At 36.5% G+C, this 72,089-nt stretch overlaps 1 protein-coding gene across 1 annotated transcript; it reads right to left on the minus strand.

Annotated features, from left to right (window-relative positions):
- Positions 1-10,756: 10,756 nt before the first annotated feature.
- LOC131043056 (lipase-like PAD4) lies at positions 10,757-58,562 on the minus strand. Its single transcript, XM_059221037.1, has 5 exons — positions 58,404-58,562; positions 58,069-58,131; positions 13,341-13,685; positions 12,207-12,893; positions 10,757-11,542 (listed from the first exon to the last, which is right to left on the minus strand). The coding sequence occupies exons 1-5, from the start codon at positions 58,560-58,562 to the stop codon at positions 10,757-10,759; spliced, it is 2,040 nt and encodes a 679-aa protein (XP_059077020.1).
- Between the last annotated feature and the right edge of the window lie 13,527 nt (positions 58,563-72,089).

Genomic DNA, 72,089 nt, shown 5'->3' on the forward strand with positions numbered 1-72,089 from the left:
TAACCAGGCATGAGAAGATTCTATTTCATCAGTTCATGATCTTTCGAAAGTAATCTAAATATTTTTGTAAGGCAGTGAGCCTTCCCTAAGGTTGTAGCTCTTCTTGTTTTTTGACTTGAGCAGTGAGCTCTAGGTAGTGTGCCTAAATGCATGTGCATTCCCCATTGTAATATTTATATTTACTCCTAACAGGGTATTACCTCATTGCGGGTAAGTTCCCATTGTGGTTTTTCCCTTAACTGGGTTTTCCACATTAAAAATCTTGGTGTTATGTGTGTTATTGATGTGGTGCTATTTTATGCTTTCATTGTTTATTATAAGATTTGAATTTGTGTTTGACTTGTGTAGAGTTTGAGAGCAAATTTATTCACCCCCCTCCTCTCAGCTTGCTGCATTGTTGCCAACATATCTTATTGTTTCTATAAGAGTACTTAAATTATCACCTGTTTTTCTTAATTTCAATCGATCCAATTCAACCCTTGGGAAAGAGGAATTCAAACTATAACCTATGTGAATCTAATCAAAATTTTCAACCCTTCCTTAGTAGGATTGAGGCTAGATCTATTAGTTTCTCCCCTCTTTCCCCTTTGTAATGGTCAATTTAAGATTGCTTGTCATTCTATCATTGAAACCCTAATTTCCAAATTTACAACATTACACCACGTACCTCCCTTGGATCTATTAGCATTTCTAACTAATTGGTCAAATTCCTCCATGAGAAGCCAAACTCAATATTCAATGGTTTGGATCAGGAGACCAATTGATAGGATAATAACTAAGGATAAGGAGCTAGTTATATCCTATTTACTTTACGCTTTGTTGGACCTATGTGGGTATCCCTTTAACAGTACTCTTATAATTCTATTTTTTTTGTTTTAAATATTGCAATAGATATACTTTGAACATGTAAAGTGAATTAGAAAATTCCTTGAACTTATTGGATATGGATTCTATCCTTAACATGTATATTTTGTGTCACTATGAGAGTTGATTCATCCTACTACTTAAAACTTAAATTCATAAAAAAAATGAATATAAAAATTAATGAATTTTATTGATTTCAAGTTCCATAGATTAGCAATATAATACTATGACTAGTGCCTATCCATTGGGATAAATGAACCATTATTACAATATAAAATATGCAAACTCTACAACATCCTCTGCCTTATACAACTAACATCTGATTTTAGTCATAACATGAATAAATTCCCAAATTGTTACTCGACAAAATCTCTTTAAATGAATAAAGCAATTTAATCTTCTACTTTAGAAGAAGTTAATATTCATACAAATTCAACAACACCGTGCATAAGTAAAATTAAAAATCCTTGATATATTGATTTAAACAAGATTTGGAGCACAAATGAAGAGAACAACTTGGAAATCATTTAATTTGATTTCAAGATGCTTTTATAACTGTAAAGTACTTTCACATATCCATTTGCAAAGAGACTGCAAAATAGGACATGAAATTGATAGCAATACTATTTTGCAAAACTTAAGCACTTTCTAAGTGCGGATTAACTCTTAGTGAAAAGGCTTATACAATGCTCGATAAATCTTCTAATATGAATCTAGAGACTTGAAAAAATGCCTTGAATATCCTTCTATAGAAAAATAAGGATGCAACAAGCTTTGGACCTTTTATAATTCCAAAAAGTGCTAGGTAACTGCCTCACAGAATAAGACAAATAACTTTTTGGATCTTCTAACAGAGACAAACATTCTCCTTCTATGATCCATAGGTGGTAGCTATTATAGATGATTTGGAACTCCTTTTTTCTCCACATGAGCTCTCTTATCAAGTTGGAAGATCAAATAATCATGTAGACCTATTAAATACACATGGATAGAGAGAAGCTTAATACCATATGTCTACAAAAGATATGTACTAAATAGAGAAGATGAAAGTCAATATTCTATGAAAATATCATGAATAAGTCATCTAATCAAAATATAATATCCTTTTCAACTTTATATGTCGAAGAAGCAATAAATTACAAAATTTCAAAAAAGGTGAGAAATTCAACAATTCATAAATTCAAAATTGTAGAGAGAGAGAGAGAGAGAGAGAGAGAGAGAGAGAGAGAGAGAAGAGAATCAAAAGGCTCCCAATCCATCTTGCATGTATCCCTAAAGTTTTTTTATGTGTTGTTAGTATTCTTTATCATCTATTTAAATTTTGGCCACCTCCATCTTTGTCATTCCACTGTCAAACTTGCAGAGAGAGAGAGAGAGAGAGAGAGAGAGAGAGAGAGAGAGAGAGAGAGAGAGAGAGAGAGAGAGAGAGAGAGAGAGAGAGAGAGAGAGAGAGAGAGAGAGAGAGAGAGAGAGAGAGAGAGAGAGAGAGAGAGAGAGAGAGAGAGAGAGAATGAGAAGGCTCCCAATCCATCTTGCATGTATCCCTAAAGTTTTTTTATGTGTTGTTAGTATTCTTTATCATCTATTTAAATTTTGGCCACCTGCATCTTTGTCATTCCACTGTCAAACTTTGATTGTGCATCCATGTAACATTCTAACTTCTTCAACATCTATATCTCATTGGTAAATATATAAACCAGTATAAGATCCAACATATTCCCAATCTCTACCTTCCAATCTCACATTGGTTTCAATATCTTTCTCCATTCAATGCTGTTCCTTTCTTCACCAAAGAAGGCAGGAATGTGACATGTGACCAGGCAATGAAATCTCCTAATATCAAACATAATCTTCTATGTACATACATCCTGTGGATGATGAATTTTTTTTATCACCTCAAACTTTGATCTAAACTATGTCATGATGTCATGTAAATGGGGGGGAAAGGGTTTAATCAAAGCAATTTTCAGTATTGTAATTGTCTTACTCATATGTGACAGAGAGAAGGGAATGAATCTTTGTCATCTTAGATGGTCTTGAAAAAATCCTAATAGTTCTCTATGTTCATCCCATGCAACATCAACATGATCCAAAATTGTATTAAACTTAGAATCAAACAAAGATTGAGTCATCTATGTAACTGTCTTCTTCTCCATCCTTGAAGCATCCATTTTCAACATATCAATCTCAGTATTGATTCTTGAAATATCCAACCTAGCTTGAGCTCGGTCTCTTCCTATTCCTGTTCCTTGTAGGGAAGGAGGCTTGTATGGTGGTCCTGAATACAATTTCTCCTCAAGTGATTCTACTTTGTCCCTTAGGATATGAACTTCCTCATTAGCCTGTTGGCAGTGGGCCAACGTCCCTCGCAGAGATTCAGGACATGGTTTAACAACCTCCTGTAGATTCTATAAGTCTAGTGGTTGTATCGGGAATTGAAAGGTTGACCTTTTGGTGCAATGAAAACCCTAGCTTGTAACAAGTGGTATCAAAGCTTGGTCACAGGTTTGAATCATGCAGGCTGTGATGAGTAACGTCGGGAGGGGGATTGTTGGCAATGGGCCAACATCCCTCACAGGGATTCGTGACATGGTTTAACAGCCTCCTATGGATTCTATAAGTCTAGTGGTTGTATCAGGCATTGAAAGGTCAACCTTTTGGTGCAACGACAACCCTAGCTTAAAACATAGCCTTTACAGTAACCTTATGGGTGAATCTTGCCATATGCATGGTCATGTCTGTAGCTTCAATAGAAAAATTATCAACCACCCTTTTAACAATTAGGCTTCCAAACAATTGAACTATTTAATGACTTAGTGTTGGCCTCCTTGTGACTGCATATACATGCAAAATAACCAACTGATCTAGATGGTCGTCAAAATAGCTCTAGAAAGAAATTTGTTCCTCTAATCTAGATCCATAGTGTCCAGGTCAATGTCATGCCTTCTCCTCAAGGCATCAAATACAATTGCAGAATACATATCCCATTCTTCAAGAAGAAGCACACCACTCTTCTTCACTACTTGCCTCCCCATCTCAGGATTCGTAATAGCTAATTGCTCCTTTGCAGCTCTTAGGAGTTCATCTTTCATCCTAAGTATTTCATCCTCCCTCAAATTGTCAAGCTTGATACCTTTTATTCTCTCCATTTCATCCACCATGTTTATGACTATAAATTATAGAAATTCCTTTGTCTAAATGAAATCATTATCATTCATGAATTGCTCACAAGTGTTGATCCTTATATCTTAACTAAGATCTCCACCTAGCTTGAAAGCTCCAAGGCCCCATTCCTAAGAGGGGTCTTGCATTGTAGTTATTAACACCAAATTTGGTGTCAAATCTATGTGGAGGTAGAGGTGCCTCCCCTTGAAATTCAAAGCCTTCATAAGAATAGAAAGAGATATATCTACTCGGAGATAATGTATGCAAAGGAGTTAAAACTCTAGGACTCTCTCGGATTTGTCATGATTTACCACTTGAAGAGGAAGATGAAATTATTGGCCTCTTCATAGTAGTTTTTGCAAGTAGTCTAGGAAATGGAAGGGGCTCTTGGGATTGTGGCAATGATGTCTTAGTAGTGGTAGAAATGGATGGTGGTTCATCAAAACCAGGTGGGGGAGATAGTGGAGGAGGAGAAAGACCAATTGGATAACAAGGCCCATCCTCTTCCATTTTTTGAACCTGCGACTCAACCACCAATCTAGGCCTTTTATGTGGCAAGGGATCCTATAGACACATCTAGATATGGACCAAAAATGGCGCTCATTGTTGCCTATGGTATTAATAACATCTCCCATGTAGGGTAGCAAGAGAAATCTGTTCTTTTTTTCTTGTGTTCCTCATATTGTAGCTTATACTACCTTTCTTTTATTTTCAAAACCTCATTGTAATCTACAAGATTCTTGATGAGGTCCTCCTCATCTTCCCATTGATTTTGTTGAGGCTTTGCCTTCCAAAGCCCTTGAATAAAGCACTCAAAATCATAATACCTATAATTGGCTCGAGAAAGGTTGTATTTATTCAACATTAATTCCAAGATATCATAAGCCTTCCTATTTGTAAAGTTATATGCTCTTGCAACAACTTGTGATGGGAGTAGTGAGCCTTTTAGAAGCTCCCCCAGCCAAATATTTCTTTGCCTCAGCTAACTAATGCATAACTTCTAGGAAAGTAACCTTATCTTGCATAGTAATGGGGAAGAGGTTGGGAGTAACAGGGCTACCAGATTCCCTATTGATTTTATGGCCTTTGAAATAAAGCCATGACCCCCAATTATGGCTAATTCCCAATTCAAGTACAAGGTCCTTAGGTCTCAGAAAGTTTTTAACTTTCATACTCAAGCCCCATCTCACCTCTCCCTAGAGAATTCTCAATAACTTTCTAACAAATTGATTTTCAAAGGCGAGATATCTAGACTCCTTCAAATGCATGTCCCAAATATAAGTCCATTCCTAGATCGAGAGTGATTCACCTCTAAAAATAGGATTGACATTAAGGTCAGGGTACCATAGCTTTAGACCTTTATACAAGAAAATATGCATCAAAATAGAGTAATACCTAAAATTCAATGAGGGGCCCTTCTTGAAATCATAGAGGGCTTTATGAAGTGCCTCAACCAACAAACTAGCATAATCAAAAGGCCTATTTATGTCTCTATCTTAGATGTCCATACATAGAACACACATCCAATTTGGGATCATGCTCTAAGAATCAACACCACAAACTTGGCATAGTCCATAGTAGGTGTCCGTGAAATAACCAACATACAAGATGGTGCTATAAGGAGCTACATCCTTTGACTTAAATTGCCTGTCATCTCTTTTCAAATGTCTAGGTTTGAAAGAGGCAACCATTCCTCTATACAACCTCTCATTGATCTTGTACTCCCTCTACAACTCCTTTGAATTGATAGGCCAATCCAAACTAGGATTAAGCATGAACACTTTGAATCAATCACTACTTTGTCATAGTCACCAATCTGCCTCCCTCCTTGGCCAAAACTTCCCTTACATCAAGCTTGTAATTCTAAGATATAGATGCAACCAAATCAACATTCACATTGTCATTTAGAACTACCAACATTCAAAATTATAATTCCAAATATTTGATACTAGCACCCTCTATTCATCATATTATAGCCCCTCTTCCAGTGGCTAAATCCCCATGGATGAATCAAGGGATCCTTGCATCCACTAACATGGTTAATTATGAGTTCATCTAGTCTAGGACCTAGCTTAGACCTCTTTTGTGTCTCAGTTGAACCTAGAAGCTATGTAGTTATCTCCTTGGAAAATGTCCTCTTGCCTAGGTTGGAAAATTCAACCATTTCTCAAAATTAGGGTTTGTATAAACAAATACAAACATTGGTTAGGGTTTGAAAAAAAAATTAAGAACGAACCTCTATAGCTATGGATGACTCAACAACTTATGTAACTAGAGCCTTTACAGAGAGCAAAAAAAATGATACAATAAATCTAACTATAACTTATGTAGAAAACCTTGAGCAAAAACCCTAAAAATGGTAGGATTGAATTACGAATCATGCATAGTGAATTTTAGAGCATAGAAAATACAAAATGAGATCAAAGTGAAGAAAATATATTAAAAATATTAAGTTATAATAGGAAATTGGGCACATTAATTGCAGACATGTATGCAAGTTTGATGGTGTGAGCTAGTCATTGAATTTTGTATTTGAAAATTGTGGCCCCAATAACAAAATCCTTGTTAGGAAGTGGTGAATAGGAAGTGAGCACATAACCATCTTAATCATTTTTTAATCACCACTATTTAGTAAGCCTAATCAAAGTTGCAGAATTAGGTCTCACGAGAATCTTCATTTAACTACACAATCGGACAAAGATCTAGGTTGTAGATATTATGAAAGGTAATTTCCCATTATCATGACTAGAAGGCGAGGAAGTTGGGCCCATGTTTTCATTTTGCTGCATGGCCTCCTTTATGTCATAGATTTATTGGTCTAGGTGTGCATTGCCATCCTTGGTGGGGCCAATATGCCATGTTTGTGGGTGGGGCTACAAAGTTAGGCTAGACAAGTACTTTGGGTTAACTGCACAATTGTGTGCTAATCACAGGTGTTGATCTCAAGGAATATGCATGACAAGAGAAAAAAGGCTTAAAACCACAAAAAATGGTAGGCTAATGTGTGGGGTTGGTCACAACAATGACTTAAATGATACATCATAACTTAAAGAATTGAGAACTAGTTGAAGCAAGTCAACGGGTGATTATAACAAAAGGGAAAAGAATTCATAATGAGCCCTAGGGTTTAGGGTTCAAGGATATGGGTTTAAGCCTTGAAACTATAAAAAAATAAGAACTAGACATTTTTAGCACATAGGATAATTTTTTTGGCACATCCCAATAGGATCCTTGGGCCACTACTAAAATATTTAGGGTTACAAAGACTCTAACCACCCTTCTCAACTTTTTCTCTATTCAATCATCCTTCAATTCATATGAACATGATGTCTTTATTGTCCTTGTAATGTTCCTAGCTTCTAGAGCTCTTAAGCTGCAACATACTCCAAAAAACACATGATTAGAGGAGTAGAGTGTGGGAATTCATATTAAACCTAAATATACTTAAACTAATACACAATAAATATGACCATAATTCATGGGCATCCATCCTCCATGAATTTCACATAAAATTATTTAGGATATCTTATAAACCTATAAATTATGGAGTAGTTCTCCTCTATGATCTTTAAATATCTCCCACATTGATGATGATTTGGCTAGTTGTGTGCTTGTGCGTGGCGAAATCCCTTATAAAATGTAGAGTTATACCTAGAGGGATAATTAACTCTAATAGATGGATCATCTTGGAGTGGGAAAAAGCTAGGTGAAATGGTGCTTTGAGGAAGGCTTTATAATTGAAATGATCATTTGCTAGGATTTTAGGTCTAAGAGAGACCAAGGAATAAGGGGCATGCTAATCGTTAGTGACATTTTGTAAGTTTGTTAAGATGTGAGCATAAAATGGGAATGAAAATCAAGATCAAAGAGGAGGGGTGAAGAGAGTTAGGAAAAGGAAGTTAGGGGTTACAAGGAGAAGGAGATTGATATGATTAGGCACCTTAGGACCTACTTCCTATGTCCCAAGTCTTTCTAAGGTTCTACAATCTAGGGAGGGACATGGAGAATTAGAGACAAGAGAGAGTGGAAAGAGAGAAATAAAGTCCTTAAGAATTAGGGTAGCGAGAGAAATAAGGACCTTGAGACATCATCCCAAGGGTCTACAACCTACCACAACAACATATTAAACTAATCCATGCCTTCATCTTGAAGATCAATGCAAAACATCAATTTGTTAGAGATTTAGTAGGTTTAAGAAATTTTGAACCTCATAGAATTTTCAATTCCTTCCTTTCTACATTATCACTTTACAATCCAGTTAAACCTTGAAATATGTAAAATTTATTCAGCACATTGACATTTTGGACTCTCCTCTTCTTGTTTTATAATTTCAAGAAGTTTGAGAATATTTTAATTCCCCTAAAACATTATACTTGTTCAAATTTCTTAATTTAGTAAAATAAGTTAGCATCTTTATAATTCTATTGGACCTTTATCAAGCTCATAAACATGAAACTCACCTACATTTCAAATTTTCTTACTATACCTCACCTCATGTTGGGTTTTCAAAGATTTTTATAAATTTGAACCTTATTGAGGTTTTGTGGGGTTCAAGAAATTAAAAACCCCTTAACAACATATCACCTTTATATTTGTTAGAGATTTTGATCCCTACTTGCAAACTATTTTGAAGGTTTGAGAGCTTAGGAAAATTTGAGCTTCTTGAAAAATCATCCAAGTTTCTTCTTTCTTTCTTCAACTCCTCAACATTTTAGCCACCTTTTCTTGTCAAGGACTTGGAGAGTTATTGAGCCATTGCCACTTCCTTATCTACCAAGATTTCAAAAACATCAAGAATTCAACAAAGATCTTAAGCTTAGACATTTCCTTACCTTTTTTGAGAGGAATGAACAACTTAGGAAATTTGTTACATGTTCCTAAATTTCACAAGCCATGAAAATTGCCCAATTGTTTACTTAGACAATTTGAAACCCCTTTATTTTTTATGGTTTCAACAAGGAAGTATATGTGGAGAAAGTAATGTAGATGAGACATAGGAGAAGGAAGGTAAAAGTGAACACATGAAGTAAAGAGATATGTGAAATATGGAGCTTGGGACTATGTTCCAATGTCTCAATTCCACTTAAGTGGTTGCACCAAATGAGAAAAGATATCTAGCTTATAGTGAAGAGAGGATGCGAGGGATAGAGTGTCAAGTGGAGTTGATACTAAGAGACTAGGTGATAAGGTACAAGGTACATACATGGGATCAAGGCCTAGTGAGGAAAAGGGGGAAGAATGGGAGTGAGATCTTGATAGGGAACAAGAAATATAATATATTCAAGAAATGATCAAGATGTATAGTCTTATGAAGAATGGTTTATTAAAAATGAATATCAAAAAATATTGCAATAAGTATAACAAGTGAGAAAAGGACATTTGGTTAATGACAAAGTCCATGTTGTAGGCAATCTAGATTGTGTTGAGTTTGAATCTTTATCAGTCCATTAAAAAAAAGTTTATAAAGAGTGTGGTTGAAGATAAGTGCACAAAGATGGAGATAGAAAGGAGGTCAAACAATGAAGCTTTAACTTTAACAAATTATTGAAAATAACTATGCTTATAATTTAAATTTTTTTAAGAACACGAATTATAACAATTTGATTCTAATTTCAAATGAAATTTAAAAAATAAAAAAAAGGAACAAAATAAGATAATTTTACTTAAAATAACACAATGTAAACATACTAATACATTTTATAATTTCTATAAACGCCTTTTAATAAAGAATTAAATACAATTATATTACTCAACATATTTTAAATAAGTTTCAATGATATTTAAATGAAAGATAATTATTTAAATTGACACATCGTTAAATATTAATACTAAACAAATGTGCTTCCTTAATTTCAAAATGCAAATTGAAAATTGAATAACATAAATTTTTTTTATTTTTCACCATCCATGAATATGTGTAAATCTATGCCATTCTAATTCTTTAAAAAAATAAAGGTAGTAATATGTTTAAAGAACTCTTATAGATGATATAATATCCTCCATTAAAATAAATAACTTATTTACGTTGAAGAGAACTTAGCAAAATCTAATGATTAAGAATATAACATAGACTTGTTTACATTGAAAAGAACACAACTTAGAAAACCATATTTTTATTATCTTTATAAATGTTATATATTCAAGAAATGAACAAGATGTATAATCTTATGAAGAATAGTTTATAAAAAAGAATATTAAAAAACATTACAAAAAGTATAACAAGTGGGAAAAGGTCATTTGGTTAATGACAAAGTTCATGTTGTAGGCATCTAAATGATGTTGAGTTGAAATTTTAACCACTACATAAAAAAAGTGTATAGCAAGTGGGGTTGAGGTTATGGGCACAAAATTTGAGATAGAAAGGACAAAATTGGAGATAGAAAGGACAAAATTAGAGATAGAAAGGAGGTCAAAAAATGAAGCTTAACTATGTTCATAATTTTAAAATGTTATAAGAACAAGAATTGTAACATAAAGCAAATGAATAATAACAAGTTAATGAAAATTGTGTGCAAACAATAATACTAGCCTAACCACAAGTACTAATAACCTCTTATTAGAAAGAAACACAGACTTATTTAGATTGAAAAGGAAAAAGAACTTTTAAGCATGGCAAAAGGCCATGAAAATAAACAACTTCTAACAAACTATATAACTTATAAAAACCTGGCTTCTAAACCTCCAAATTCAGATTTTCCATGGATCTGAGCAAAAGGGAGCTTGATTCCTAATCTGGGTATTGTAGTTGGAACTGTCTGTATTTGTTCCACCATATCATGAAGCTGCTCTGTTCCAAGAAAACCTCCTTGGAAATACTTTTCTCTTCGATCATCTTCGACACATAAACTTCAAAATTTTCCAGGCTTTCCTTGAGATGGGCATTGATAACTTGATGTCGCTCTTGCTCTTGCTGCAGATTTGTCAAGTCTTTAGCAGCTTCTTCTACGTGAGCCCAAAAACAAGAGTCCTCAGTTAAGGATGCAAACTTTGTGCGAGGTCTCCTATCTCTAGCTGTGCGAGTTTGGTTTTTATCATCCAGCCATTTTTCCAGAACCATATGACGGACGGGCCTGTTCCCACTTGAGAGATAACTGCCGCGGTTGCTCTGCCATCGATAGTAGTCTGCAATGTCAAGAGGCTCTACAAGTTTTCTGTATGCAGTGCCGGCATTCATCCATTTGTTTTGGAATAGGAAGTCGTTGGGCAATTGATGATTCTTCACCATATAAATAATTTCATCCCAGAAAATTCTTAGAGATATCCTAATAAAATTGACATGAGAGTCTCTCTTTTCGGCTAGGTCTCTGAAAACATTGTAGAAGCTACGGTTGTTGCCCTCACAGACCGTTTTAATGTACCATTCTAACTCTGCCATCTCACTTTGTTTCTCGCTCAACTTCTTATTTAGGTTGTCAATGTCTATGTCAAGCGTGTTTTTCAAATCTTTAGGTTCTTTCAGGGCTTGAAATGCATAGTTATTCTGTTGAACAATAAAACTCATCAGTCTTGATTTCTAAACACAGTAAACAACAATGAGAAAAAAGAAACAGTATAAACGGAATATCCTTAGAAGCTACAGCGTAAAGGGAAATAAACGGTATGCAAGAAAGTCATATCAATTTCCCCTCCCCTTCCATCCGTGGTCTAAAAGAGGCTTGAATTCAATTTGTTTAGGTGATTTATCTGAAATCATAGTGATAGGTGGCTCTTGTTGATGGAGATTTTTTTTTTTGTTGGAAAGAATGCTTATAAGTTTAAGTCTATTTGAAGCACAGTTAGATACCTGCAACATATTGGGAGTATGGAATAGTCTCATATATTATATGTAAATCTAAAAATTATGTAAATCTAAAAAATAAATTATCTGATTGAAATAAATGAACCACCTAAACAAATGAAAACTTAAGAATATACTATCTAAATCAATGAATGAATGCTATAATAAACTACCAGTTTTCCTATCTTTTTGCCGGCTAAGAAATTTCAATTTAGAGTTTTTCAATTGTGAAAGATTGATACTGTGCAATAATTTACCCGACTAAGTTAATATCTCACAAAACGAAAGAAAACTCGAAAGAAGTGTAATTAAAGTTCCAAATATTGTATGTAGGTTTTCAATACTAAGAGTAATTTAAGTGATATATTAAGGAAAATTATTAAAAGAAATATGAGATTACCTGAGTCTGAAAACCCATTGCTTCTAATTGCAGTGCTATTCCCATCTCAATGGAGGATTCTGAAGAGATGTTTGAAGTTCTTGTTGAGTATCCACTTTCAATAACATGTCTCAACTTATCACCATAACTTATGTGCTCTGAAATTAAAGCAGCGGTAATACCATTTTCTTCTGTGTTTTGCAATGTTAAAATTAGCATCTTCAAGACAGCTTGAGGGTCCTGAATACAAGCTGCGCCATAGACCGAGCAGAACATGTAAGTACCAATGGGTTTATACAGGCTGGATTCTCCAAGGCAATTGATATTGTCAAGATGTTTTCTGCAAGCCTCTGGAGAAGAAGGATGCATTAAAGTAAGAGAATCATTGCCCATTATGCTCCCTCTCTGACGAAAAATTTCATTCAAATGCTGTCCAATTGATTCAAAAGGTGCAAGGAGCATCCGCGGAACAATATCATGTTTGGAAACAACATGACAAAAATTTCCGGACCACCCTTGGCAGTCAATTGATTGCATAAGAACAGTATCTCCGACCAGAGGAGAACCAAATGTAATGCAGATAGGAGAAATTTGTCTCAGCCTTTTTTCCAGAACCCAGATCGTAGCAAGAGTTGCAATGGCACCTCCTATAGAATGACCCACAAATATAATGGGTTGTTCCTTTCTTTGCTTCGAAAACTTGTCCATCTATTGCAACAAACAAGTAAAAGAGCAATAGTTTTAAATCTCAAAACTTTAAATCTGTAGTGAATGAAATGTGTTCTTTCAACAGTAACTTTGACAAATCCAATAAGTAACTGTTGGTCAATATTACTTTATATTCGGACGGTAGAAACCCAGTCCAAATTTTAACCTGACTGAAACAGATAATGTTTTTTTCTTTCATTAACGTTTGGGATCATATTCTATAATCTATTATCAGATTCAGAATGGATAGCATGAATACAGTGGATAGAGACAATATATTGAAGTATACACATCCTGATTTAATAAATTTTAAAATATGGTAAAGAGCATTGATAGGAAAGAATATACATAGTGAAGTCCCAAAATCAGCACATGAAACGTAGATAGCGATTACTAAAACATGATACAGAAACTAGCTAAAAAAGATGGAGTAAAGGATCATAATACCTGGTGTTCCAAGTCTGTATTTCTCAGAATGTTCAAGAACATAGTGAGAGCTCCTTTGTGAACAAAAGCCGGTTGATCATCATCACCCTTGAGACGGTCAGAGAAATCTTTATTCTCATTCTGGATTCCGCACTGTCCATATGGGCTATCACTGGCAGTGAAATCTCTAATATTAAAGGAAGGGAATGTTATAAATACTATGCCGTCGTACTCAGTCCGACGAAAACAAGTAATGTCATTGTTATTTGAAATACTGCGTGTCTCGTCCCAAGCTCGTTCTAGGATTTCACAAGAACAAAGAAAGATCGCCTGCTCTTCCCCAACAGTGCACCTATAGCGATAATTCTAACAATTAGTACCAACTGGGCACTTCAAAATTCAAATATATTCCGACAAGTTTCAAAATAAAAATTGGAATTCTATAAAAATGAATACATTTCTGGTCAAACCCACTTACATTTTTGAAAGAATATTCAAATTTCTATACTCCTGTTAACCACCCAACAAGAAACGGCATCACGATCGTGTTTAATATGTAATACGAACTAATTTTATTAGGTCAACCAATCTCTTGTTAACTAGCAGAAGCAAATTTTGTTTGCCAGAACAACTGTGTCAAAATTGTAACCCAAAATGATAATTAGCAAGCTTATACTTACCGTGGGCGAGTGGATTCCACGCCTTTATCAACGGTTTCCAAGCTTCCATTCGCTGCTTGCTTCGATCATTTCGATGGTCAAAAGAGTGGGTTTTATAGGGTAAATGGTGTGGGAGGCGGTAGAAGTATTCAGGAACAAAGAAAAGTTGGGGGAATGTGGGCTTGCCTAAGCATGAAGTTATCAGAAACCGCCTAAACAAGAACAAAGAAAGGTCTGCGAGATTGCCTAACAATGAGTTTACATTTGATGTGTATGTGACGTGATGTCATAGTTTACATTGTGTTTTTATCCACAAATGTTTCTTCATCATCTATACCTTCCTTCTAGGCATATCCTTTGGCTAAAAGTTCAACCTTATATTTTTCTATACTACCATCTTCCTTATATACTTAGTTTTGAATATCCATTTACTGAAGAAGTTGAGGAAATACAACTTAAGAGATCCTAAGAACACCTGCATGCAAATCCCTGTCACAAGAGAAGAATGGAAGCACATAAAACAAAAAAGCATAAATTCTCCGAAGAATAAGATTATCATTCAGAAAGGGAATCAATTAAATGAACAAGTACAATACAATCCTTATAAAAGGATAATAGAAACCCTAAAGGTGTGCAATCCTAAATATGTGCAACCCTAAAGGGATAATGTGTATTTAATAATTAAAATAATTATTAAATACCTACAATATTTATTAAATGCCTAAGTTTAGCTTAAGCGTAGAATTTAATAGACTAATAATAAAATAAATAATTATTAGTTAATAGAAGATAACTCTAACACCCCCCCTTAAGATGAACTTAATGAGTAGTTAAAAAACTAAATGCATGAAGCAAAAAATGCAACTACATGATGAAGGCAAATTTGGGTCCCGATAACAAGGCTTGATGAGGTACCCAATCACAACCAAATTTCTATGAAATAGAAAAATAGAGAAAACCACATGGGAAAAAACTCTACTACAAAAAGAGATGGAAAAGAAAGAAGAACACCATAGAAGCATGAAATAGATGCAAATACTGTCAAAGAGTAACTGCTGATTTGAAGAACTTCCACTAAAATAGAACATGACTAGGTAGAGAAGACTGTAATCTGCATGAGTGCCCTCAAATGACACTACTTGAATCAGATGGGAAACAAGGGCAAACAACTGAACTTGAAGATACTGATGGCATGAGACACCAAAGCCTGAAGAGCTAATCAATCGAATCAAGGAAGCATTAAAACAATAGGACAAACCTCCCCATAATGCTGAAAAGGGAGAGGGACAGATACACTGAAAAGAACGGCCAACAAGAACTACATGACGAAGAACCGAGAACATCGAAGGTGCAGAGAAAAAAAGTACATAGTGTCGTGGAAGGAACACTCACTTGACACACATCATGAGGTGAATGTCATGGAAGAAACACTCATTGGACAAAGGTAGATGGCAACCAAAAGGAAAACATCAACCCCCCTCATGGCACTTTATAAGTAGTGCATATACAATAAGGCACAAGATGTGCAAGATCCCAAGTAAACAATGCATGGTGGCACTTTATCTCAGTGCATTTGCATAAATAAAATTCTACAATGATATGAAGAGACAAAAGAATGGAAACAAAAAGAACAACAAAAAATGAGACATCCTAAGGTAAGTGCACAAAGATGGTGGTCAAAAAGGGGGTATAAGTGGATAGTTTTTTTTCTGAAATCAGGTGAACCCTAACTTGGAGGCAAAATTTGAAAGTCATCCACTCAAGATATGAAGATAATCAAAGAAAAAATATTGTAGTACTCTGAATCTAGTTTCCAAACTACTAAACCTTTTCAAAATTGGATAAGATTAAGGGAGTAAAATCCTTCGCGCATGAAAAAATGATCTTGATTTTTTTGAAAAACATAACATAGTGTCTGACGTGCGCATCAAAAAAGTCATAGTTAGATTTAGTATTTTGACAAATCCTTTGGTAGAACGATAGTTAAGAGTGAGCACTAGAAGATGTGTATTTCTTTGTAATTTTTTGATGAGTATTTTTTTTTATGATATTTTCAATCAAGAACATCCCAAAAAATTAGGTACATGTTCATGCACGAAGCGTAAATTGCACTAAATAAATCGAAAATACAATTTTTTTTTTTAAATTGTAAAGAATCAAGTGCATTGCAATAATATATAAAGTTTTTTAAAATTTGGATAAGTATATCAAAATTTATTCAAAAAATGGTGCACCTATGTCTATGAGAACTATGGAGACACTGGAAAAAAAAAATTCAATAATAATATGTTATTTTTGTTCAAATTGAAAAAAATTATATGGTTAGAAAGCTCAAAAGATGGGTGAAAATATGGTGGCAATTTTAGAAATACCCACTTGATGAAGTGTAAACCTGATGATGACAAAGTCGATAAACCAAGTTGATAAAATAAAACACATCAAAAATTAGATAAATGGAGGGAAATCAAACTTCCAAATCGTAGCTTTGTCATCCAGGCCTATTTCCAAGCCTAAATAGTCAAAAGCACGTATGAGGTACTACATGTTTAAAAAGCGTGTACAGGGTACTTATGATGTAAGCAGCATGTACGTGCTCATTTTCTTATAAACAACACATACGTGCTCTTTTTACTATAAACAACATGTATGCACTATTGTATAATATGATATTCTATATATAATATGTGTATATACATATAATATATGTAATATATAATACGTGTGTAATATATATATATATATATATATATATATATATATATATATATCACACATATATAGACACATGTAAGTGTACTGTCTCCCCCTCTCAAAAGCATACAAGGTGCCTCTCTCTCTCTCTCCCCTTCTCCCTTCCTCCATACCCCATCCCTCTCTCTCTCCCTTGCTCTCTCCCCTTCTCCCTTCCTCCATAGCCCATCCCTCCCTCTCTCCCCTTATCCCTTCCTCCATACTCCATCCCTCTCTCTCTCTCGCTCTCTCCCCTTCTCCCTTCCTCCATACCCCATCCCTCTTTCTCTTCTTCTCTCCCTCTCTCCCTCCATACCCCACTGCAACTGTGTCTACACTTCTATAGAAGTAAGTGAATTTATTTCTTGTCTGCAACTTCCTCTTTGATTTTTATCATGTATGCTCTCCTAAGAAAATTGACTGATGGATTTGTGTGTGTATATTGAATAGGAGGAAAAGGGTTTGAAATTGAACCATAAGTGTATTACCGTGACAAACAAGGAAACCTGCAACAATATTCTTCTCGAATGTGTTTTTAATGAGCAGAGCAGATGTGGAAAATAGTGTCAACAAAGCAACATGATGAGTCAGAGTACCTACAATATGTTTTTCAAAAGGAAACAACAGGTAGGAAGAGAAAGAGGGAGAGTAACACAAATGATGTCCTGTAGAATGATAGTGGTGGGTATGCGAGAGTTCCCATGTTGTTACACAACACCTGTCACCTAAAGAAATTAAAGTTTGTTGTATACATGGCAGTGGTAGTATATGATGATCATCACTTGTCAAACAACTTAGAACAGTACATACCAATGAAAGAAATCAAGTATGTAATTCCTATAGTCACAATCGAGATCAGTCTTATAACCTTGCAAATTTAATAGCATCATATGTTTTAGAACTTAGGTAGTACTGTTAGGGTTAGGTCAAGCTCTTACACTTTCTTTTTAGCGAAGCCTCATTGTTTGTTCGCTTGGAGTCTCGTTGTATGATGTTCTATTCATAACTTTAAATTTAATATATCATTTTATTAGCCCACCATATAACCCCTTATGTGTCATTAGAGGTCGTACTATTTCCTAAGAGGTCATATGGTGTTCGGTGACCCCTTAAGACCCCTCAGGACACCAATGACCCATAACAACACCATATGGTGTTCTAAAGGGTCCTATGGTGTTGTATGACCCCTTAGGACACCATTTGGCATCGTTATATGTCCTATGGTATGCTAAGGGATAATATAGTGTCATATGACCCCTTAGGACACCCTATGATCCCTTAGATGTTGTTAGGGGTCATATTGTGCTCCAAGGGTCATATTGTGTCCTAGATTCAATATCTCTTCCTCTCCCTCCCTCCCCCCTCCTTCTTATCTCTCTCTCTCTCTCTCTCTCTCTCTCTCTCTCTCTCTCTCTCTCTCTCTCTCTCTCTCTCTCTCTCTCTTTCTCCCTTCCAGCATACCCCATCCCTCTCTCTCTCTCTCTCACTCTCTCCCCTTCTCCCTTCATCCATACCCCATCCCTCTTTCTCTTCTTCTCTCCCTCCCTCTTTCTATTCTTTTGTAATTCCTATAGTCACAATCGAGATCAATCATATGGTGTCCTGTGTCCTTTCTCTCTCCCTCTCCCTCCTTCCCTCCCCCCTCTTCTCTCCCTCTCTCCCTCCCTCTCTCTACCTTCCCTCCCCCTTTCTCTCTCTCCTTCCCTCTCTCTCCCTCTCCCTCTCCCCTCTCCTCTCCCTCTCCCCTCTCCTCTCCCTCCCTCTCCTACTCTCCCTCTCCCTTCCTCCATACCCCTTCTTCTCTCCCACCCTCCCCCCTCTTCTCTCCCTCTCTCCCTCTCTCCTTCCCTTTCGCCCCCCTCCTCTCTCCCTCCCCCCTACTCTCCCCACTCTCCCTCTCTCTCTCTCTCTCCCTCCCTTCCTCCATACCCCTTCTTCTCTCCCACCCTCCCCCATCTTCTCTCCCTCTCTCCCTCCCTCTACCTCTCTCCCTCTCTCTACCTTCCCTTCCCCCTCTCTCTACCTTCCCTTCCCCTCTTTCTCTCTCTCCCTCTCTCCACCTTCCCTCACCCCTCTCTCTCTCCCTCTCTTTCCCTCTCCCTCCTTCTCTCTCTCTCTCTCTCCCTCTCCCTCTCTTCCTCTCCCTCCTTCCCTCCCCCGTCTTCTCTCCCTCTCTCTCTCCCTCTCCCTCTCCCCCGTCTCCCTCTGCCTCTCTATCTCCCTCTCCCTCTGTCTCCCTTTGTCTCCCTCTGTCTCCTTCCCTCTCTCTCTCTCTCTCTCTCTCTCTCTCTCTCCCTCTCTCTCCATCTCCCTCCCCCCTCTCTCTCTCCCTCTCCCATCTCCTCTCCCTCCCTCCCAATACTCTCCCTCTCCCTTCCTCCATACCCATTCTTCTCTCCCACCCTTCCCCCTCTTCTCTCTCTCTCTCTCTCTCTCTCTCTCTCTCTCTCTCTCTCTCTCTCTCTCTCTCTCTCTCTCCCTCTCTCCCTTCTTCCCTTTTGCCCCCCTCCTATCTCCCTACCCTACTCTCCCCCCCCCCGCTCTCTCTCTCTCTCTCTCTCTCTCTCTCTCTCCCTTCCTCCATACCCCTTCTTCTCTCCCACCCTCCCCCCTCTTCTCTCCCTCTCTCCCTCCCTCTCCCTCTCTCCCTCTCTCTACCTTCCCTCTCCCCTCTATCTCTCTCCCTCTCTCTCCCTCTCCCTGCTTCCCCCTCTCTCTCTCCTTATCCCTCTCTCTCCCTCTCCCTCCTTCCCTCCCCCCTCTTCTCTCGCTCTCTCCCTCCCTATACCTCTCCCCCCTCTCTCTCTCTCTCTCTCTCTCTCTCCCATCCTCCATACCCCTTCTTCTCTCCCACCCTCCCCCCTATTCTCTCCCTCTCTCCCTCCCTTTACCTCTCTCCCTCTCTCTACCTTCCCTCTCTCCCTCCTCCCCTCTCTCTTTCTCTCTCTCCCTCTCCCTCCTTTCCTCTCTCTCCCTCTCCCTCTCACTCCCTCTCTCTCCTTCCCTCTCTATCTCCCTCTCCCTCTCTCTCCCTCTCTCTCCCCCTCTCTCTCTCTCCGTCTCCCCTCTCCTCTCCCTCCCTCCCCCTACTCTCCCTCTCCCTTCCTCCATACCCTTTCTTCTCTCCCACCCTCCCCCTCTTCTCTCCCTCTCTCCCTCCCTCTACCTCTCTCCCTCTCTCTACCTTCCCTCCCCCCCCTCTCTCTCTCTCCCTCTCTCTTGATCTCCCTCCTTCCCTCTCTCTATCTGTATCTCTCTCTCTCCCTCTCCCTCCTTCCCTCCCTCCTCTTCTCTCCCTCTCTAACTCCCTCTACCTCTCCCCCTCTCCCTCTCTCCATCTCTCTCCCTCTCTTCCTCCATACCCCTTCTTCTCTCCCACCATCCCTCCTCTTCTCTCCCTCTCTCCCTTCCCCCTCTCTCTCTCTCCCTATCTCTCCCGCTCCCTCCTTCCCTCTCTCTCTCCCTCTCCCTCTCTCTCCCTCTCTCTTCCTCTCTCTCCTTCCCTCTCTCTCTTTGTCTCTCTCTCTCTCTCTCCCTCCCCCCCTCTCTCTCTCTCCCTCTCTCCACTCCTCTCCCTCCCCCACTACTCTCCCTTTCCCTTCCTCCATACCCCTTCTTCTCTCCCACCCTCCCCACTCTTCTCTCCCTCTCTCTCCCTCCCCCTCCTTCCCTCTCCCTCTCTCCCTCCCTTCCTCCATACCCCTTATTCTCCCTCTCTCTCCCTCTCCCTCCTTCCCCCTCTCTCTCCCTCTCCCTCTCTCTCTCTCCCTCTCCCTCCTTGTCTCTCCCCTCTTCTCTCCCTCTCTCTCTCTCCCTCTCTCTCTCTCTCTCCCCCCTCTCCTCTCCCTCCCTCCCCCTACTCTCCCTCTCCCTTCCTCCATATCCCTTCTTCTCTCCCACCCTCCCCCCTCTTCTCTCCCTCTCTCTTGCCCTCTCTCTCTCTCTTTCCCTCTTCCTCCCCCCTCTTCTCTCCCTGTCTCCCTCCCTCTACCTCTCTCGCTCTCTCTACCTTCCCTCCCCCCTCTCTCTCCCTCTCTCTCCCTCTCTCTACCTTCCCTCTCTCTCTCCCTCTCCCTCTCCCTCCCTCGCCCTCCTTCCCTCCCCCCTCTTCTCTCCCTCTCTCTCTCTCCCTCTACCTCTCCCCCCTCTCCCTCTCTCTCTCTCTCTCTCTCCCTCCTTTCCTCCAAACCCCTTCTTTTCTCCCACCCTCCCCCCTCTTCTATCCCTCTCTCCCTCCCTCTACCTCTCTCCCTCTCTCTACCTTCCCTCTCTCCCTCCCCCCCCTCTCTCTCTCTCCCTCTCTCTCCCTCTCTCTTTTTCCCTCTCTCCCTCTTGCCCTCTCTCTCCTTCCCTCTCTATCTCCCTCTCCCTCTATCTCCCTCTCCCTCCCTCCTCTCTCTCTCCCTATCTAGTTGGCATTTTTGATGATTATGATGTGATTGTCATTGATGGACACACACTTTCTTTGAGATCACTTTTTGTATATATAAGTTATGCTTAACCGGTATGTGTTCCAAACTGGTACTATTTATTATAGTCTTCAGGCTATCATTGTTATGCAAAAAGTGTTTACCGATCTCAAGCGGTATGGAGACCTCAAGCGGTATGAAGAAACAAAGCGGTTGTTATCATTTTCCCAGTCTTAATTTTGTCAAATTGGTAATCTGTAAAATGTGAACTAGTAATAGGTAAATGTATGAACCGATATTACTTTGTGATGAGTTACCAACCAGTATTATTTTTTTGATGAGTCACCATCCACCGACACTTTGGCAGTGATTTTGTACCATGTTACCAGATGTGTCTAGATACACTAAACCTAGGAACTTGCAATGTAATCCTATTGTACCGACATGAAATCAGATTCCTTTATAAGGACATCATATCTAGGGTTTTAGGTGTGGTTAGGGTTTTTAATATTGTATGAGTTTTTGTATGAGCGATATCAGAGAGAAGAACAAGTCTGTGTGAAGTAATAAAGTGTGGAGATTTTGAAGACTGAAGTAAAGCTAAAATACATTAGTAATGAGCTATCATGGATCTAATCAAGCTGGCTGTGCTATTTGCTAGATCATTCACTTGTTGATTACTCACATCTTTGACAAGTCTGAAACCCTTAATCGGGTAGGCCCAAAAAAGCCTTTGTAAATCCTCTAACAAGGTGGTTCATAACTGTGGATCTGAAATCCTCTCACAAGGTAGTCTTTAATCGGACTTATCTCCTAACAGAGATTGAGATTCCTAACAAGATCTGTTCTGGTGAAGAACAATGTATGACCTTAACGGGTCTGGTTTCTATTCTGCAATAGTTACTTCTGAGTTTCATCTCACCATGGTTTTTCCTATTTGGGTTTCCACATCAAAATATCTTGTGTTATGGTGATTGTGCTTCTGTGGGTCAATGCCTTATTTGCTATTTGGTTTGCATTTGTGATAACCGGTTTGTTAGTAAAACTGTTATATTGGTTTACTGCTAAACTATTTAAGTGTTTGAGTTCAATATTTTTAGGTATACTAATTCACTCCCCCTCTTAGTATTCATCAATTGGTATCAGAGCCAACCTTTCTATAAGTTTAAACACTTGAAAGGAGATATAGGGGAATACACTGTGAGGGAACTTACTCATCGTCTCACTCAGATTGAGAAAGCCTATGATGAACTCAAAGTCAAGTATAAGGCCTCTATGGCAAAAAGAAGAGAGCATGTTGACAAACTAATGGAGCTAACTAAAATTAGTTCCTCTGATGAAGCGGACATGGAAGCCCTAGTTGAAGAAGTTGAAAAATTGAATGAGTCTAATGCTAACCTAAGAAGGGAACTTGAAGGTTTGACTATCAGGATGTGTCAAGAGCTTGAGAATCGAAGAAAAGTTGAAGATCTAGTAAAAGACAAACATCATGAGATCTCCAAGCTGAAGCAAGAAATCAGAGCACTTACCGCTCATCTCCAAGAGAGCAAAGTGGAAAAAGAGGAAATGCAAGGTGAACTAAACATGGCTATTTCAGAGAAAACAACTTTGAAGGAATCCAATGCTGCTATTTCCAAAGAACTCACTGAGTCAAAAGAAATACTTGCCAAATTCAACAAGAGCATAATTAAGCTAGAGCAAAAGCTTGAATCAGCTAAACCGATAAAGAATACTAATGGAATTGGTTTCTCTAAATATGAGGAAGGTGAGACCTTTGGAACAAAAGATGGAGCATCAAAGAAGTAGCCAACATCAAAGGATAAAGGTAAGCAAAAGTTCAAACCTGTTTGCTTTAATTGTCTGAAGGAAGGACATACTTCTAATGTATGTAGAAATAAGGCTTACAATAACTTTCCTTACTTTCTAAATGATAAGCCTAGATCCAATAGATTCAATGGTAACTATTATGCATGCAACAATTTTGGGCATAGAGAATTCAAATGCAGGTTTGTCATGCACAACACCAGAAGGTATCCTCAAAGGAGTCAAAGAGTTTTTCCTGAACCCTCTGGGAACTAGAATCCAAACCAGTTTAATACCTATAATCATCAGTCAAGTAGCGGTGGCTATCAAGCGGCAACCAGAAGGAGAGCAACCTTTTTGATTTGTCATGGTCATGGTCACACTGCTGCAACATGCAGAAGGAAGAGTGGAAACATACCATGGAGAGCACCTGGAATGATTTTCTATCATTGCAACAAACTGGGTCATACTGCAAGATTTTACAGATTGAGAAATAATATATCAGATGATATACCGGTCACTCCGGAAGGAAAGATTGATGTTGAAACTATTCAAGTGGATATGAAGAAAGCATTGAAAAAGAAGCCAGAAGAAGTGTCTCAAGAGGAACTGGTTTCTGCACCTAGTGTGGAAGTCGCTGAACTGAAAAACTAAGCTTCAGAAAAGCTTAGGGGTAGCAAACAGTGAAATGTTTCGAACCCTTGGTTTACACTGGCAAAAGACGTTAATCAGTACGAGATACCTGTCAATTGGTAGAAGACCGAAAATGGTAAAAGGAAAATTAGTGTTTACACCCTAATAGTGGAGGATTTATTATGGTAGGTGAAGAATTCATTTAAAAGGAATTTTCAAGTCATTTTGACTTATCAATTTGTGAGCGAAGAAGTTTTCAAGTGCAGAGCAAGAAAAGGTGATTTATCTTGCAACTAAGAGAGATTTCAAAACCTTGAAGAAGAATCAGAAGAAAATATCAATCGGTCAAGTGTAGAACTCAAAGCGGTAATTCGGGAACCGAAGTAGTGTGTGGTGAAGGGGAATTTGCAAGCCCTAAATCCTGACTTGTGAAGGTATTTTTCAAGTTTCTCTATTTATAATGGCTTCTGCATCGCACTCTAGTTCTAGTGCACCTCTTGATTCAGTAGATTTCATCCAACGAAAAGAAAATTATAATGCATTATCCCAAATACCCGCTCGTGTTATAGTTGAGGAAGGTATTTTAGATTACATTGACTATAAAATTGAAGACCTAGGATCTCTAGTGATCCATTCTCAATTGAGTTTGTTTTGCGGGAAGACAAGAAGATCAAACCAGAATACAACATCTTGGAAAAGAAGAAGCTTCACAATGTGGTCTATTTCCTTGAAGAATTCATAGATGATCACATCCGCACCATTCTAAGTAGAGTGCACAGTGACAAAATGTATTTGGAGCAGACACATGACATCACACCATAAGCGATTCATGCCATCACCAGTTTCTACAACATTGGTGAAGTGCCAGCCCTAAGGAAGATCATCAAGACTGAAATGAACAAGCTCATCGGTTTTGTGAGCGACCAATGGGGAATGACCATCAATTCCATCAAGGCCGATCTATTCAAGTATGCCTGCATGGTGATAGGTTACCGGACATTCTATGCTAACAGGATCAACTTTGTCTCTACTATAGCGGTAAATGCCACCTACCGGATGATTATGGAAGATGCCTCATTTGATTTATGCACTTGTATGCAAAGGAAACTTCTGGTGAACCTGAAGTCAATTAAATAGGACAATTCCTTGAAATTTAAGTTTGGTCAACTGTTGGTAGGATTGTTCTTTTACTTCGAAGGCTATTTTCCAGGAGTTGGAGATATTTAGTAGTTTGTTGACCAACCGGTTACAAAGCAAATAAAAGAGAGTCTTCAAGCCGTTGGAACCGGTTAGCTTGAAGTATTGAACAAATACTTTGATGAGTTCAGATGCAAGATGAGCCAAAGGATAAGAATATCTGGTGATATTGTCAAAAAGTATGAAGAAGACATCTTCTTTACCATCAAAGTAGATGAGTGCATAATGGAGGCTGTTGAGCCTAGACAGGAAGAAGTGGAACCTATGGGTTATGAGGTGATGTACGACATGCTAGATGAGTATGCTTCTACCCTATTTGCCTCATCGCTTGACCCTAAAATGAAGAGAACCGGCACCTATCTGGAAAGGGTTACATTGGTTGAGGAGCCCTCTACAAAGAAAGGAAAGGTAGTACCATCTGCATCGGCACCGGTTACTTTAGCTAGTCCTAAAGTGACCAAGCGGTCACTGACAAAGAAGAAACTGAAAGTTGCACCTGCCAAGGTATTTGAGAGGAAGAGGAAGACAAAAGGAAACACACTGGACTTAGAGGAAACTGTATCTAATGAACAGCCTATGAAGACTAGGCAAATGAGGAAGAAGAAAAAGACAACCAGCAATGAACTGACAACATCAGGACCGGTAAATATTGATATTTCCTCTTATAAACCTTTGTCACATTGTCAAAGGACTATCAAGAATGTTAGAAGAAAATTTCTTAGTGATTTGAAAGAATATTTTGATGATTTCAATGACAATGAGAGAGAGGAAGTAGAATAGGAAGTCATTCAATACTTATGTATTAATGACCGGTCACCATCAGAAATTAGATTTGAGGTACTTGATTCTTTGTATAATTCTTTAGATAACAAATGGTGCATTGCCATAGAGAAGGAACAGAAAATAAGAGAGGAAGTGTTTGCACAATATTTTCCCGATGTGTCCAATTCAGAACTTTATGAAGTTATGGAAAAATACAAAGGCCTCTTCTTTATGTGAAGAAGGAGACTCTTGTTGCTAGAAGGGAAAGTCCCTGAGGTGGTGAAAGATACCCACTCTCATGCCAAGGCAGCTCTGAGATTGTACAATGTATCTGAAGCCAACAAAAAGGCTGAGCAAGAATCGGAAACTAATAAACCAGATGAGGTGTATGATAGTGAAGGAGAACCGGTCACTGCTCAAATGGACCCTATTGATGTTGATGCCTTGAATGGTGAAAATGTTACTCCGAATACACTAACATAAATGGCAGGACAAGAGAAAAAGGAAGAGGTGAAGAGAAATGAAGAGGAAGAGAAGAGAAAAGAGGAAGAGAGAAAAAAGGAAGAGGAAAAGAGAAAACAAGAAGAGGAAAAGAGGAAACATGAAGAGGAGAAGAAGAAGAAGGAAGAAGACAAGAAATAAGAAGAGGAGAAGAAGAAGAAGGAAGAGGAGAGGAAAGAAGAAGAGAAGCACAAAGAAGAAGAAAGGAAGAAGGAAAAAGAGAAAAGAAAGAAAGAAGCTGAGGAGCAGAAGAAGCTAAGCAAACAGCCAAGGAAAAGGAGGAAGCGACAAAGAGTGTACATGTAGAGACCCCAAAGGCAACCGGTGGTCAAGCCAAATCGGCTGACATCACCAGTGACCTCCAGTCTGTAAATGAAATGGAGATGTTGGAAAGCATTAAGCTTGCCCATGAGCGACTGGAAGCGCTAAGGAGGAAAAAGGAGGAATATGTGATTCAAACTGCAGTGGAAACTCTCACCAGTTTGATTCTTGGTACCAATATTCCAAGTATCGATTCCTCTCTAGCTCAATTGAAGCTCCTAGGCATAGTTGTAGAGGACCAAGTGCAATGTCTGGAAGAGGTGGCTGAAGCCAGTGCACAAAAGAACCATCAAAAGGATCTAAACACTGTCTTGGTGAAGAAGTTAAATCAGCTCTGGTCTAAACTACAAAAGGCACAGAAAGACATAAGAGATGCAATGGATGAGGGTAAATTACTGCTCAGTAAGATTTGCCAACCCCATCTATTCTGTGATGATGTGCTTGCTCAGAAAGACAAACTACAAACTAGTTTGCAGACATACATAAGCACTTTCAAGATGCCCCATGATTCCTTCACCACATATGGGCAAACTGTTCACCGGTTTCAACTCCAGTCTGCCATAATAGAGTTAGAAATCAGCAATTGGACCAAAGATTTGCAGGAACTTCAACTGGTTCTACTACCAAGACAGCAAATACTTCAGAAATGCTATCTGAATCTGGATGCCTTAACGGTCACTCAAGAGATGAGTACCTTGGATGCCATGGAAGAATAGGTTTTCCATATACAAACAAAAAGAGAGATTGCTACCTCATTGCTTGATTCATGGTCTGTCTCCATGAAGACATTTATGTAGGACTTTAAATCAGTTTTTGACAAGTTTCACTCTTTATTGTCATAAACTCTTATGATTTTAATGATAATGGAAATAGGGGTTATTCAGCTGTACTTTGTCATTGTTGGCAAAGGGGGAGTAGTATTCTGTATTTAAAATTTTGTTGCATGTTATGTATACTTTCATGTTTATCTCTATAAGGGAGTAGTATACATTGTATTTTTTGGAAAAAGGGTAGTGTATATGATTAGGGGGGGTAATTCTGATTATGGCATATTTTTTGTTGTAAAACACTTAGATGTCAAAATTTTTCCTAAGTGTTACCATCAATGCCAAAGGGGGAGATTGTTGGCATTTTTGATGATTATGATGTGATTGTCATTGATGGACACACACTTTCTTTGAGATCACTTTTTGTATATATAAGTTATGCTTAACCAGTATGTGTTCCAAACCGGTACTATGTATTATAGTCTTTAGGCTATCATTTTTATGCAGAAAGTGTTTACCGATCTCAAGCGGTATGGAGACCTCAAGCGGTATGAAGAAACAAAGCGGTTGTTATCATTTTCCCAGTCTTAATTTTGTCAAATTGGTAATCGGTAAAATGTGAACTAGTAATAGGTAAATGTATGAACCGATATTACTTTGTGATGAGTTACCAACCGGTATTATTTTTGTGATGAGTCACCATCCACCGACACTTTGGCAGTGATTTTGTGCCATGTTACCGGATGTGTCTAGATACACTGAACCTAGGAACTTGCAATGTAATCCTATTGGACCGACATGAAATCATATTCCTTTATAAGGACATCATGTCTAGGGTTTTAGGTGTGGTTAGGGTTTTTAATATTGCATGAGTTTTTGTATGAGCGATATAGGAGAGAAGAACAAGTCTGTGTGAAGTAACAGAGTGTGGAGATTTTGAAGACTGAAGTAGTGCTGAAATGCATTAGCAATGAGCTATCATGGATCTAATCAAGCTAACTGTGCTATTTGCTAGATCATTCACTTGTTGATTACTCACATCTTTGACACATCTGAAACCCTTAACCGAGTAGGCCCAGAAAAGCCTATGTAAATCCTCTAACAAGGTGGTTCACAACTGTGCATCTGAAATCCTCTCACAAGGTAGTCTTTAATCGGACTTATCTCCTAACAGAGATTGAGATTCCTAACAGGATCTGTTCTGGTGAAGAACATTGTATGATCTTAACCGATCTAGTTTCTATTCTACAGATAGTTACTTCTGAGTTTCATCTCACTGTGGTTTTTCCTATTTGGGTTTCCATGTCAAAATATCTTGTGTTATGGTGATTGTGCTTTTGTGGGTCAATGCCTTATTTTCTATTTGGTTTGCATTTGTGATAACTGGTTTGTTAGTAAAACTGTTATACCAGTTTACTGCTAAACTATTTAAGTGTTTGAGTTCAATATTTTTAGGTATACAAATTCACTCCCCCTCTTAGTATTCATCAATTGGTATCAGAGCCAACCTTTCTATAAGTTTAACCACTTGAAAGGAGATATGGGGGAATACACTGTGAGGAAACTTACTCATCGGCTCACTCAAATTGAGAAAGCCTATGATCAACTCAAAGTCAAGTATAAGGCCTTTGTGGCAAAAAGAAGAGAGTATGCTGAGAAATTGATGGAGCTAATTGAAAATAGTTCCTCTAATGAAGCGGACATGGAAGCCCTAGTTGAAGAAGTTGAAAAACTAAATGAGTCTAATGCTAACCTAAGAAGGGAACTTGAAGGTCTAACTATCAAGATGTTTCAAGAGCTTGAGAACCAAAGAAAAGTTGAAGATCTAGTAAAAGACAAAGATCATGAGATCTCCAAGATGAAGCAAGAAATCAGAGCACTTACCGCTCATCTCCAAGAGAGTAAAGTGGAAAAAGAGGAAATGCAAGGTGAACTAAACATGGCTATTTTAGAGAAAGCAACTTTGAAGGAATCCAATGTTGCTATTTCCAAAGAACTCACTGAGTCAAAAGAAATACTTGCCAAATTCAACAAGAGAACAATTAAGCTAGAGCAAAAGCTTGAATCAGCTAAACTGGTAAAGAATACTAATGGAATTGGTTTATCTAAATATGAGGAAGGTGAGACCTCTGGAACAAAAGATGGAGCATCAAAGAAGCAACAGACATCAAAGGATAAAGGTAGGCAACAGTTCAAACCTGTTTGCTTTAATTGTCTGAAGGAAGGACATACTTCTAATGTATGTAGAAATAAGGCTTAGCAATGAGCTATCATGGATCTAATCAAGCTAACTGTGCTATTTGCTAGATCATTCACTTGTTGATTACTCACATCTTCAACAAGTCTGAAACTCTTAATCGGGTAGGCCTAGAAAAGCCTTTGTAAATCCTCTAACATGGTGGTTCACAACTGTGGATCTAAAATCCTTTCACAAGGTAGTCTTTAATTGGACTTATCTCCTAACTGAGATTGAGATTCCTAACAGGATCTGTTCTAGTGAAGAACATTGTATGACCTTAACCGGTCTGGTTTCTATTCTGCAGATAGTTACTTCTGAGTTTCATCTCACCGTGGTTTTTCCCATTTGGGTTTCCACATCAAAATCTCTTGTGTTATGGTGATTGTACTTCTATGGGTGAATGCCTTATTTGATGTTTGGTTTGCATTTGTGATAACTGGTTTTTTAGTAAAACTGTTTTACTTGTTTACTGCTAAACTGTTTAAGTGTTTGAGTTCAATATTTTTAGGTATACAAATTCACCCCCCCTCTTAGTATACATCATCTCCCCTCTCCTCTCCCTCCCTCCCTCTACTCTCCCTCTCCCTTTCTCCACACCCCTTCTTCTCTCCCACCCTCCCCCCTCTTCTCTCCCTCTCTCTCCCTCTCCCTCCTTCCCTCTCTCTCTCTCTCCCTCTCCCTCCTTCCCTCCCCTCTCTTCTCTCCCTCTCTCCCTCTCTCCCTCCCCCTACTCTCCCCCCCCTCTCTCTCTTTCTCTCTCTCTCTCCCTTTTCATTCACATCTTTTCTACTACCAATAACACGTACGAGATATTAAAACTATTAGTTCACTGCCCCGCCATAACTTTTTTAAGGCAAAGGAGTGCTACGCAGTACTTATTACTTGTATTGAGCCCATTATTCGTTACCCTGCGATAATATTTTTTAGGCTTAGGAGTGCATACACGCTACTTATTAATCCAAAATGGGAAAAAAGAATACCATTGGTCTTGTCAACATTTTATGGACTAACAACACGTAAGTAGTTATTAATGTAGCGTGTATGTGGTTTATAGACATAGTTTTAGTTTCCCAAGAGCCTCAACGACCTCAAAAGAAGTTTTTGAGGTTGTTGAAGGCCCCACTGGAACCGTGTCTGCACTTCTATCACTGTTTTATACATAGAAGTAAGTGAATTTTTTGTTTTTGCCTGATTTCAAATGATTGAATTGTTGTTCTTATTAGTTTTTGTCAATAATATTGTGATTGTTTAATAGTTTGATTCAAAAAAAAAGTGATAATATGCATATTTATGGTTATTTGTTTGTTTATGAACTTTTGTTTACATATATATGTAATATGATTCTATTTAGGACAACCGATATCAACCATGGGAAAGAACAAACGAGGAATGATGGAACAAGAAGAGGCTCAAAAGGAAAGAGAAAGACAACGTATGAAGAAATTGCATGACATAAGAAAAATGGGAGAACAAGGTATATCATCCTCAACACCTCAATTAGATTTACCAAACGAATATAATGCACCTAATGCAATTGAAGAAGAGACATTTGATTTACCATTTGAACCTAATGTAATTGAAGAAGATACCACATTGAATAATCAATTAAATGATGAACATATTACACCTTCTCTACTTGATAAATTGAATGTACATAATACACCGATGTTAACACCTCCTAGAATCATTCGTAGGAAACCAAAGTATCTAATTGACATTGATGAGAATATATTGAAGTCAATGCCTAAAAAAATGAATGAACGAACTTGTAGGAGAATGGTTAAAATAATATGGCAAAACTATTTTAATGACTTAAATCAAACCACAATATGTCAATTAATTGTTCAAATGATTAAAAATTTGAATTTTAGAGAGACAATGAAAATTCTAGGCCTAAGATCATCTGAAAGTAATAGTGAAAGAACTATTGTGAGAAATCTATTTGATGCATATCAAGCTATTGGTTCAAAATCATGTACTAAAGATTCTAATGCTACTCGACGTGTCATTACATCAACCATAATGAGCAAGAAAATAAAAAAAGATCATTTGATAAGCAAAACAAGTAAGTCATTAAACGTTAGTAGAACAACATTAAGTAAAGCATTAAAGAGGTGGGAAAAAATAGAGGAACCTAACAATAATTCTCTTTGGGCATTCTCGGGTAGACTACCACGCAAAGACAAGGTTGTTGTTGATGCACTCAAAACATTAATTGAAATTTTTTGGCATGACAACATAAGAGTTTCGCCCAACCAAAGAGATGTTGTTAGAAGGCGAATTGGGTCTACAAATCATAAGCCACATGCCAAACACTATTTGGATATGACTCAAACTAAATTTTATGAAAGATTCCTTCAAAAGTTTCCTCAAATAAGAATTTCTCAAAGATTTTTTGAAATGGCAAAACCTTTTTATATTATGATTAATCATGTACGCACCACATGTTGTTGTAGGATGCATATTAAATTTTCCATGTATTATGATATTTTTCATCATATTTGTTCTACTTTGCACACTAACGATGTTTTGCAGGAATGTAATATACAAGCACCTCCTAAGTCGGTAAGAGAATTTATTTCAAGTGTGCTATGTAATAGACATGATGGTTGCATTTATTATAATATGCCTTGTTTGGAAGGTTCTTGTGCTATATGTGGTAGTTTGCAACGTTTACCAATATGCGTACATTTGGAGAGAACACATGAAATTGGTACAAAACTAGTTTCTTTCAGAAAATAAAGTCACATATGGAGTTAAAGATGGAAAATATTTGAAGAGATGTGAGCTAGTGAAAAATGATATATGTGTAGCTCAATTTATGAAAATGTTTCAAGAGAAACTAGTTTATGAGTACATAATGCATACACATAGAGCTCGATGGTTAGATGAGCAATTCAACTTATGTAAGGACACATTTCCTCTTGGCACTATTGTCTCTATCATTGATTTCACTGAAAATTATACACTACAACCTTAAAATGAAATGTAATCCATGTATTATCACTCTACACAAGTTTCTATTTCGGTACACATAGCATTCATGCATGCAGATGATAGCACAATGGAGGATAGATAGGTTGTAATAGAGTATCACTTCTACATAAGTGATGATCGTACTCATTCATTGGAGTTTGTACAAGGATGCTTTAAAGTTTTCTATGATAGTTTAAGGCAAAGGAAAATACAATACAATTGACACTTAATATGGTTAGATAATTGCACCGCACAATTCAAGAATGCAAGGATGTTTTATTGGTTGACAAGGATGCATATGACAAGTGGTGTACAACATTTTTGGAATTTCACTAAGGCTGGACATGGTAAGGGAGAGCATGATGGTGCAGGAGCATGTGTGAAAAGAGCCCTAGCTAGGGAAGAATTGAAGTATGAAGGTGGTGCTGAGTTGATAGATGCAGAAACAATTGTGTGATGGTATAAGTCTACGATGGGTTTAGGTAATCTAGGTACGTCAATGGTTCATAGATATTTTTGGTTGATCACTAAATCTAATGTTGAAAACTATCTAGATTGTTGTACAATTGCAGGATTGAATGACATGCACTCATTTATGAGTTCAAATTCAAGTTCACTGGTAATTTATATGAAACAGATGGTATGTTTTTGCTCTTCATGCATGTATTATTTGTGGGAAGAATGTGAATCACAAGAGTGGGTTGACAAATGGTCTTGTACACCGTTGGTTCCCATTGATTCATATCAAATTCCCAAAGCACTACAATTGAACCAGATGGAGACATCAGTGGATTTTGACCATGTATCCGACCTAGTGGATTCAAGTGATTTTTTGAGTTAATTTTTTTGCAAGTATTCTTTTTGGTTCATTTTGTTGTACATCATACTTTATTTTTGGTATTAATTAACACTTTATAAAATGCAGGTCATGTGTATGCAGATGTTGCAAAAGAGAACAATGAAGAAGGAACAAATTACTATTTGTATCATTGTGTTGAGCCTAAAAGAAAATGGACAAACACAATCATTGACGGAGAGGGTATTGAGTACCCAATAGGGTCTGTTGTCATGACAGGAACATGGCTTTGGAGATACTCTATCAAGAATTCTGCTGTTTGATGTTTGGTTGTTCGAGGACTTTGAAACACACAGACATATTCTTCATTTCTCTAACCTTGTTGTTGCAACAAATATTCATTTGATGAAGTATCATGGTAGACCTCATAACAAGATTTTATGGAAAGTTTGTGAATCTGACCAGGAGGCAATAATTGACACAATACGGGTTAGACCCGATCCTGAAGGCTCACTTGATTGATTCTATGGTTCAGAGTAGAATGATTTTGAGAATTTTGTATAAATAATTGACGAATTGTTCTATATTTGTTTTTTGTATATATAAATGCTGATGAGCTGGTTTTTACATGTTTAGGGGCATAATTTTGTATATTTAAATGGTAATGAGCTGATTTGTACATATATACATGCCAAATTTTGTATATTAAAATGGCAATGAGCTGAATCGCACATATTGTAATGCCAAATTTTGTATAAAAGCCCATGACATGATTTGTAAATTAAAATGGCCATGAGTTGAATCGCACATATTGTAATGTCAAATTTTGTATAAAAGCCCATGAGATGATTTTTAAGACATTTTTTGTATAATCAAATAGCCAAGAGTTGATTTGACCATATTTAGAGGCAAATTTTTGAATAATATGTGACAATGTTTTGTGACTATTTTGTGTGTCAATGTTTTGTGACTATGTTTTGAGTATATGTGATGTGTCCCTAGTCAATCATGAGCATTATTGATTCTTGTATAATCTTGAAGAATTATTTGAGTCATTATCGGGTCATAGGGGTCGTAGATTGAGACTAGATACAATTTGAGCAAAAATTAACATTGTTGTCAAAAATATTGTCAAAAATGTTGTCAAGCAACTTCTACATTGCTTCGGTAGGGTATGACTCTCGATGTTCTGGTGCTTTGGGATGCACGATAGGGGCATGCCTAGTGTAAAATAGCCCACCTGGACGTGCTCATGATTTCAGTTTGTGCACATGATTAACCAAATCAATTCTAGCCAATCTTGCAACTTTGCATTACATGCAACTGATGACTTTTCCAGAAGGCAAAAAGATGATACCAATTGAAAATGGCTCCAAGTCATCAAAAAATGAGATAGAACATTGTAGAGGAGCCTCACACAACCTCATAGGTTCAAACGGATCAACTATATGTGTCTTAGATTTGAAGAAATAGTCCGTCAAATTTTGACAATTTTTTGGACTCATGGCACTTGAGAGATTGCCCCGGTATGGTATGGCTCTCGATGTTCCAATGCATTGGGATGCACAAGAAGGGCATGCCTAGCTTAACCCTTCCCACCTGCATGTGCTCGTGATGTTAGTTTGTGCACACGACAAACCGAATCAATTCTAGCCAATCTTGAAAATTTGCTTTGCATGCAACTAACAGTTTTTGGAGCAGGCAAAAAAATGCTACCAATTGAAAATGGCTTTGATTCATCAAAAAATGAGATAGGACATTGTAGAGGAGTCTCACACAACCCCATGAATTCAAACGGATTGACCATATGTGTCCTCGATTGGATGAAACAATTTGTCAAATTTTGACAATTTTTTGGACTCATGTCACTTGAGAGATCTCCCCGGTATGATATGACTCGCGACGTTTTGGCACTTTGGGATGCACGATAGGGACATGCATAGTGTAAAAATGCCCACCCAGATGCTCTGGTGATGTCGGTTTATGCACACGATGAACCGAATCAATTCTAGCCAATCTGGCAACTTTGCATTGCATGCAACAAACGATTTTTGTAGTAGGCAAAAAAATGCTACCAATTGAAAATGGCTCTAAGTCATCAAAAACTGAGACAGGCCATTGTAGAGGACCATCATACGACCCCACAGGTTCAAACGGATCGACCATATGTGTCCTGGATTTGAAGAAACAATCTATCAAATTTTGATAATTTTTTGGACTCAGGGCACTTGAGAGATCGCCTCGGTACGGTATGATTCTCAATGTTTTGGTGCTTTGGGATGCACAACAGGGGAATTCCTAGTGTAAACCTACCCACTAGACACACTCATGATGTCGATTTGTGCACGCGATGAACCAAATCAATTCTAGCCAATCTGGCAACTTTGCATTGCATGCAACTGACAATTTTTGCAGCAAGCAAAAAAATGCTACCAATTGAAAATGGCTTTGACTCGTCAAAAACTGAGATAGGCCATTATAGAGAAGCCTCACATGACCCCATAGGTTCAAATGGATCAACCATATGTGTCCTGGATTAGAATAAATAGTTTGTCAAATTTTGACAATTTTTTGGACTCAGGGCACTTGAGAGATCACCCCGATACGGTATGACTCTCGATGTTCTAGCACTTTGGGATGCATGATAGGGAAATTTCTAGTGTAAAATTACCCACCTAGATGTGCTCATGATGTTGGTTTGTGCACACGATGAACTAAATCAATTCTAGCCAATCTGGCAACTTTGCATTGCATGCAACTGACAATTTTTGCAGCAGGCAAAAAAATGCTACCAATTGAAAATGGCTCCAACTCCTCAAAACCCGAGACATGACATTGTAGAGGAGCCTCATGCAACCCCATAGGTTCAAATGGATTGACCATATGTGTCCTGGATTTGAAGAAATAGTTCATCAAATTTTGACAATTTTATGGACTTAGGGCACTTGAGAGATCGCTTTGGTACAATATGACTCTCGACGTTCAGGCATTTTGGGATGCATGATAGGGGCATGCCTAGCATAAACCTACCTACTCAAATCCACTCATGATGTTGGTTTGTGTACATGATGAACCGAATCAATTCTAGCCAATCTGGCAACTTTGCATTGCATGCAATTGACGGTTTTTGTAGCAAGAAAAAAAATGCTACCAATTGAAAATGGCTCCGCCATGTCAAAAACCAAGATAGGCCATTATAGAGGAGCCTCACACAACCCCACGGGTTCAAACGGATTGACCATATGTGTCCTGGATTTGAAGAAACAGTCCGTCAAATTTTGATAATTTTTTGGACTTAGGGCACTTGAGAGATCGCACCGGTATGGTATGACTCTCGACGTTTTGGTGCTTTGGGATGCTTGATAGGGGCATGTCTAGCATAAAAATTCCCACCCAGACACACTCGCGATGTTGGTTTGTGCACATGACAAACAAAATTTCACCATTGCGAGCGTGAGGGTGCTCTCGCACCAAACACATATTGTTGTTTATATTCATATTGTCGATTTTTATTGTTTATATTCACTTTGTTGATTACATATGCAAATATTCACTTAAATTTATAAAAGGGCAGCCACCAAATACAGAAAATACACAATAATGAACTAAATACAAGGAGTTTTGTAGGGTTAATTCAACATTTTAGAAATTTTATCAAATCATATTCCACGATTGCAATGTTTTATATCATATATATTTGTTGTTTATATTCATATTGTTGATTATATATGCAAATATTCATTTAAATTTATAAAAGGACAACCACAAAATAAAACAAATACAAAATAATGAACTCAGTACACATTTATTGGATCAAATATCGATATTTATATATATAAAAAGGGATGTCTACCAAGTCAATACAAGTATTACAAAAATGTGGTATATGCCATGTCCAAATCGATATACAATAAAAATGTAGAATATATGTACATGTATTGGTCATTCTATGACCAAAAATAACACTATATGATCCTAAACTTGTGGTGTATCATCAAAATCAAGCCTCTTCGATGCAGTATGTGGCTCTGTAGATGGTTGCAAAACCACAATTCAAAAGCCAAGTTAGAATTCTTTTGTAAAAAAAAGTTCACAATTAACAACACAACTATGCATTTAACTTTAATTCCTTTGCAATTGAAATGTAGATTACCTCATCAGCTACTCTAGGAGCTAATGTCTTCGCTCTCCTCTCCTTGTCACTCTTAGGAGTTTTCTTGAAGACATACTCTAATGGATCCACGTTATGGCCATACCTCGAAGGTGTCTATTGTAGATTAAATGTAGAATTAATACAATGTACTAACATAAATATATAAAAAACACTTAAAAGCTATAATATAGAGAAAAATGGCGTACCTGTGCCTGAGATGCTTCTCCAATGGACTAAGGATGGCTCACCATCGATGTAGAAATTGTTTCTATTACCTATACAAAAAATGTTCAAAGATTAAATACAATTAATATAATGATAAGTATTGAAGGTTAAAAATAATTAAATTTACATATCAAACAAAAGTGTACTGGATCATGAGATGCTTCTCTAGTGCATAGAGGAAGGTTCGCCATTGATGAAATAGGTATGGATATTTCCTGTATGAAAAAATTATAAGATTATAATATATCACAAGTTTACATGTACGCATGCATATAATCATGAAATCAAGAAATTAAAGTAGAGATAAATACCTCTGCCCTCTCTTGGTCCACAGGCGAATCAGGTGCATTCAATAAACCCACATAGCTCAATGGCTGCTGTACATGTAAAATAGACAAAAAACACTAATCAATCTACAAACCCCAACTAATACTTGATTTCAAAATTTTTAAATAATTGTACAACTAAAAATGTGTTCAATTACCTTCTTCCCACATTTTGGTGTCTTTGAGGAATTCTTTTTCTTAGGATGAGCCCTAGACACAGAAGGGGTACCCTAAAAAAATAAAATTAACATGAGATATTAGTATAGATAATAAATTAAACATAATTTTAAAAATCTAAAATGAAATGAATTGCATATTCCATCAAAACAATACATAAATAGGGTTGTACAAAATATGATACCGTATAGCCTTGTAGGCCAAAATCGATCACTGAGAGCGTGATGTCATCAAGCTGGGACATTTCATCCCCTGTCAACACCTACAAACCAAAAATTAGACCAAGCATTAAAGATAGTTAGTATATCTTGTATTTTTTTGAATTCAAAGTGTACTACTCTATTTTAACATTTTACAAAATTTATACCTCAGGCATCGAAGTTGCAGCTATAGTAACTGGGGGAGGAGTATGGGATACAACTGCTGCATCTGAAATGTATATTATTTGTCTCAATTTAAATCGATGTATAGATGAAAATTCATTTATGTAATTACAAATTTAAAGTGAATGATAAATAAAATGCAATGAATTCAAATCAACACACCTGCGTCTGTGGCTCATGCGAAAACACCATGTCCATCAACTCATCTGTCAGTGCGAAATCCTCAGCCGTGTGGCCGGACGTCTACTCCCACAAATCATGCACAGATGAGATGAGGATCCATCTGTATCGGCTGCATCATCTATCCTCGAGCATATCCCTAAGCAACTGTTACACATATGCTGGATGGGCCCTTTGTCACCACCTAATGGCTCATCATCCAATACAATAGGGTGTGCTAATGACGTCCCATGTTGGATGATGGCACTAGTAAATGTTGTGGCCACCTGAAGAGTCTGTAGCTCCATCGACTCTTTCAGCTCTATTGGGACAACCCGATGCACCTTGGGTTTGGGTGCTAGGGGCCGACGACTCTTCGTGGGTAATCACCTACAGGCTCTGAGTCTAACTTTGGGTAGAGCCAACACCTCTACCATGGAACTCTCTCATGTCAAAATAGTTTGGGCGCACATTGAGCACAAACTCACAATATGCTTTTCTTAAAAAATATAATGGCACCTCATAATTATTACAAGGTGGATCATCAAAGGCCATCCACCACCTCTGCCAAAAAAGATTCTTCATCTGCACATTGGTACACCAATGTATGGGAAACCTCTTTGCATTAAGAGCTAATGACTGACCAGTTTTGGGATCAATGAAAAGGGCACATATTTGTTATTTAGTAATATATTTGTTTTTTACTCCATCGTATGATAGCCCATTGGCATATAATTGATGACACCTATCCTTAAAGCTTCCCCATTTGGTAACTTATGTGGAAACAACTATAGCACCACTAGCTAATGTTTCTAGGCTAGTGGTGAGGGATTGATGATGCTCAAGTTCATAAGTTTTCAATTTAACAATCAATCTATTGATTTTAGACATATTTTGTCCTAATTGATTAATTAATTACTCCTATATTTCAGGTGTGTAGTCAAAAGGAGGAATTGGGGGTTATTCTTGTGTGTTTTTAGGAGGTGCATATGGTTGTTCTTGTGGGTTTTCAAGAGGTGCATTTGGTTGTTCTTGTTCTGGATTAGAAGAATCTGGTTTTTGAAACAAAAAATGAAAAAACCTAATCAAAATTAATGAAATTAAATTCAAAATGTAAAACAAATTGAACAAACGGGAAAGAAAGACAAAAATAAACAAAAACTAACCTTGATTCATAGCTTGGAGGACAAATCTAGCACCTTGTTTGTGGTTTAGGAGAGGAAATGGAAAAAAATGAAGTAAAAAATGCGCTATTCACGGGTAAATGAGACCCAGTTTTTTTTTAAAAACTTTTTTTACCAAGCACCGCATACGCGGTTATATTTGGATCATTAGAACATACGCGCTCATTTTCCTAGGTGTAGCATATACGCACTCATTTTCCTAAAAGCAGTGCATACGCATTATCCTCTCTAGGCTTGGGAAGAACAAACCTAAGTGCATACAGGAGAATTTCAAATTTTAAAACCGCGTACATGCTTCTTGTTTTTCCATGTTTTTTTTGGGTGGTGTCCACTTTTATGACCACCATCTTTGTGCACATACCCCCTACTCAGAGAAAGAGATCTCAGGACCTTAAACATCCAAGATATTTACCAGAGTGCTGAAAAATAAAAAAATGAATAAAATATACCTAGAGCAGAATCTAGAAAGAAAACTCATATGTTTGGAAAGTACACATAACAATCTTTTCAACAATATAAAGTTTTCAAAAAATGGAGTTTGGATGCTCAAGTTGTGTCTTCTAGAGTGCAAAAAAGAACCTTTGGATTTGAAAGCCAACAACGCCATCCAAAATAAAAACTTAAAAGTTCAAACATCTAGATCCGATTAGAGCTCAAAAAGAGATTTCTGACGCCTATTTGTTTTTGAAAAATCGACTCCATTTGCCCAAGTTATGGCAAAAAAACCAATATGCTGTCAAAACCCTTCAAGGGAAAAAAAAGGTCCCCCCTGCTAGTGGCAGAGAGGTGGCGCACTAGGTGGTAGTGGCAGAGGTCAGGCGACAGCTGGGTGGGGTGCAGTGGATGGTGACAGGCGACCGAGTGTGCAGAGGGCAGCTAGTGGCGGGCGCTGTGAGTCGGGCGTGGGGCGCTCGACGGGGGCAATGGCTGCAGCGATGACGGTGAAAGGTTGTTGGGTGGCCATGGTGGCAGGCAGAAGCTTGGACCACCACGGTGACCACTGGCAAGTTGGAGACCACTGGCGACTCCCCATGGGCAGGTGGCTCTCGAAGGGCTGGCCCCAATGGTGAACAAACCGTTAGTGGCCAGTGGGGGTTGAACGGCCTAGGCAATCCGTTAAAGTACCGAAAAAGGTGTTTTTTTATTTTTTTAAATTTTTATTTATTTTTGCCTCAGGAAACGTGCTAGAAAGAGGGCATGATCAAATTTTTTTCCAAGAGCTAAAGTTGTCCAAACTGGACAAATTTTATATGAAAAGGGTTTTTTCGGTATTCTGAGGTCAATGGTGAGGTCCTTTTGAGCTGAAAATGCCAAGAAACAAAAAAGGTACCCCAGATCCAAACTAAAACCTTTGAAAAAGAACTAAAACCATTGCCTCCATAGAAAATCTTCTAAAAAAAATCAGGAACAAGTAGCATCAGATGTAGGCTCTGATACCATGAAGAAGTTCTGGAAATACAACTTTAGAGATCCCAAGAACACTTGCATGCAAATACCTGTCACAAGAGAAGAATGGAGGCACATAAAGCAAAAAAACATAAAAGATCTGAAGATGAAGATTATCATTTAGAAAGGGAATCAATTAAATGAACAAGTACAATACGATCCTTATAAAAGGATAATAGAAACCCTAAAGGTGTGCAACCCTAAATATGTGCAACCCTAAAGGGATAATGTGTATTTAATAATTAGAATAATTATTAAATAACTACAATATTTATTAAATGCCTAAGTTTAGCTTAAGCGTGGAGTTTAATAGACTAATAATTAAATAAATAATTATTAGCTAATACTTGAGAAAACTCTAACATTTACAACCAATTTCTTTCTTACCAGGTGGTAGACCAACAAGCTCCCAAGTGTTGTTTTTCATCAAAGATTGAGACTTTGCATCCATAGTGATTCAAAAGCATCCGGTGGTGTGGCAATCCTACATCACCCAAAAATATTTCTTTTTGTTTTGATTTTCTTTAATGTTTTTGCAGTTCTGGATACCCTTTTGGACAAATAAGAGATTCCAACTCTCAGAATTGACAAGCTATTTTTTCTAGCTAATTGCCAAAAATAACAAGTTTTTATTTGAAGGCGGATGGAGCCCAAAATTTATAGGAATATTAAGGAAGGAAAAATAAGCTCATTGGCGAAAGAGTCAGAACACAAGAGTTAATGGTTTGAAGGTTATTAAAGTTTCAATTTCCTGAAAAACTGAAAAAAAATTCTTCCGAGTCATATTTGAGGCATTAAACGGTGTCAAACATGCCCAACAATGACAAGAATCGATAAGCCTATTTTTGGCATATTCTACACTCAGAGAGCTTTCCGATGCTTCAAATGGTTCGTAAATATGATTCCTGAATCAAAGTTATCGCTACCAGAAGTTGGACAATTTTCAGAAAGTTCCAATTTTCAAATCTAGCTGTATTTTCAAATTTTCAATTTCATCCTTTGGCATTTGTCCACCATTTGTTAATTTTTATTTTGTAATTTCAGCTCAAAAAAGAAGAAAGTCTATTTAAGACTCATATGTAGAAATTGGAAGTTTGTTGTTGGAGTTGTTGTATGAGAGGTTTGGAGAGTTTAGTTTCTGGGTTGGGAAATAGAATTCTGAGGGTTTCCAGAAAACTTTGTAAGCTATGTGTTGCAGCCTGTGAGGATGTATTCCTCTTATTTGTAATTGCATATATTGAAAATAGTTTTTGATAATAATAAAACATAGTTTTTCAGTGTCTCGTTGTTGTGTTTTTTGTTTCTCAAGTTGTTCCCTCATCACATAGCCTCTTTCCAAGGCTTTGACTCTAGTTCTTCTTGAACATTAAATGGCTCAAAATTTTTAACAACTGTAATCATTAGAGATAATTTTACCTCATTGCAAGTCATGATGCGAGTCCTTGGACCCGAAATGGAAGTTCCTGACACTCCATTAAGCTTTGCATCTTGAATGGTACTAGTGTATCACTTTGGTAAAGGTTTTATGACATTGGTGGGTGTTGATTGATTATCAATGTTCCCATCCCGTTTAACATCCATGTTTAACATAGGAGCACCATTTGTAGCATGTGATGAAGTGGGAGGAGAACTTAACTCACTCTTCTTATCAAAAATTTCATCTCTACTAATGTAAATCTTCTTTGTGTTGGGATCCATGAGGTGATATGCCTTGGATTTATTATTATATCCAAGAAGAATATGTTGCATTGACTTTCCATCTAACTTCTTATTTTTTTGTTTAGGAATATGCATATAGGCAATGCATCCAAATAGATGAAGAGGAGAGATAGAAGGTTTTACCCCTATCCATGCTTCTTTTGGATTGATGCCATCAAGATCTCTTATTGATGCATGATTCAAGAGATATACTGTAGTGTGTACAACTTCAAGCCATTATGCATGATCTAATTGTGAATATTTCAACATACTTTGTGTTGGCATTGTGTTGTCATTGATGTCAAACAGTATAGAAGGACAACTGGTATGGGTATACAGTTGATGTGCAGTCATTGATGTCAACTAGTGTTGCAGGTCATCGGTAAGGAAGAGAATGTCATTCAGAGGAATGATCAGGGTAAGTGCACAAAGATGGTGGTCAAAAAGGGGGGTATAAGTGGACACTTTTTTTCATAAATCAGGTGAACCTAAACTTGGACGCAAAATTTGAAAGTCATCCACTCAAGATATGAAAATAATCAAAAAACAAATATTGTAGTACTTTGAATCTAGTTTCCAAACTACTGAACTTTTTCAAAATTGGATAAGATTAAGGGGGTAAAATCTTCTACGCATGAAAAATAGACATTGATTTTTTCTGAAAAACATAACATAGTGTCTAAAGTGCGCATCAAAAAAGTCATAGTTAGATTTAGTATTTTGACAAATAATTTGGCATAAAGATAGTTAAGAGTGAGCACTAGAAGATGTGTATTTTTTTGTAATTTTTTGTTGATTATTTTTTTTTTATGATGTTTTCCAATGAAGCACATCTTGACAATTAGGTACCTATTCATGTGTAAAGCATAAGTTGTACTAAACAAATTGAAAAAACATTTTTTTTAAAAAATTGTAAAGAATCAAGTGCACTACAATAATATTTAAAGTTTTTAAAATTTGGATAAGTATATAAAAAGTTATTAAAACAATGGTGCACCTATGTCTGTGATAACTATGGAGACACTAGTAAAAGAAATTCAATAATAATGTTATTGCTATTCAAATTTTAAAAAATTATATGGTTAGAAAGCTCAGAAGATGGGTGAAAATATGGTTGCAATTTTAAAAATACCCACTTGATGAAGTGTAAACCTGATGATGACAAAGTCAAGAAACTAAGTTGATAAAATAAAACACGTCAAAAAGGAGGGAAATGGAGGGAAATCAAACTTCCAAATCATAGCTTTGTCATCTAGGCCTATTTCCAAGCCCAAACAGTCAAAAGTACGTATGGGGTACTTATGGTATAAAAAGCATGTATGGGGTACTTATGGTGTAAGAAACACGTATGCTCTATCTTAACTATAAACAATGTGTACACGTACGCATTGTGTTTGTTTAAATTTTGGGTGTGCGTATAATATGATATTGTATATATAATATGTGTATATACATATAATATATATATATATAATATGTTAAGTATATATATACACACATATAAGTGTATTGTCTCCCCCTCTCAAGTGCATACAAGGTGCCTCTCTTTCTCTCCCTCTCATTCTCTCTCTGTCTCTCTCTGTCTGTCTCTCTCCCTCCCCCTCCCCCTCTCCCTCTCTCTCTCCCTCCCTCTCCCTCTCTCCCCTTCTCGCTTCCTCCATACCCCATCCCTCTCTCTCTTCTTCTCTCCCTCCCTTCATATCCCATTGCAATTGTGTCTGCACTTCTATAGAAGTAAGTGAATTTATTTCTTGTCTGCAACTTCCTCTTTGATTTTTATCATGTATTCTATCCTAAGAAAATTGATTGATGGATTTGTGTGTGTATATTGAATAGGAGGAAGAAGGGTCTGAAATTGAACCACAAGTGCATTACCATGACAAACAAGGAAACCTACAGCAATATTCTTCTCGAATGTGTTTTTAATGAGCAGAGAAGACGTGGAAAATATTGTCAACAAAGAAAAATGATGAGTCAGACTACTTGCAATATGTTTTTCAGAAGGAAACAACTGGTGGGAAGATAAAGAGGGAGAGTAACATAGATGATGTCATAGAGAATGATACTGGTGGGTATGTCAGAGTTCCCATGCTCTTACATAATGCCCGTCATATAAAGAAATTAAAGTTTGTTGTAAGCATGGCAGTGGTAGTATATGATGATCATCACTTGTCAAAAGGCCTGGAAGGGTACATACCCATGAAAGAAATCAAGTGTGTAATTCCTATAGTCACAATTGAGATCAGTCCTATAGCCTTGGAAATTTAAAAGCATCATATGTTTTAGAAAGGCAATACTCTTAGGGTTAGGTCAAGCTCTTACACTTGCTTTTTATTGAAGCCTTGTTGTTTGTTTACTTGGGGTCATAGGATGCCATATGACCCCTCAAGACACCATACGACCCATAACAACACCATATGGTGTCCTAAAGGGTCATATGGTGTTCTATGACCCCTTAGGACACTATTTAGTGTCGTTATAGGTCCTATGGTGTGCTAAGGGATCATATAGTGTCCTATGACCCCTAACAGGGTCATATGGTGTCCTATGACCCCTTACGACACCATATGGTGTCGTTATGTGTCTTATGGTGTCCTATGACCCTTAGGACACCTTATGACCCCTTAAAACTCCATATGGTATCGTTATGGGTCATTTGGTGTCCTAAAAGGTCATATAGTATTATATGACCCCTTAAGACATCATTTGGTGTCATTATGGGTTGTACGGTTGGCTAAGGGATCATATGGTGTCCTATGACCCCTTAGGACTCCATATGACCTCTTATGTGTCGTTATGGGTCATATGTTGTCCTAAGGAGTCATATGGTGTCCTATGACCCCTTAGGACACATGCATGGATCCCTAGGATACCATATGACCCCTAAGAATACCATATGACCCTAGAGAGGGAGAGAGGGGGAGGAGAGAGATGGAATGGGAGAGAGATACACCTAAGAGGGGAGTGAGATAGATAGATAGAGTCTAAGAGGGAGGGACAAGAGATAAATGATAGAAAGAGAGATGGATAGAGAGAGAGGGGGGAGACAAAGATAGAGAAAGGGAAAGGGAGGGGGAGAGAGAGATGGAGAGAGAGAGAGAGAAATAGAGGAAGAGATAGAGATAGAGAGAAACACAAAGAAGGGGACTCAAAGAGAGAGAGAGAGAGAGAGAGAGAGAGAGAGAGAGAGAGAGAGAGAGAGAGAGATACCTAAGAGAATGAGAAAGAGAGATAGGGAGTGGGGGATATATAGAGAGATCTAAGAGGTGGATAGAGGGATTGGGAGAGAAAGAGAAACCTAAGAGGTGGAGGGAGGGAAGGAGAGAGAGGGTGAGAGATAGAGAGAGTTTGAGTGAGAGGGAGGAAGGGATGGAATGAGAGTACAAGAGACTAGAGAGAGAGAGGTGGAAAGAGAGGGAGAGAGTGAGAAAGAGAGGTATTGAGAAATGGAGAGAGGGAGGGGGAGGATAGAGGGAGAGAATGAGAGAGAGATACACCTGAGAGAAGGGGAGAGTGAGATAGAGGATGAGAGGAAGAGACTTCAGAGATAAAGAATGGGGGAGAGAGAGAGAGAGACTTAAGTGAAAAATAGATACTTGATTCTCTCCCCTTCTCTCTTCCCCCATATCCTTCTTCTCTCCATCCTTCCCTCCCTCCCCCTCTCCTTATCTCTCCCCCCCCCTTCTCCTCTCTCTCTCTCTCTCTCCCCCCTCCCTCTACTTCTTTCTCTCCTTCTCTCTTCCTCCATACCCCTTCTTCTCTCCCTCTCTCCCTCCCTCCCTCCCTCTTTCTCTCTCTCTCTCTCTCTCTCTCTCTCTCTCTCTCTTCCCTTCTCCCTTCCTCCACACCCCTTCTTCTCTCCCTCTCTCCCTCCCTCCCCCTCCTCTCTCCCTCCCCCCCCCTCTCTCTCTCTCTCTCTCTCTCTCCCTCTCCTATTTTATCTTCCTCCATACCCCTCCCTCCCTCCCCCTCCTCTCTCCCTCCCTCCCCCTACTCTCCCCTCTCTCTCTCTCTCTCTCTCTCTCTCTCTCTCTCTCTCTCTCTCTTCCCCTCCCTTTCTCCCCTTCTCCCTTCCTCCATACCCCTTCTTCTCTCCCTCCCCCTCCCTGCCCCCTCTCCCTCTCTCTCTCTCTCTCTCTCTCTCTCTCTCTCTCTCTCTCTCTCTCTCTCTCTCTCTCTCTCTCTCCCTACCTCTCTCCCTCTCTCTCTCCCTCTCTCCCTCCCTCTCTTTTCCTTCATATTTTCTTTACTATAAATAGCACGTATGGGGTATTGAACCTATTAGTTCACTGCCTTGCCATAACATTTTTAAAGTGTAGGAGTGCATATGCGCTACTTATTACTTGTAAGCACATACAAGGTATTGAGCCTATTAGTTCGCTTCCTTGCCATAACATTTTTAAGGCGTAGGAGCGCATACATGCTACTTATTAGTACAAAGTAGAAAAAAAAAAATGATTGGGCTTGCCAACATTTTATGGACTAACACCGCACATGCGGTTATTATTATAGTGTGTACGGGGTACTTAGACATATTTTTATTTTCCCAAGAGCCTCAACAACATCAAAAGAACTTTTTGAGGTCATTGAAGGCCCCACTACAACTATGTCTACACTTCTATCAATGTTTTATACATAGAAGTAAGTGAATTTTTTGTTTTTGCATGATTTCAAATGATTGAATTGTTGTTCTTATTAGTTTTGTCAATATTATTGTGATTGTTTAATATTTTTGATTCAAAAAAATAATGATAAGATGCATATTTATGGTTATTTCTTTGTTTATGAATTTTTGTTTACATGTACGCGCTACTTATTACTTGTAAGTGTGTACAAGGTACTGAGCCTATTAGTTCGCTTCTTTGCCATAACATTTTTAAGGCGTAGGAGTGCATACATGCTACTTATTAGTACAAAGTAGAAAAAAAATATCATTGGGCTTGCCAACATTTTATGGACTAACATCACACACGCGGTTATTATTATAGCACGTACGAGGTACTTAGAAATATTTTTATTTTCCCAAGAGCCTCAACAACGTCAAAAGAACTTTTTGAGGTCATTGAAGGCCCCACTGCAACTGTGTCTACACTTCTATCATTGTTTTATACATAGAAGTAAGTGAATTTTTCATTTTTGCATGATTTTAAATGATTGAATTTTTGTTCTTATTAGTTTTGTCAATATTATTGTGATTGTTTAATAGTTTTGATTCAAAAAAATACTGATAAGATGCATATTTATGGTTATTTGTTTGTTTATGAATTTTTGTTTACATATATATGTAATATAATTCTATTTAGGATAAGCGAGGAATGATGGAACAATGAGAGGCTGAAAAGGAAAGACAAAGGCAATGTATGAAGAAACATGGCTCTAAGTAATCCAGGTACGCCAATGGTTCATAGATATTTTTGGTTGATCACTAAATCTAATATTGAAAACTATCTAGATTGCTGTATAGTTGCAGGATCGAGTGACATGCACTCATTTATGAGTTCAAATTCAAGTTCACTAGTAATTTATACGAGACAGATGGTATGTTTTTTCTCTTCATGCATGCATTGTTTGTAGGAAGAACGTGAATACAAGAGTGGGTTGACAAATGGTCTTGTAGAACGTTGCTTCCCATTGATACATATCAAATTACCAAAGCACTACAATTGAGCTAGATGGGGACATCAGTGGATTTTGACCATGTATCCGACCTAGTGGATTCAAGTGATATTTGGTTCATTTTGTTGTACATCATACTTTATTTTTGGTATTAATTAACACTTTATAAAATGTAGGTCATGTGTATGCAGTTGTTGCAGAAGAGAACAATGAATAAGGAACAAATTACTATTTGTGTCATTGTGTTGAGACAAAAAGAAAATTGACAACCACAATCATTGATGGATAGGGTATTGAGTACCCAATAGGGTCTATTTTCATGACAGGAACATGGCTTAGGAGATACCCTATCAAGAATTTTGATGTTTGGTTGTTTGAGGAATTTGAAACACATAGACATATTCTTCATTTCTCTAACCTTGTTGTTGCAACAAATATTCATTTGATGAAGTATTGTGGTAGACCTCATAACAAGATTTTATGGAAATTTCATGAATCTGACCACAAGGCAATACTTGACACAATACAAGTTAGAGCCAATCCTGAAGGCTCACTTGATTGATTCTATGGTTCAGAGTAGAATGATTTTGAGAATTTCGTATATATCATCGATTAATTGTTCTATATTCATTTTTTGTATATATAAATGCCGATGAGTTGATTTTTACATGTTTAGGGGCATAATTTTGTATATTTAAATGGCAATGAGCTCATTTGTACCTATGTAGATGCCGAATTTTGTATATTAAAATGGCGCTGAGATGAATCGCACATATTGTAATGCCAAATTTTGTATAAAATTCCATGAGATGATTTGTAAGATATTGTTTTGTATATTTAAATAGCCAAGAGCTAATTTGACCATATTTAGAGGCAAATTTTTGAATAATACATGACAATATTTTGTGACTATTTTTGTGTCTATGTTTTGTGACTATGTTTTGAGTTTATGTGATGTGATAAGGTCAATCATGATAATTATAGATTCTTGTATAATCATGGAGAATTATTTGACTCATTATCAGGTCATAGGGGTCATAGATTGAGTCTAGATATAATTTGAGCAAAAATTATCATTATTGTCAAAAAAGTTGTCAAGCAACTTGTACATTGTGTCGGTAGGCTATGACTCTCAAAGTTCTGGAACTTTGGGATGCACGAGAGGAGCATTCCTAGCATAAACCTTCCCACCTAGATGTGCTTGTGACGTCAGTTTGTGCACATGATGAACCAAATCAATTCTAGCATATCCTGCAACTTTGCATTGCATGCAACTGACAGTTTTTGTAGCAGGCAAAAAAATGCTCCCAATTGAAAATGGCTCTGAGTCATCAAAAACCAAGATTGGCCATTATAAAGGAGACTCACATGACCCCACAGGTTCAAATGGATCGATCATATATGTCCTGGATTGGAAGAAATAGTCTGTCAAAGTTTGACAATTTTTGGACTCAGGGCACTTGAGAGATCGTGCCGGTAGGGTATGATTGTTGACGTTCTGATGCTTTGGGATGTACAAGAGGAGTATGCCTAGCATAAACCTACCCACCCAGACATGCTCATGACATTGGTTTGTGCACACGACAAACCAAATAATTCTAGCCTATCTTGTAACTTTGCATTGCATGCAACCAATGGTTTTTGCACTAGGCAAAAAAATGCTCCCAATTGAAAACGGCTCCAAGTTGTCAAAAACTGAGATAGGCCATTGTAGAGGAGCCTCATGAAATCCCATAGGTTGAGGGTCAGTGCAAGAAGATGAGTCCACTTTTTGGCCAAAAAGTGGAAGTGTTTTCCCTGTTTTTCAGATTGTCTCACTTGAGCTTAAATTTTGAAACACTTAGAGATTGAATCTTGGAAAAAGTCGATAATATAAAAGATAGCTCTCTTAGTCTACTTTTCAAATATGTAATTTATTTTAATACCCACATAATAAAAAATAACTTTTTGAATGGATTTCTAAAAACTATGTTTTAAAAATGCCTGTTTCAGGACCATACCATGCATGTGTACGACCCACACTTTTTGACACAATTAAAATTATTTTCTCAAACTATTTTGGGAAATGTTTTGTAACACACTAAGGATTGATGAGCATATTTTTTTGTATTTTTTTTTCAAATATTTTTTTTTAAATTAATTTTTTAATGGCCGTAATTATCTTTTTAAAAATTTGACGTGTACGACCCACATAATTTGACGTAAACTTAGCATTTTTTGAATTTTTTTTTTTAAATTGAAAATAATTTTGTGTAGATTGATGACATAGAATTTTTTTTTCAAAATTCATTAAAATAAAAAGGTTATTAAATTAAGAAAATTAGTTAATATTTCAAATTTATGGACCTGATTTAGTATAAATTAAATGAAAAATAGTTAAAATAATCAATTTTTAAATTAATTTACATATTTAGAATCTAGAAAGTATAATCTGAAATGGGTTTCAATTTCATATAAAAATTCTTTGATTAGAGGGACGAAAACTATTTCATTTCATCATATTTGTGCTTTCATTCATGGAGCTTTGAATTTGCAGGTTCATGTCTCAGGTGTGGCCATCCTAGGCCTATCCTGGGCCTAATCCCAAGGCAAGTGGTGGGTTGTGAATTCAAATTTTACATGACGGGGGCCCGTTCCATTTTTTGCCTGTTGGATTTAATAATGGGCCCTCGTTTTAGAAACGGGGGCCCATTATTTAAATAACGGGCCCCCGTTTCTAAATAACCATTACTGTAAAAAAAAAAAGATAGATTGCATTGATTTACCACACTATCATTGAAATCCGTACTGACAAAGATTTTTTACATCATTTGGCAGTACTTTTTAATATTTTTTACATGATTTTTTGAAGAACTCAGTAAAAAGATATTATTTTTTGAAGATGAGTTTGTAAAAATGGGTTCTAAGCAATGTCAAAAGAAAAACAAGAGGACAATGATAGTGGACAAAATTCAAGCACAAAGAGAGAAGGAGGCAAAATGCCAAAGAGATCGAAGATCACAACAACGACAATTGAATAACACTTCTGAAGTATCTAGTTCAGTGCCCGTTGTAGATGAGACCATTGAAGACATCATGATGGATGCAAGAAATGTAGAACCACACACGGGTATGATTGTTGATGCAAATGTTGATGTGGATGCGAATCCTGGTATGTTTTTAAATCCCGATGACTATGATGCCAATCAAATTGCTGATTTAAATGAAGCTAGATATAAATTTCATACACCAATATGAAAAGAAATAAAAATTGAAAATATTACACCACCCTCTCTGAAAGAAAATGAATGTAATCTGTTTACTATTGATAGCAATGTGCTAGATAATCTTAATGGGTTAGTTTCTTGGACACAAATCAGAACACATGCGAACAGATTATATAAACAATTTTTCTATAATAAAACGTTAGAATTCCAATGTCAATTAATGCTACAATTAATAAAAATGTTAAAAATGCATAAAGTCATGATAGGTATTTATGCAAAACCAAAAAGAAAAGATGAATCATATAAGCAAGTTGTATCTACTATTGCCAGTGCCATCGATTCTATAGGAAAAACAAGTCGATCTAAAGATAAGAATGCAGCACATAGAGTTGTAATGACTGCTATAGTTGACAAAATGATTGTTAGTAAAAGATTGTTAAGTGATATAAGTGGCTATTTGAACTTACATCGTAGAACCTTGTCAAGAGCGACCAAAAGAAGAGAGACAATTGAAATTGATCCACTAAACCATTGTTGGAGTTTTAATGGTAGACTTCAAAGGTCGGACATGAAATTAAATGATGAAACTAAACAATTAATTGCAAAATTGTGGCATGATAACACTAGAGTTTCATCAAATGCTAGAGATGTTTTAAAGTTAAGGGTGGGATCAAAAATTCATGATCCTCATCCAAAACATCTTCTTGATATGACTCAAACTGAATTCTTTAAAAAATTTAGTGATGAATCTGTGTTAATGAATTTATGAATTAGTCAAATATCATTTGAAAAATGCAAACCCTGGTATGTTAAAATCAATAAACAAAGAATATCTTGTTGTTGTAAAACTCATGTTTAATTTCATTACTATTATGATGTTTTTAGATATATACGTTGTATGTTGCATGGTAATGATCTTGTGCAGGATTGTGGTGTTTATGTTCCACCTGAAACTATAAAAGATTTTATTGGAAGTTTATTTTGTAAACCACCTAATGAACAATTATTTCTTTTCAGTTCATGCATTTATGGTCTTTGCAATTTATGTTGGAACTATTCTTCGATAGGTGAATGTTTGCATGAACATGTTTCATCTGAGTTTGGACAAAAAATGGTTGATGTTAGGAGATTTAAAAATATAGAATACCCTCTAAAGTATGGAAAGATGGGGAAACGTTTAGAATTGATTACAGAACAGAATAGTGTGAATGCATTTATTAGTAAGTTTAAAACTCATATTGTTCCAAAATATGTGAAACATTCCACCTAATAGTTCATCTATGTCAAAGAAATCTATGATAACAAAGAACTCCTGCATATATAAAGATATACATGAATTATATACAACTCTATGTCAAAGAAGAATCTATTTTACTAAATTAAAAAAAAAACATTTATAAATAGTAACATTTCTATATTGTTGAATGAGATACACATGAAATATATAATATAATATTGAACTTAAAAAAATATACATGTACATACTATTGATTCTTTAAATATAAAATTTGCACACAAAACTTAATAAAAACTTTCAATGAAACATCATAAATCTATTATATATTCAATTTAATAATGGATCCATAGTTGGTCCTATTATGTCATGTCATCGCATAATAGAACCTATTATGCCATGGCATAATAGGTCCTATTATGCGATGACATGACATAATAGGACCAACTATGGATCCATTATGCAATGTCATGGCATAATAGGACATATTATGCCATCATGGAATAATAGGTCCATAATTGGTCCTATCATACTAAGTAAACATGTCGAATTAGCATAGTTTCAGTGTTGGAGAGGAATTAGATGATGAAGTTGGCAATTTTTGAGAAAATCATGTCACGTTGTGGCTTAATAGGTCCTATTATGGACCTGTTATGCCATGATGGCATAATAGATGGAATATTATGCAATGTCATGGCATAATAGGACCTATTATGCCATGATGGCGTAATAGGTCCTATTATACCATGACATGACATAATAGGACCAACTATGGATCCATTATGCAATGTCATGGCATAATAGGACATATTATGCCATCATGGCATAATAGGTCCATAATAGGTCCTATAATACTAAGTAAACATGTTGAATTAGCATAGTTTTAGTGTTGGAGAGGAATTAGATGATGAAGTTGGCAATTTTTGAGAAAATCATGTCATGTTGTGGCTTAATAGGTCCTATTATGGACCTATTATGCCATGATGGCATAATAGGTGGACTATTATGCAATGTCATGGCATAATAGGACCTATTATGCCATGATGGCATAATAGGTCCTATTATGCCATGACATGACATAATAGGACCTATTATGCCATGATGGCATAATAGGTCCTATTATGCCATGACATGACATAATAGGACCAACTATGGATCCATTATGCAATGTCATGGCATAATAGGTCCATAATTGGTCCTATCATACTAAGTAAACATGTTGAATTAGCATAGTTTCAGTGTTGGAGATGAATTAGATGACGAAGTTGGCAGTTTTGAGAAAATCATGTCATGTTGTGGCTTAATAGATCCTATTATGGACCTGTTATGCCATGATGGCATAATAGGTGGGCTATTATGCAATGTCATGGCATAATAGGACCTATTATGCCATGATGGCATAATAGGTCATATTATGCCATGACATGATATAATAGGACCAACTATGAACCCATTATGCAATGTCATGGCATAATAGGACATATTATGCCATCATGTCATAATGTGTCCTATTATGCCATCATGGCATAATGTGACCTATTATGCCATGACATGACATAATGTGTCCATAATTGATCCTTTTATACCATCACATGACATAATAGGACCATAATAGGACCTTTATGCCATGACATGGCATAAACCTAAGCCTAAACTTTGATATCTAAAATTTGAAGACTAATGTTAATTACTTTTAAGGTTATACTAATTTAGTGGTAACTTTTGTATTGCCTAATGAGGATTAAGAACAATTTAGGTACATATGTTCGGTTTTATTTCAATTTCATTTTCGAACATTTTTGTTTTTGTTTCCATTTCATTTTCATTTTTTTGTTTGTGTCGATTTCGTTTTGTTAATTATCTAGGTTTAGTTTTGATTTCTAAATTTGTTGATTACGATTTAGGGTTAACTATTCAAAAATATTTTAGATCAAAATCAAGAATTTACAAATATAAAAAATAATTTATTTATACACTACTATAAAAAAAAACTAAAATAATACAAAAAAAACTAAATAATACACACACAAAAAAGAAAAATATACAAGAAAATTATGAAATGTGAAAATAGATGACTGAATGTGTACCTGGGATAGTTGTGGAGGCTTGAAGTGGAAACCACAGCACGGGGGCCCGTTTTTGATCTCTTCTTGTCAATTCACTGTTACGGTGAAAATGAAAAATTTGCCCAAAAAAATGGTAAAAATAGAATTTCAAAATGAGGGCCCATTTTATTGATAAACGGGGGCATATTTTTTAATAAAACGGGGACCCATTTTATTTGGCTTTGGCACCCTATGACCTTTCGGCTTGAGAGGCCGAACCATTAACGGGGCCCCATTTTTTAGAATAGGCCCCCATTTTCAAAAAATGGGGGCCCGTTTTGCGGAGCACATTTTTTAACGCACAGACTTTCGCGAATTTGTGACTCATTAGCTTGCACATACCCTTCAAAAATATCAATCATATGTATCCTGGATTGGAAGAAATAGTCTGTTAAAGTTTGACAATTTTTGGACTCAGAGCACTTGAGAGATCGTGCTGGTAGGGTATGACTCTCGACGTTCTGATGCTTTGGGATGCATGGGAGGAGAATTTATAGCATAAAAATTCCCACCCGAACATGCTCATGATGCCGATTTGTGCACACAACGAACCGAATCAATTCTAGCCTATCCTGCAACTTTGCATTGCATGCAACTGATGGTTTTTGTAGCAGGCAAAAAAATGATCCCAATTAAAAATGGCTTTGTGTCATAAAGAAATGAGATAGGCTATTGTATAATAGCCTCATGTAATCCCATAGGTTCAAATTGATCAATAATATGTGTCTTGGATTAGAAGAAACAGTCCGTTAAAGTTTGACAATTTTTGGACTCAGGGCACTTTAGAGATTGCGTCGGTAGGGTATGACTCTCGACATTCTGACGCTTTGGGATGCATGAGAGGAGCATGCCTAGAATAAACCTTCCCACCCAAATGCGCTTAGGATGTCATTTTGTGCACACGACGAACCAAATCAATTCTAGCCTATCCTGCAACTTTGCATTGCATGTAATTGATGATTTTGCCAGTAGGAGAAAAATGTTCCCAATTGAAAATGGCTCCGACTTGTCAAAAACTGAGATAGACTATTATAGAGGAGTCTCACACAACCCCATAGGTTCAAACATATCAATCATATGTGTCTCAGATTGGAAGAAATAGTCCGTCAAAGTTTGACAATTTTTTGGAGTCAGGGCACTTCAGAGATCGTGTTGGTAGGGTATGACTCTTGATGTTCCGATGCTTTGGGATGCATGAGAGGAGAATGCCTAGTGTAAACCTACACACCCAGACATTCTCATGATGTCTATTTGTGCACACAACAACCAAAATTTGACCATTGCGAGTGTTAGAGTGCTCTCGCACCATACACATATTGTTGTTTATATTCATATTGCTGATTACATAGGAAAATATTAATTTAAATTTATAAAAAGGAAGCCACCAAATACAACAAATACAAAATAATGGACTGAATACGAGGTTTTGTAGGCTTAATCAACATTTTAGAAATTTTATCAAATCATATTCCACGATTGCAATGTTTTATATCATAGATTTTTGTTGTTTATATTCATATTGTTGATTACATAGGAAAATGAACAATTAAATTTATAAAAGGACAACCATGAAATACAATGAATACAAAATAATGAACTCAGTACACATTTATTGGATGGAATATCAACATTTATATATATCAAAAAAAGGCATGTCTACCAAGTCAATACAAGTATTACAAAAATGTGGCATATACCATGTCCAAATCGATATACAATAAAGATGTAGAATATATCTACATGTATTGGTCATTCTATGACCAAAAATAACACTATATGATCCTAAACTTGTGGTGGAACATCAAAATCAAGCCTCTTTGATGCAGTACATGACTCTGTAGATGGCTGCAAAACCACAATTCAAAATCCAAGTTAGAATTCTTTGGTAGAAATTAGCTCACAATTAACAACATAACTATGCATTTAACTATAATTCCTTTGCAATTGAAATGTAGATTATCTCATCAGCTGATCTAGGAGCTAATGTCTTCGCTCTCCTCTCCTTTTCACTCTTAGGAGTTTTCTTGAATACATACTTAAAAGGATCCACGTTATGGTCGTACCGCGAAGGTATCTATTGTAGATTAAATGTACATTTAATACAATGTACTAACATAAATATATCAAAAACACTTAAAAGCTATAATATAGAGAACAATGACGTACCGGTGCCTGAAATGCTTCTCCAATGGACTGAGGATTGCTCACCATCGATGGAGAAATTGTCGCTATTACCTATACAAAAAATGATCAAAGATTAAATATAATTAATATAATGATAAGTATTGTAGGTTAAAAACAATTAATGTAATATATCAAACAAAAGTATACTGGATCCTAAGATGCTTCTCCAGTGCATGGAGGAGGGCTCGCTATTGATGAAACAACTATGGATATTTCCTGTATGAAAAAATTATAAGATTAGAATATATCAGAAGTTCACATGTACGTGTGCATATAATCATGAAATCAAGAAAATAAAGTAGAGATACATACCTCCACCCTCTCTTGATCCATGAGCAAATCAGGTGCATTCAACAAATCCACATAGCTCAATGACCACTGTACATGTAAAATAGACAAAAAACACTAATCAATCTATAAACCCCAACTAATACTTGATTTCAACTTTTAGAAACAATTGTACAACTAAAAATGTGTTCAATTACCTTCTTCCCATGTTTTGGTGTCTTCAAGGAATTATTTTTCTTAGGATGAGGCCTAGATGTGGAGGGGGTGCCCTAAAAAAACAAAATTAACATGAGATATTAGTACTGATAATATATTAAACATAATTTAAGAAATCTAAAATGAAACGACTCGCATATTCCATCAAAACAATAAATAAAAAGGGTTGTACAAAATATGATACCGTATAGCCTTGTAGGCCAAAATCGATCACTGAGAGCGTAATGTTCATCAATCCCCTATCAACACCTACAAAACCAAAAATTGGACCAAGCATTAAAGATAGTTAGTATATCTTGTAATATTTTTGAATTCAAAGTGTAATATTCTATTTTAACATGTTACAAAATTTATACCTCAGGCATCGAAGTTGCAGTTGTAGTAAATGGGGGAAGAGTATGAGATACCGTTACTGCATCCTAAAATGCATATTATTTGTCTCAATTTAAATCAATGTATAAATGAAAATTTATTTATGTAATTACAAATTTAAAGTGACTGATAAATAAAATGCTATGAATTCAAATAAACACACCTATGTTTGTCGTTGATGGGAAAACATCATGTCCATCAACTCATCTATTAGCATGAAATCCTCCGCCGTGCAGGCCTGACATCTACTCCCATAAATCATGTATGGATGAGATATGGATCCATTTGCATCGACCACATCATCTATCTCTGAGCACACCCTCGAGCAACTGATACACATATTCTGAATGGGTTCTCTGTCGCCACCTGGAGAAACTAATGGCTCATCATCCAGTACAATAGGGTGTGATAATGATGTCCCATACTGGATGATGGCACTATTCAATACTGTGGCCGCGTGAAGAGTTTGTAGCTCCATCGACTCTTTCATCTCTACTAGGACAACCTGATGCACCTTGGGTTTGGGTGCTAGGGGGCGACGACACTCCAAGGCTACTCGCCTATGGGCTCCAAGTCTATCTTGGGTAGAGCCACCACCTCTACTATGGAACTTTCTCATGTCAAAATAGTTTGGCTGCACATTGAGCACAAACTCACAGTATACTTTTCTCAAAAAATACAATGGAACCTCATAATTATTGGATCATCAAAGACCATCCACCACCTCTACCAAAAAAGATTCTTCATCTGCACATTGGTACACCATTGTATGGGAAACCTCTTTGCATTAAGAGGTAATGACTGACCAGTTTTAGGATTAACAAAAAGGACACATATTTGTTGTTTACTAATATTTTTGTTTTTCACTCCCTTGTATGATAACCCATCAACATAGTATTGATGACACCTATCCCTAAAGTTTCCCCATTTTGTAATTTGTGTGGAAATAGCTATGGCACCACTAGCTAATGTTTCTAGGCTAGTGGCGAGGGATTTATGATGCTCAAGTTCAGATGTTTTCAATGTATCAATCAGTCTATTGATTTTAGACGTATTTTGCCCTAATTGATTAATTAATTGCTCATGTTTCAGGTATGTGGTCAAAAGGAGGTGCATTTTGTTATTCTTATTGTGGATTATCAAAATCTAGTTTTAAAACAAAAATGAAAAAACCTAATCAAAATTAATGAAATTAAATTCAAAACGTAAAAAAAATTGAACAAATGGGAAAGAAAGACAAAAATTAACAAAAACTAACCTTGATCCATAGTGTTTGGGGGAGAAATGAGACACCACGTTTGCAGTTTGGCAGAGAAAATGGGGAAAAAAATGTGGCTATCATAGGAAAATAAGATCGATTTTTTTTAAAAAACTTTTTTTGACAGGTACCACATACGTGGTCCTTTTGGGCTTATTAGCGCGTACGTTCTCATTTTGCTAAAAGTAGCACATATGTGCTCACTTTCCTAAAGGTAGTGCATATGCACTCACTTTCCTAAAAGCAACGCATACACACTACCTATTCTAGGCTCGGGAACAATGGACCTAAGTGTGTACATGGTGATTTCAAATTTTATAGCTGCATACTCACTACTTATTTTTTCATGTTTTTTTGGGTGGTGTCCACTTTTCTGACCACCATCTTTGTGCACATACCCATCACTGGATTCACCAGTACACAAGTTAGTGTTTGACTTGTGTGGATGAAATTGACAAGTTACTAGTATAGTCTATAACCGGTAAGGAAAGGGTGTCAACTGGTATGAGTTGTGTTGATAGTGAGTAGTTGCCAACTGAAAAAGCATATGACCAGTGAACAAGCAGGATGAGAAATGTGCTTGAGTTGTTGTTTGTGATGAAGAGGAATAATGTTACCTAAATCATATAAACATAGGAGGAGAAGGATGTACTTGTCGCCTGTATACTATGTGGATGCAGGACAACAAGACTCCCACCAAATAAAGATGCAGTCACCATGTGAGGAGATCACTGGCAATGAATGTGACCACACTAGATCACATGTGCCTATTTGAAGATATGTTGCACAAATAGGGAAGCTACATGAGTGCATTGTAGGATGCAGATGACAAGGATCCACTCCCATTGGTAAGTGGAGCTTATCTCCTATTATGAAAAGTGTGCATTATAGTTTTGAGAGATAAGATAGAAGAGTTGAGGGAAGGTGTGTGAAGGCTCACACCAGATCTAACCACTAAATCAAAGAGATGCCTCAAGTGCATTAAATCAGGGATATGCACTGGACTGACATAGAAGGCATGTTATGCCGCTAGGATAGAAAAGGAAGAGTGAAGACATGATGAGTTATCAAGACAAAAAAAGAGTAAAGAAGTGATGAGTTTTTCACCTTGACAAACTGATTGAGATAGTGTCCATTCTGATGATGAAGAAAGAAAAGTGTAGCAGCTACAGAGAGAGTATGCAACTAGTATGCAGATGCCTTAGATGGAATCAATTGAAGGTTGATGACATGGTGTCATCAAGAATGTTTACCGATAAGTATGTCCCTCGGTAATATGGACATAGTGTAGATGTAGAAGTCTCCCATTTGATGAAGATGTGCATAAGGAAGATTAGCAAGAATTTTGACCAGTTGAGTGTTCGACCATAAGAGAAGAAAAATTCAAGGTTGATGACAGACCAGTTTGAGGGTTTAACCGATGGGGTTAGTAAACTGGTAGATGAACTTGGTAATGGAGTTGGTCAGTGATCTCATCCATACTAGCACACATGCTCAAGTAGAGGTGGATACCAAAAAATTTTCCACATGGAGATGAAGTGACATACATGCATAGGTCGGTGTGTTAGGTCGGTGAAGTGTCAGGCGATGAGGTAGATGGTGACAGGTCAACATTTATGTCGACTGTGAGATTTAGGAGATGCACTGCAAGGGTTTGCAACTCGAGGTCAGGAGGACAACAAAGATATAGTTTAGTTTGTTTGAGAAGATAGAGGAAGGTGAAGGAAACCGCAAAATCAATCTTTGTGATCGACCAAGAAATTAGCTAATAGGCCAAAATCAGGTTGCCAAAAATAGAAGGCGTGATCAAGAAGGCAAGTTAATGGCAATATTGATTGATGAGTTACAGTTCATCAATACAAGCAATCAGATCAAATGAGATCTGATTAGATTTGGTTTGCCTCGACGTTGATGAGGAAACCCTTACTGCCAATTTTTTGAATTGGCTTTAGGCGGGAATACTACGTTATAAATATGCAAGCCAAAATCATTAAAGGGTGTCATTGGATGAGGGAGTGTTGCTGTATGTAAGGTGAAATCAGTCAAGTACTCATCAAGAAGAAGAAGAAGAAGAACAAGAGATTGAGTATGAGGATGAACAGGGTTGAAGTGTTCAACAAGAAACAGAAGTACAGAACCAGTAGTGACCATACTGACAGAGAAGAAGTGAAGGAAACTACAAAGAAGGTAGGCATAGAGTTGACATAGTGTAGTATCAGTGGAGAGAAGAGGCAACTAGAAGAGAGAATCAATAGAGATAATTGGCAGTGAACTGGATAAGAGATCCAGCAAAGAGATTTGAAAAAGTGTTACAAAATCAATTTGGAACAAGACTATTATCTTGTAAATGAATATGTTTTGTATTCATTGAGTTGGAGCTCAGTACAGTGGTTGTAGCTCCTCAGGTTGGTGTGCCATACATTGTAATCAGAGATTGATCATGAGGTTGGATTGGAGCAGTAGTCTCTAATAGCATTTCTCATCGAGGTTTTTCCCATCTTGGGTTTTCCTCGTATATGCTAGTGTTATGTGATGTCCCTCTTGTGTGAATCCATTTATGTTTAGTCTTCTCACTAACCGGTAATTCTGCATTCAGTTAGATTTGTTAACTAGTATACTCATCTAAGATTCTTAAAGGGAAAAGATTAAGAACCACTGATTCACCCCTATCTTAGTGGTGCATTGTGTCTAACAATTGGTATCAAAGCGTAGGTTCCTAGTTAGATGATCTTTCTCTAGCTTGGGTAGATTTTGGCTTAAGGACACAATGGTTTGTTTAGTGTCAATACTTGCTCCAATCTTTCATGGTTCAAACTATTCCATTTGGAGTTGTAGAATGGAAGTCTACCTATCCTCTCTAGGGTTTGATGTGTGTATGTCTGTTGTAAATGGTTGCCCTAGTAAGGTCAGTTCTCCTACTCATCTTTAAGAAGAAAGAAGATCTAGGTGCAATGAAGAAGCAATGAAGGCTATATTCAGTGGACTACCTAGTGATGTTTCCTCCTAGGTGGACAAGTGTAGATCTACAAAATGCTTATGGGAGAGATTAAAGAAGCTCTATGGAAATGAGCCCACTACTGCAGAACTAACTTGTAATGATAGGGTGAGAAATGCATTGCATGTATCTGCAGATGATGAAGGTAGAGCCTGTAGCAACTGCAACATTGATGAAGAAGGAACCCACCTCTTCATGGCTCAAGAATCAGAAGATGAAAGGAACACATCTAAGAATGATCATGCTAATCATTCCTACCAACAATATGTGTTTGGTAGTGATAGTGAAGGTGAAGAAGAAGAGGAAGTAGAGGTTGATCTTGAAGGAAAGCTTGTAAATGCACTTGAATAACCCAGAAGAGTAAGAAATGAATACAAGCTATTCAAGAATGTTGCTATAGTGGAGCATAACTAGTTCATTAAATGCCTTGAGGATTCTGAGAAATGTATCTTAGAGTTGAAGACTCAAAAAGGAGACACCAAGGAGTGTCGGTGCAGTGATATAGCTTTTAAGATAGAGATAAAAGATAAAGAATATTTGAAGTTGGTTGGAGAAATGGAGATTCTCTAAAATGACCTTGAGAAGTGTTAGGATGAGCTCAAGGTAAGAATCTAGTTTGATGGTAGTAGTGATTCCTTGGAAAAAATGTTGAAAAAGCAAAAGCATGCCAAGGACACTGAAGGAATAGGAAGTGGTGTCGGTGAATGCTCCACTAGCAAGAATGTCGCCCACAATGATATTCTGTTTGACTTCTCAAATGGAGAGAACAAGGGACAAACCTTCACTATCCAGAATTCTCCCCGGAAGAAGGTTGATCTAACTACAACCAGTGAATACTTGTAGACAAGAATGAAGACCGGTGTTGCAAGAAGGAGGAACAATACATATCCCAAAGGAAAAAGGAAGATGGGAGAAGACAACTTCACTAGAAGCAAGAACACGAGAAGACATCCTACCGGTAGAATACAAGGAAGTGATACTGTCCACAAGACAAAGCAAGTGTGGGAGAAGAAGAGGTCAGATGAAAGAGCTGCAGAGAATGGACAACCTAGGATCCATCCACAAAGAAGGAGAAATGGAGATGCTAAACAGGTAAGATCTCCCCATGCATGGCAGAATAAATTTGTAAGTCATATGCCATCATTTATTGGTTATTGCTTTGCATGTAATGATCATGGCCATAGGGAAGAAGAATGTAAAAAGAGATCTAGATTGAATAATCTAGGATCTCATAGACATCATGCACATGAGAAAAATGTATCTAGGAATAGATACATGCATGTCCCTTTTCTCGGCTATGAAAATAGTGTGTGTTATAACTGCAATAGATCTGGCAATAGAAGTTATGAATGTAGGAAGGACTCATAGTTCTATGTAAACTAGTGGACCAATCATGCTCAGTATTGTAGAAGTTATAGAAGATATGAGAAGCAAAGACGTACATGGAACCAAAAGAGAAATGTCCTTGCAGGATCAAGAGGTCCACCGGTTTCGGTACCCTATTACAATGTGACTAGAAGGAGATGGTCCAACCGGTATGTTAAGAGATTCCCCAATCATGAAGTTGGGATGGATCTTGTGTGCTGCTATAGCACTACTTCTGGTTGTGATGCAGAGTCCAGAAATGAAAGGACCCTCTACCAAAAGAAGGTAAGACCTGCTCCCATGACTCAAAATGCAAAGAAGAATGAGACCAAGCAGTGGTGGAGGAAGAAGATCATGGACCAACACTATGCATTCAATGCACAAGTGATATCTCCTAAGGCCTAAAGGAGATGTAGGACCTCAGGGGAGTATCATATTGACTAGATCATTCACCCCTCAGTGAAGAAGGAAACTTGGAAGAAAAAGATGGTGCTGGCATAAAGGAGAAAATGAGAAGATAAGTGTGTGTACTAGCTTCCTTGGCTACACACGTACAAATGATAGATGGTTCACTAATGCATGTGTCAATGGATGGAGATTAACAATTGAAATCAAATACATTATGACACAAAATGTTAGGAGTCACACGAAGGTGCTTCGATAGTCAAGATGGACCAGTATAGGAAACCAGTATGTGCAGGATATTGCTGATATGATTGCTAAATAGGTACTTGCAAGTTATGTAAGACAATGAGGTTGGAGATCATTGCATTAGCCTCAGTAACATGAAATAGGAATTTATGTCTCAAGTGGTGTTGTTAAAAACTTGAATGACATATGATGGCCCGACTATTGATCATGCAGGCAAGCATGTTTTGGGCTAACCGATTTGATTCATGACATGATGATGACATTGTATGGCATTGTGTACATCTAAGAGTATGTCAAAGGCTTTGGTAGATATAATGGAGTTGAAAGATCATCAGTTGATCACATTTGCACAACTCAACTGGTATACGGAGATGATTGGTGCCCTATTATTGGATCTAACAGACATTGTGGATCTAAGATGTACAACTCAGGGGGAGTTCAAGTACTTATGATGTTGAGCTGACATGCTTGAACCTGTGTGATATGGAATGCCCAAACTGTAAATGATGGAAACTGTTGTAGGAATACCTAGGACAATTTCATTGTTAAGGGTATCCACTTTTTATTTGGTTGGTTTTATTCATAGTACAATCACATTTGATTCTAAAGAATTTTGGGATCAAATGGGAGGTGATGCAGTTTGATCGGCAGGTAAGTTGTATTCACTGACACTCCCTTCTACAATTGGTGTTAGTTGATGGTTGAAGTCCTCCATCTCAAGAGATATAACTTGAGAAATTATATCAATTGGTATCAAAAGATGAGATACATCTGGTAAAGAGAAAAAAGGGGAGATTGGGAATCTATGGGTTATGAGATTTTGGTTTGATGAAATTTGGAAATTGTCTTTCCTTTGATTATCGTGAAATGCATGACATGGAGTTTTCTATGAATTCAAAATTATTTCCTATCTATGTGTGATTGTATTTGATTATTGTTGCTTTGGATATTTCTTTCATGTTGTTAAAGATTTAAGGGAGTTTGTCGAGTTGAGAGGAAAGAGTCTTGTGAGCTTCCAGTCTAGCCTTGTCATGAGGAAGACTCACGAGACTCAACTCCTTATCAAAAATTTTATATTTCCCTTTTTTTTTATGTGTTTTCGTATCTGAAATAAGTTTGTTGTTTGTATTTAGATGTGTGTTGAGTCTATTCCATTATTTGTATTCAAGATTTGGTGTTAGATGGTTTTTTGAACTTGTAGGAGATGTTTTTTATTTCTCTTGAAGTCTATAGAATGTTTTCAATTAGGGTTCCTTGGGTGAATTTTATTATTTTATGATGTTTATACCTTCTTAGAGTTCATTTCGTGTCAATTCCAATGAGTATATACGTCATATTAAGCCCACTATGTCTTCTGTAAATTTGATCCCATTTTTCTACATTTTTTGCAAAAAGTATAGTATGTTGCAAATGCACTACAGGACTAAAAAAATATGCTAAACAAGTAAATGTATGCGCCAGACTGTCTATTTTAGGGTTTTGATCAATTTAAGGTCTCGTTTGATGTTAATTGGGTTTTTTGCCGTACTAGAGGGATTTTGAGGGCATTTATGATGTTGTCTAATGTTGATTATTGATTTGTGATGTCTTCATATGATTTATTTGTGAATTTTGTATGTGTTTTATGCCATTTGAGTTTTTTGTGCTTCCTCTCTTGTTGATGTGTCGAGAGAGGGATTGAGATTCTTGTGATTTTGCACTAGAAAGTGAGTTGGCCTTGTTGAGACTATTGGATGATTCATTTCAGTTTTGTAAGGATTTTCTTATGGCCCTTGTGATTTTGTTTTTTCCAAGAGGCTCATTGGTTTTGGTTCTTATGTGTGACCTTTCATATGTTTCATGCTTATGAGATGAGATTGTTGGTTGCATATGGATTGTTTATGATTTCAGATTCATGTATGTTCTTGGTTTTGATTACGATTTTAGAGCCTCTTGTGTTGTCATTGTTTGAGAACATGTTAGTGGGGAGTGGACTTCCTTGTGATGACTAGGGTCACAAGAGATAGGCTTGCATGAGGTTCCTTGTAAGGATGCATGAAGTCTAGAGTGCCAGGAAACATTAGGAGTTTATCATGTTATTGTAATCAAGTGGAAAATTAATAATAAACTCATGGGATGGTTGAATAGATAATTAAAAAATAAATTTTATTGATTTGCGCCTCATGACTTGATCCTAGGGAGGATGTTTTAGGATAAGCATGAGAAGGCCATGAAGACGGTAATTTCATCTCCCTTGATCTCTCATAGGTTGAGATGACTCTAATTGTCCATCAGGTTAGGGCCTTATGTTATGTGTTATATGTTATGTGGATGGCATGTGATCACACTCCACTCCTACATGTGTTCCCTTTGATGTTCTTATGACTACGCCTTGCTGATTGATAAGCCTATGGGAGTTTCTTATCATGATTGTTTATGTTGGTTGTATTTGCTCCATGCTTGAGAGTGTTGTTGTAATCTTGTCTTTTGGTATTAAGTGTCAACCTAGATGTAGAGTGGGTGTTGGGACCTTGTATCATGTCCTAGGATGGGAGGTGTTTCCTTTGGCTCCACATGGTTGGGTGGTTGGTTCTTTTTACCATTGATTTTTTTCCCCTTGTTGGTGTTCTTTCTTACGTGGAAGTGGATTCTTTATCATGGTGGTTTTATGGATTGTATTGTAGTAGATCCATGTATATGAAATGTAAATTACTCTTGTAATAATCATAGGAGATGTAGTAGATAGATGAGCTATGCTCTTGTTATGTAAATCATGTAATTACAATGATGTATGTAGCCTAGATGATGCCTTTGATTGAGGCTTATGAATGTAATGTAATTGAGATATTTGTGATTGATGTTATGAAAGTGATTCATGTAGATCCCTATTCTTGTAATGGTTTCATATTGACTAGACATATTCATGTATGTGTTGATTAATACTTAAAATAAATTGGAAACTAGCCTTGTAGTAGATTCTTAAGTGATAACGAACCTTATATGGTAGAATGATTATAACGATTAATCAAGGCTGAAATATTATCATTCTTAAATGTGAGTTTCATTCATGTTAATGCATTGAAATTTTAGGTATAACAATGGTTAATTTGTAATGACATTAGGACTTTGCATTAAGCATATAAGAAGCATTTAAAGAAAAGAACATATCAGGGTTTAAGTATCTCATAAGTGATCGTATGTGTTAAAAGGAATGTATTCCATATTATGCATTTATTGAAAGATAAACATGATGGTTGCATAGTGTTCATAAGGATTTGAATGGTTAAGGGATAGTAGGAACATTTGGAATTGGAGTTTAAAATGTAACTTACAAATGGGATTGATTATGCATTGATTTCTTGTAGTCTACGAGGTTAAAAGGTTTGCATATCATAATAAAGTAAAGCATTTAGGATCATGTAATATGAAAGGAATTATTAAGTGCATTGAATATATGTAGATTATTAAAGGATGTATCAAGTAATGCATATCATTGAGTAGGAGGTTAAACCCAAAATACAGTGCATCAATGATCATGTAATTGCATATCATTCTAAGGGAACAAGTAAATGAACTGAATATAAGAATGCTGAAATAGTTATGATTTTAGATTAGGTAATGATGCATAGATGTTATTTCTTGGGTTTAAGGAAAGTAAGTAATGATGTTGAGATACCTTAGGGAAGTAGAGCAATGTGTATATTGTTAGTAGTTATGCTTGCGTATAGATAAAGGATTATGGTTTAATGTTATCATGTTTAAATGAACATTAGTTGTTACATAAGAAAAAAAGTGTTTCATTAGATGTTAGTTTAGCATATTTTCTCTAGGGTATTTTGGTGGGCATTGCACTCTACTTCTAAAGGTCATAGAGGGAATTCTGAGGATAATGTGACCAATAAGAAAGTAAGGTCAAGGCCTAGTTGTCAGAATTTTTTTATTCCCCACTTGTTTCATAATTAGGAGAATACTATTGGTGTTGCTGCTGAGATGGACCTTCATCCTAAGAGTGTTGAGCTTAGTGACAAAAGGGAGGACTATGTGGACATTATGGGCATGGCTAGAGACCATTCTATTGATACTTTCAGCCTTTTTAAGTGGCTCTTCCATGAACTCAAAGAGGTCAAAATTAACTAGAGGACTTTGGGGAGCAAGATGGAAGCTATGTCCACTCCTACTTGTCAAGATAAATAGAATAGTGATGGTCAGTGGACTTAGGAAGAGAAAAAATCTATTGTGGATTATATTAATAGATACATCATTGGCATTGATCATATGAATAAATGGTTTGAAGATCGATTCTCCATTGTTGAGGAGGATTACAAGAAAATCCAGGCTACTCTCATGACCATAATGTTCAATAGTCACAGAATTGTCAAGCAGACTACTGATGCTATGAATATAATGGTGAATAATCTTGAAGGATAGGACAAGATGCTGGTAAATGTGGATGAGGACAAATATAATACTTAGGTGGATTCTATCCCTTGTAAGCGGACTAGGGGGAACTTGAAGAAGAAAGCTGCTACTCAAACTTTGGACCATAAAAAAATTAGGTCTGTTGCTGACAATATAAGTCTTTTGGAGGCCAAGGTTGTTGAGACCCTTAAGAGCCTCATGTAATTTATGTTCTCTATTTTTTCCGGTCCTATCTCTGTTTGGTTGCTAGTCTATGGATTTCTGCTGGTTTTTTGTTGCTAGTTTGGTTTTTGGCTGGCTCCTTGGCTACCAAATGTATTGCTTTATCCTATACAACCTGTTTTATTTTGGATTTTGTTTTGTTGTGTTGATTCTAAACCTTTTAGAATCTCCTTTGTAAATGGTTTTAAGGCCCTTCAAAACCTATTTTTGCCTTAATCCAAAACATTAATAATTTAAAAAATGTGTAATCTTAGTTGAATATTAGAAATTACATTTTTATAATTCAATAATGGAATATCAATAATGCCAGAGAATATTATTTTATTATTCAATTAATATTAGTTCTTCACTCACTTGTCATGGTAGTTACTGTGTAATAGTACCTACCAAGATTTTCACAATTAATTAGTATCAAAATATTTTCATATATTTTCAGTAATAGAGGAAAATTTAATCAGTCATGTCAAATTAAAAAAAAGTTTAGATTTATAGGACCAAAATTTTCAATATTCATCCAAATAATTATAATGTACCTCAAAGTTTGCCTAAAAAAATTCATTTAGATAGTGGATCCATGAAAATCTAATAATAAGATGCAAATTATTTGAGCTAATTAGATTGGAGAAAAATTTTTTTCTATAATTTGAAAACTTAAAAATCATACATCTTAACTATTCAAAAATAAATAAAAAAAGACATTATTTAAGAAAAAAATCATAGTTCTAATTGGTTGAAAAATAATTGAATATAGTTATTAGAAATTGACTGCAATAGTACTAGCCTCAGGATAAGTACCAATAATAAAATTAACTCAATATATGAAAATCAAAAGAATTCATATATTTAATAAGAATAAACTTATAAGTCAATAAATAAGTAGGTAAACCAATTTTTTAAAATTAATTTATTTAAGAAAGAATGGTTTTGTTAAATTTTATCTTTATTGCACTCTAGCTAATTCTCTCTTTCAATTAATTGGTGAATTGTTATATAGAAATTATATTTTGTCAATCTTATTATTTTGATATTTTAAAAAATATTTGTACATAATCTTCAAACAGATGATTTTTTAATCATTTTCAAAACTAAAAATATAATTATAAATCAAACTAAATAATTTTAGAAATGCAATATATCCCTAACCCTATCCCTAATCTTAACCCAATTTGTTTATGAAACCCTATTGTTAATCATATCCTTAATACTAATTGTAACCATAATTGAAAGGTTGTTGAATAGTAACCTTGATTGAACCCTAATTGTAATTGAACCTTTATTGATTACTTTAATGTAGCCATAATTTAATATTAGTCATTATAAAATTGATTTAGTTTAAGAGTTATTTTATTTTACTTTACAACTATTTGGTTTAATTAATAAAATATGCAAGATTTGGATTAGATCTCCTCTCTATGTTTCTTTGTAGTTGCACTTTAATACTCACCAATTTAATACTTTACAATTTGACTAGAGAAAAAACTATTATAACTTGTAATTTGAATTAATCTGAGTTTGATTTTTAATTATTCTGATACAACTTCTAATACAATCATACATTTTCGACCCTCAACTAACCACACTATTGACATGAACTTAATTAACCACACTATAAATGAATAAAACATATATAAAATAAATATTATTGTATAAAATTATTAAATATATATATATTTATAGCTCTATTTTAACCCCAACAATTATTTAACCCTAAACCTTACCCTAACATAATTTTTTTTTTCCTAATAATCCTAAATTTACCCTATTCCTAATTGAATCCTAGTGGTAATTCAACCTAACCTTAGTTTTCTTATAACCTTAATTTTAGGTTAAAACCTTAATTGCAACCAAACTCTAATCCTATCTTTGATTCTAATTCTAACATTAATTACATTGTAACCAAAATCCTATCTTTCTTTAAAACCTAACATAATGTTAATCCTAACCCAAATAAATTTTTAACCCTAAACCTATAGAAACCCTAACCATTATTTAACCCTAATCCATACCATAAACATATCTCTTGTTATAATTTTAACCTTGACCCAATTTTCTTATGAAACCCTATTGTTAAACATATCCTTAATACAAATTGCTTGCATGGGTAGTGGAGTTGGCTTGGATTGTGGGTTTCCTCCTCATTGGTCTTGGTTTGAACTTTGCTCAAACTCACCCTAATTGTTATTGAACCTTTATTGATTATTTTAATATAACCATAATTTAATATTTCTCATTATAAAATTGATTTAGTTTAAGGGTTAAAAGTTATTTTATTTTATTAATTAATAAAAAATGCGTGCTTTGGATTACAAATGTTCTCCATGTCAATTCTTTGTAGTTGCACTTTAACACTCACCAAATTAATACTTTACAATTTATATATTTTTGTATATTTGACTAGAGGAAAACTATTAAAACTCTTGAGTTAGGGTTTTCATGATTTGGATACAACTTCCAATAAAATCCTACATTTTCTTCTCATATCTACTTATCTACTTAAAGGTTGACATCCATTGGAAGATCCATCATATGAAACCTAAGGTAATAGTAAATTAATGTCACACATGCAAATGAGTGCCAAATTTTATCTATATAGATTATCTTTTGTGAAAACATAATCATCACCTCAACTCTTTAAATATTTGTATGCATATCAAATCCCTTCCCCAACACTTATTTAAGCTCAAATGTCACAACTAAGAAAATTTTAGCAATTCACTTTCACTTTCTTGTTATTGACATTAAATTTAATGAAAAAATAACTTTTTCATTTTCAAACAATAATATCTTCATAGATATGTTATCTTTCATTAGGAAGATAAATTAAAATGGTACGTAAATTTACAATGAAAAAGGTGACTTATGTTATAAATAGTGAAATGTACAAAAGCAAACATACATAAATGCAAAAAGGAAAAGGAAACATACAAACCAAACGTCATTCAATTGTCCCAAAAAATCATGAAGACCACTAGATAAGATGATGGGGACCCCAAGACTTTAGTCTCATGGAAGAAACATGGCTCATATCCCCATGGATAGGTTGTACCCCAATCTAATAAAACTAGCACTTGCAGGGAGGAGTACCTACAACAGGAGGCCGATAGGTGGGTTTGTAA

Source organism: Cryptomeria japonica, chromosome 5 (assembly GCF_030272615.1).
Source record: "Cryptomeria japonica chromosome 5, Sugi_1.0, whole genome shotgun sequence".
Taxonomy (NCBI): Eukaryota; Viridiplantae; Streptophyta; class Pinopsida; order Cupressales; family Cupressaceae; genus Cryptomeria; species Cryptomeria japonica.

Excerpts from the sequence above, each read along its gene's own strand:
- LOC131043056 (XM_059221037.1), bottom strand. The coding sequence starts at position 58,562 with ATGGAGCTACAAACTCTTCACGCGGCCACAGTATTGAATAGTGCCATC. Across the intron at positions 13,686-58,068 it reads CTGCAACTTCGATGCCTGAG|AATTATCGCTATAGGTGCAC; the intron begins GTATAAATTTTG and ends ACTAATTGTTAG. Across the intron at positions 11,543-12,206 it reads CAATGGGTTTTCAGACTCAG|AAATCAAGACTGATGAGTTT; the intron begins GTAATCTCATAT and ends TACTGTGTTTAG.